The sequence below is a fragment of the Triticum aestivum genome, chromosome 5A (genome assembly GCF_018294505.1).
Source record: "Triticum aestivum cultivar Chinese Spring chromosome 5A, IWGSC CS RefSeq v2.1, whole genome shotgun sequence".
Lineage (NCBI taxonomy): Eukaryota > Viridiplantae > Streptophyta > Magnoliopsida > Poales > Poaceae > Triticum > Triticum aestivum.
In genome coordinates this window covers 525,073,073-525,144,455 of record NC_057806.1, presented here as the reverse complement: position 1 = coordinate 525,144,455, position 71,383 = coordinate 525,073,073, and the positions used below count along the sequence as shown (strand labels likewise).

At 48.0% G+C, this 71,383-nt stretch overlaps 4 protein-coding genes across 6 annotated transcripts; 1 reads left to right on the top strand and 3 right to left on the bottom strand.

Annotated features, from left to right (window-relative positions):
- Positions 1–27,464: 27,464 nt before the first annotated feature.
- Positions 27,465–29,742, bottom strand: LOC123107489 (acyl transferase 1-like). The gene is made up of 3 exons (XM_044529476.1): positions 29,305–29,742; positions 29,226–29,258; positions 27,465–28,385 (listed from the first exon to the last, which is right to left on the bottom strand). The coding sequence occupies exons 1-3, from the start codon at positions 29,740–29,742 to the stop codon at positions 27,465–27,467; spliced, it is 1,392 nt and encodes a 463-aa protein (XP_044385411.1).
- A 2,635-nt stretch (positions 29,743–32,377) lies between these two features.
- Positions 32,378–34,411, bottom strand: LOC123107488 (acyl transferase 1). The gene is made up of 2 exons (XM_044529475.1): positions 33,921–34,411; positions 32,378–33,439 (listed from the first exon to the last, which is right to left on the bottom strand). Exons 1-2 carry the CDS (start codon positions 34,356–34,358, stop codon positions 32,522–32,524), a joined length of 1,356 nt encoding a protein of 451 aa, XP_044385410.1. The 5' UTR covers positions 34,359–34,411; the 3' UTR covers positions 32,378–32,521.
- Positions 34,412–35,720: 1,309 nt separating this feature from the next.
- On the top strand, positions 35,721–46,132 carry LOC123104483 (protein HAPLESS 2). 3 transcript variants are annotated; one of them, XM_044526345.1, is made up of 18 exons: positions 35,722–36,034; positions 36,142–36,285; positions 36,857–36,945; positions 37,271–37,310; positions 40,737–40,794; positions 40,879–40,939; positions 42,521–42,599; positions 42,996–43,130; positions 43,206–43,403; positions 43,536–43,616; positions 43,696–43,796; positions 43,859–43,976; positions 44,313–44,345; positions 44,489–44,600; positions 44,694–44,782; positions 45,062–45,180; positions 45,277–45,377; positions 45,467–46,132. In XM_044526345.1, the coding sequence occupies exons 1-18, from the start codon at positions 35,825–35,827 to the stop codon at positions 45,886–45,888; spliced, it is 2,190 nt and encodes a 729-aa protein (XP_044382280.1). In that variant the 5' UTR covers positions 35,722–35,824; the 3' UTR covers positions 45,889–46,132. The 3 variants fall into 3 exon arrangements, with proteins under 3 accessions (XP_044382282.1, XP_044382280.1, XP_044382281.1); XM_044526346.1 differs by having other exon boundaries at positions 44,507–44,600; positions 45,467–46,131; XM_044526347.1 differs by lacking the exon at positions 36,142–36,285 and having other exon boundaries at positions 35,721–36,034.
- Positions 46,133–46,469: 337 nt separating this feature from the next.
- LOC123107487 (germin-like protein 9-3) lies at positions 46,470–47,126 on the bottom strand. Its single transcript, XM_044529474.1, has one exon. It carries the CDS (start codon positions 47,124–47,126, stop codon positions 46,470–46,472), a length of 657 nt encoding a protein of 218 aa, XP_044385409.1.
- Positions 47,127–71,383: the final 24,257 nt, after the last annotated feature.

Genomic DNA, 71,383 nt, shown 5'->3' with positions numbered 1-71,383 from the left:
CGCATCCTCGCCGTCGACCCGTCCGCGACGACGTCCGGCTGAACCATGTCCGGGACTGGGCTCCACCGGGCTGGCACTGGGAGGTGCTGCCTGGAGGGGCACGCCGCTTGATGAGGAACCCGGCCCCGGGTCCCGTCGTCGACCCTGATCTCGTTTGGTGGCGTTCGCGTGGGCCAGTTTCGGTGTAGAGGGAGCCGGCCCCGCCGGAGGTGGTACGTCGCCGTGTCAGGGAGGAGGACGAGCACGTCCATCGCTACATGGTTGCGTTAGAGGGCGGCAGGTTCTCCAATACCTGGCAGTTTCTTCAGGGATCTCACTTCAGCTATGATCCTGTGAGGGTTCCTTCTCTTTGGGTGTCCACCGCTCGCGCCGCATGAACCGCGAGTGTCCTAGATTCTTCTGTAGTATTCGATCTTTATTAGCTACCTAGCCAGTGATGTATTCGATATATAATATTCGAGACGATGTATTCGAGATTATATATTATTCGAGACGATGTATTCGAGATTATATCTATTATTCGAGACGATGTATTGAGATTATATCTATTATTCGAGACGATGTATTCGAGATTATATCTATTATTCGAGACGATGTATTCGAGATTATATCTATTATTCGAGACGATGTATTCGAGATTATATCTATTATTCGAGACAACGTATTCGAGATTATATTCGATGATGCTTATTATGTACTATGATTGATTCAGTTTTTCCTTATTAATTGATTGCATCCATGCATTGTAATTTGAATATATTTCTTTTGGATTAGTTAAACAAAACCTATGGCGGACAATACCGGCAGAGAGGGAGAAGAGGCCCTGTTCAATATCATACGCAATCCTCGCGGGCCAGATGATGATCAGAATGAAGAAGATTATGACGGCTCCGAATATCTAAACAACACCGGGGAGGGTGATATGATATTCGATCGCGACGACCGAATTGATGAAGTCATGAACTATGAACATGACGAAGAAAATGTTGATCTTGAAACAACAAAGACCAGCGAGGTATATATATTTATATAAGCAGGCATCTGGTGATCATCACATGTTTTAAATGACTTGAAGATATATTAACGAATCGATCTTTCTTCTTTCAGCCATCCGGATCGAGCAAATCTTCAGGCAACAGGACGAAACGAGGCCCGAACAAAAAGTTGAAGGAGGGCGTAAAGTACAATATCGAGGCAATCAGACCTAATGGCGAACCATTAGCGCCTAAGAAGATTGCGGACAAGTTCATTCGTCAGTGTAGAGTTCTTGTGAAGGACCAACTCCCGATCTCCCTTCAAGAATGGAGAGAGCCAGCAAAGCCACGTCCAGGAGTTACTTTTGTCGACGACAGACAAAAACATTTGCTTTGGGAAACGCTCATGGAACATTTCACCCTACCAGATCATTTCACAGATGCAGATGTGGAGAAAGTCAAGGACGCTGCTCTTAGGAAGATGGCGGTTGCATTCAAGAACCACAAGATTCGTGAATGGGCCAAGTACGTCAAGGGAGGAAGGAAGACTCCAGTATTCGAGGGAACACTAGAGAAGCAAAGTGCTCATTGGGACGATTTCGTGAAATTCAAGGATTCGGAATTATCTAAGGAACGGTCCAGAATAAACAAGGCCAATGCCGCAAAAAAGGATAAGTTCCATAAGCTGGGGCCAGGTGGCTATGCGGTGGGAATGCCTAAGTGGGATAAGTCTGAGAAAGAGATGCTGGATGCAGGTGTCACTCCAGAAACATTGAGCTGGCCCCCCAGGTGCAGGACTTGGTTCTATGCGCATGGGGGGGAGTTGGACCCGAAGACAGGCAAAGTTTCGAAGAAGGCATGTCTGGACGGAGCCGAAGATAAGCTACTTGTTGCAATAGAAGAGGCTCGATCGGGGTTGTTCGAGCCCAACAGAGAGAACGACGAGCTTACGCGTGCCCTGGGAAATCCTGAACACCCGGGAAGAACACGAGGCATGGGCGCTATTCCGTGGTATGAGGGGTTTTCGGACTGGAACGCCGACTACAGAACCCGTGCGAGAAAGAAGATTGCGGAGGAGAAGAAGAGGAAGATGGAGGAGGAGCAGAGGAAGCTAGACTATGAACGCCTTCAAGGCCTAGAATCAGCGCACGCGGACTTGGCAGTCAAATTCCAGCGGCAGCAGGAGCAGATCGACTCACTTAGCCAGCAAAGGGGGTCTCAGCAGCTAGCGGATGATCCACCAATGGATAGCACCGTCCCATCCATGCCGAGAAGCAGCGTGGGTTCCGCCCCGGGCGACGCATTGCTGGATAGCTACCCAGTGGATGACATCATGGAGAACACTAACTGCGAGCTACACTTCAAAATGAAGAACATATCCATGAAGGTGGCGGACGCCCTTGCTTTTACAAATCCCCCCGAGGCAACCTTCCATTGCAACCCGATTCCAGCGGGCTATGCTCGTGTCTTGGTTGATGAGGTGGTGGACCAATATTCGGGGCTAGAGCTTGACATTCCTGGAGGTGACGATGAGCACACACTAGGAGAGGCCAACCATCGTATCATCCTATGGAGAAAGGATTGCATCATCTTTCGAAGGCCACCGACACCGCGTCATCCGACTCCTCGTCGCAGTCCGCCACCGAGTCAGCAGACTCCCGCTCCTCCAAGTCCACCAACGCGTCAGGCCACTCCTCCTCCAAGTCCGGCACAGCTTCAGGCCACTCCTCCTCCTCCAAGTCCGGCAAAGCGTCAGGCCACTCCTCCTCCAAGTCCGGCACAGCTTCAGGCCACTCCTCCTCCAAGTCCGGCACAGCTTCAGGCCACTCCTCCTCCTCCAACTCAGCCACGTCAGCCGTCTTCGCCGCCTCAGCAATCACGGAAGAGAGCCGCCTCAGCTATGGTGCGTAGCGGTACAAGTCGAGGTAGTACTGGAGGTACAGGCGGAGGCAAGCGATTTCAATATGGTCCAAGCCTCGCGCCTCTTCCGCAGAGGCCTTACGACAAGTCCGAGGAGGAAAACGTAGCCATATCGAAGGCCGAGGTGGAAGCCCATTTTGCACCGAAACCGCCACCGCCGCCAAGGGAGAAAGTGCCTGTGGAAAAGATTGACCACTTCATTCGTATGGCTAGAGCACCAGCTCCCAAGCCTGTTGACACAGACTATGAGCGCCACATCAAGAAGTTAAATCGAGCACGTCTACAGAAAGAGGCGAGCTCGAGCTCGAGCAAATCAGCTGGCAAAAGGAGCGGTAAAACCGTTCCCCAGCTGGGAGAACAGGCGGCGCAATCAATCCCCCCGCTTGTTGTGCCAACAACACATGAGAGTAGGCGCGCCCAATATTATTGTGGGCAAACCGTTAACATTCCCGGGGTGGGCGATGTGGTAATAACCGAGGAGCATATTGCGCAGGCTGAATCGATCGGGATCACTGTTGGACAACTCCTCGATATCGAGCCCATGTCTCCGACTAGAGAGGAGGAAATAAAATGGAAATATGCCCGGGGCCAACCTTTGGTCGAGCCAGAGGAGGTCAATAAGCTCCCAACGAGAATGTATGAATTGCATCAATGGTACATGGACATTACCAAGATTTCCAATCGAGAGTCCCTCATGGTGAATGTCAACAAGGAGCATTACTACCATGAGAAAGCTGTCACCGTTGAGTATTTAGAACTATTTCAGCTATACAATAAAGACGCACTCGACAAATCTATCGTCAGTTGCTATTGTTTGTAAGTGATTTCTTTCTGTAATTTAAGTCTCAAGCTAGCTGTAGTGATCATTTTGATCAATCATTACCTGTAATTATCCTCACTATATTCTTTTCTGTGGTATTATGCAGGATGAAGATTTATGAAATGAAAAAAGGTGGACGCTATGGCATTGGGTTCGTTGACCCAAATACCATTAATGAATACACATGGAAAATAGATCCATATCACGAAAAAAGTGTAGAGGAAAGCATGCTACAGTTCTTCAAGGAACTCAAATACAATGAAGATATACTACTTCCTTACAACTTCCAGTGAGTCACACTGTCTTGTACTACAAATTCTGTTTTTCCCTACTAGCTATAGCTACATGTTTTTGCTTACATATGCCCGCTTAATTAAGACATGCAAACGTGTGTGCATGCAGATTTCACTGGATCTTGTTAATCATTAAAGTTGATGAAGGAACAGTTGAAGTACTAGACTCACTACTTAAGAAAGCAAGTGACTACACCATCGTGAAGGGGATAGTCAACAGGTAATTTCAATCATTATTAACTATATCTCGGCCTATTTAATTAGTTCGTCATTTCCTGATAACAACTATTTAATAACCCATTTATTCATTTTCTTTGTCGGCGGGCAGGGCTTGGGCAAAGTTCATCAGGGCCACTCCAGGCCCATGGAAACAAAATCTGAAATGGTATCGACCCAAGGTAAGTAATTAAGTAGTACTAGCTAGCTGCCATCTCTTTAATTATCATGCTTGATTAATTATTATCTGATCAAATTCCATTCTCGTAAAGGCCCTGAAGCAGGCGCCGGGGAATGATCTATGTGCATACTACGTTTGCGAGAACATTCGCATGATGGCGTCCGAAAGGAGCAAATCTCAAAGACAGGAGTGGGTACGATATCGATTGTCAGAACACTATTCACAATTTTTACACCATTATCGATATCTAGTCACACAACTAATACACATGCATATTGATCTCCTTCTTAACAGTTCAAAGAGGTGCGGGACAAGCTCCTAGCACAGGACCGCATAGAAACAATTCAAGAGGAAATAGCGGGATTTTTGCTCGACCAGGTCATAGATCCCAAAGGAGAATACTATTACCCGCTACCCACCCCATGAACCACTTCCAATTGTTATCGTGCTCCGAAGGCACCAATTAGCTAGGCTAATGCCACTGGCTCCGAAGGCACCAATTAGGAGAAATTGTATATATATATATATATACATGTGTGTATATATGTGTGAATTAATTAATGGTGGTTGTGAGACATTCGATGATATATATATATATATATATATATATATATATATTATGATCGGTTCTACTAGAAATTCTATTTATATATATGCATAACGTGTACAATATGTAGTATCATAAAATACCAGCAAACGAAAAATAATTAAATGGAAAACACAAAATTAAATGAAAAAGAAATCATAAACCCAAAAAAAACAACCTTTCAATACCGGTTGGTGACACCAACCGGTACTAAAGGGCTCCCTGCCCCCGAAGCTGGCTCGTGCCACGTGGTTGCCCTTTAGCACCCGTTCATGCTGAACCGGTTCTAAAGAGTGGGGGCCTTTAGTGCCTACATTTTAGCGCCGGTTACCAAACCAGCACTAAAGGGCCTTACGAACCGGTGCTATTGCCCGGTTCTGCACTAGTGTTCCTAGGCCTCGCCATCGTCCACCGTCCTGGTGCTCTCGGTGCGGCCTGGTCAACATGGTCAATGACCGACATGCATCTGAAGTGGACTTTACGTGGAGAGGCCGACAGCTGGGTCCACGGCCGCACGCAAGGAAATGCCTCCTTATTACGCGCAAAATAATGATTCCTCCACCTGACATCAGGGACCCACCGAAAGGGCCTCTGTATTTCACGAAAAAACGTTACCGCCGCTGACAGCTCAGACCCACCAGCTATATCTTCGCATGCAAGGAAGTGCCTCCTTATTACGCTCAAAAAAATGAATACCCCCTGCTAGCTGGGACCCACCTTGGTGGGAGGCTGACTTGTGGGCCTACTAAGTTGACGGGGATGGAGGGCTTTGTCAACTTAGTCAATATGCACGATTCTAGCTCCAGTGACAGTATGATGTCCATCCAATGGCCGCAGTGCTTCTTCAACCTCTGGTCTTCTTGCTCCAGCCGCCCAAACCAGCGTCGGTCGTGCCTCGTGCTCCTGCCTCCCATGGTCGGCTGCGATGCGGCGGAGGCCTCACCGCCCCCTACTACTCCCACCGCTGGCCAGGCCATCCCTCTACTCACCCACACCCCTGTTATTCTACGGCGACGGCAGCCTCACACCACAGCGAACTAGTGAACCCTCGTACTCCTCTACGCGTGGGCATCCACTGCCGCGTCTTCCCCGGCTCCGCGTCGTCCCCTTCCTAGGCCTCGCCGTCGTCCACCACCCTGGTGCTCTCAGCGCGGTGTGGTCAATGTGGTCAAGGAACGGCTTCCATCGGACGTGGACTGTACATGGAGAGGCTGACAGCTGGGTCCACGGCCGCAGCAAGGAAGTGCCTCCTTATTACGTGCAAAATAATTATTCCTCCACCTGACAGCAGGACCCACCGGACGGGCCACCGTATTTCACGAAAAAAAACGTTTCCCCTGACTGTTGGGACCCACCAGCTACATCTTCGCATGCAAGGAAGTGCGTCCGGGAAAAAAACAAAACGATTCGCCCCCTGACTGCTGGGACCGACCAGCTACATCTTCGCAGGCAAGGAAGTGTCTGGTAGTCGGGACCCACCTGGTCGAAGCGTACGTAGCGTTGTCATTCTGGTCACGAACGTGTACGTACATACTGGTCGATCTAGAGGCGCGCATGTGTCGTAGTAGAGGCGCGCACGTGTCGTAGTAGAGGCGCGCACGTAGCATGTACACGTACATACAGCGGCCAGGGTGCAAGAAAGAAAATACGGCCACGTATGTGTACATACGGGCGAGGTCTCGAACGCCTACTCACGCATACGTACGGCGAGGGCTCGTGTACATGGCTTGGTCGGAACAGAGAAACAGCGTCGTCGTCGTGTTCATGGGGAGGCAACGAAATGCGTCGTGTTCATGGGGAGGCAATGAAATGCGTTGTGTTCATCGGGAGGGCTTGGACGGAACAGACGATGGAAACGAGGCCTGGCGTACCGCAGAACGGAGGAAACGGCCTTGTGTTCGACCGGCCACGTTCGAAACGGGATCCTGTTCATCGGGAGGGGTCTGGCGTACCGCAAAACGGAGGAAACGGACCTCCTACGGTCGAAACGGGGGTCCTGTTGATTGGGAGGGGTGTGGCGTACCGCAAAACGGAGGAAACGAACTTGTGTTGGAGCGCTACGGTCGAAACGGGGGTCATGTTCATCGGGAGGGGTGTGGCGTACCGCAAAATGGGATTCCACGGGATACTGTTCATCTCCACCGTTGACCTCCTCCAGCCTCCATGGGCTCCTGTTCATCCAGCCTCCACGGGCTCCTGTTCATCCAGCCTCCACCGCGCGCTACTCCACCGGCTACTGTTCAACCACCCCTCCACCGTCTACTGTTCATCCAGCCCTCCACACCACGGGGTCTTGTTCAACCACCCCTCCACGGGCACCCCTCCATCGTCTACTATTCATCCAGCCCTCCACACCACGGGGTCCTGTTCAACCACCCCTCCACCATCTACTGTTCATCCAGCCCTCCACACCACGGGGTCCTGTTCATCCACCCCTCCACGGGCACCCCTCCACCGTCTACTGTTCATCCAGTCATCCACCACACCACGGGGTCCTGTTCATCCAGGGGAAACGCCACCGCTCACTGTTCATCCAACCCCCCCCCCCCCGCAACACTCACTGTTCATCCCATCGATCGACTTCAGTTAGCAGCAGTAGCGAAGGAATCGCTCGATCGGGTTCAGTTAACAGCCATCGATCGATCGCTCGGGTTCAGTTAGAGCCAACGCCTCGCACACACGCGCATACGTGTATGAGAGAAACGCGCATCGCTCGGCCCCGACCTCCCACCGTAACCGGGAACTCCCCGAAATTTTCCTCCCCATCGCTTCTACCACGGTTTTTTCCATCATGGACGGCCCAAAGAATGTCATGCAGCTGCGTCTCCGGCCCACCCAGGATGAAAAGCCCATTTTCTGTCATGATTTTTTGTCATAGAAGTAGGAGCCCACCACATCTATGATGATACCGGGTTTTGTCACAATTATCGTCATAGAAGTGTCATATGTATGACAGAAAAAAAATTCGTTCGGCCCAAAATGTCACGGATGTGTCTTTTTTGTAGTGTGTCGTCTCAACGGATTTATATGGTTCCCTATTTAACGTGAATACAACCGTCTCTAAAGCATAACCCCAAAACAATAGTGGTAAATTGGTAAGAGACATCATAGATCACACCATATCTAATAAAGTACAGTTACGACGTTCGGACACACCATTATGCTGTGGTGTTCCAGGTGGCGTGAATTGCGAAACTATTTCACATTGTTTCAAAAGAAGACCAAACTCATAACTCAAATATTCACCTCCACGATTAGATCATAGAAACTTTATTTTCTTGTTACGATGATTGTCCACTTCACTCTGAAATTCATTGAACTTTTAAAATGTTTCAGACTTATGTTTCATTAAGTAGATATGCATATATCTGCTCAAATCATCTGTGAATGTTAGAAAATAACGATACCCGCTGCGAGCCTCAACACTCATCGGACCGCATACATCAGTATGTATTATTTCCAATAAGTCAGTTGCTCGCTCCATTATTCCGGAGAACGGAGTCTTAGTCATCTTGCCCATGCGGCATGGTTCGCAAGCATCAAGTGATTCCAAAAGCTCATCAGCATGGAGTTTCTTCATGTGCTTTACACCAATATGACCTAAACGGCAGTGCCACAAATAAGTTGCACTATCATTATTAACTTTGCATCTTTTGGCTTCAATATTATGAATATGTGTATCACTTCAATCGAGATTCAACAAAAATAGACCACTCATCAAGGGTGCATGACCATAAAATATATTACTCATATAAATAGAATAACCATTATTCTCTGATTTAAATGAATAACCATCTTGCACCAAACAAGATCCAGATATAATGTCCATGCTCAACGCTGGCACCAAATAACAATTATTTAGGTCTAAAACTAATCCCGACGGTATATGTAGAGGTAGCGTGGACTTCGGAACCATTTCCCACGTGCATCCTCACCTCATACTTAGGCAATCTTCATTTAATCTGTAGCGCCTATTTCGAGTTGCAAATGTGAGCAACAGAACCAGTATCAAATACCCATGCACTACTACGAGCATTAGTAAGGTACACATCAATAACATGTATATCAAATATACTTTCACTTTGCCATCCTTTTTATCCGCCAAATACTTGGGGCAGTTCCACTTCCAGTGACCAGTCCCTTTGCAGTAGAAGCACTCAGTCTCAAGCTTAGGTCCAGACTTGGGTTTCTTCACTTGAGCAGCAACTTGCTTGCCGTTCTTCTTGAAATTCCTTTTCTTCCCTTTGCCCTTTTTCTTGAAACTAGTGGTCTTGTTAACCATCAATACTTGATGCTCCTTCTTGATTTCTACCTCCGCAGCCTTTAGCATCGCAAAGAGCTCAGAAATTGTCTTTTCCATCCCTTGCATATTATAGTTCATCATGAAGCCTTTATAGCATGGTGGCAGTGATTGAAGAAATCTGTCAATGACACTATCATCAGGAAGATTAAACTCCCAGTTGAGTCAAGTGGTTATGGTACCCAGACATTCTGAGTATGTGTTCACTGATAGAACTATTCTCCTCCATCTTGCAACTATAGAACTTATTGGAGACTTCATATCTCTCAACTCGGGCATTTGCTTGAAATATTAACTTCAACTCTTGGAACATCTCATATGCTCCATGACGTTCAAAACATCTTTGAAGTCCTGATTCTAAGCTGTAAAGCATGGCACACTGAACTATAGAGTAGTCATTGTCGTGGTTCTAAGACTGACAGTAGAGTAGGGGGTAAGAATGTAGAGGCAAGATCCTAGCTATGGAGGAGTTGTACACACGAGTTTACGAGTTCATGCCCTTCTCGGAGGAAGTAACAGCCCTACGTCTCGGAGCCCAGAGGCGGTCGACTGAATATATGTGTGTGAATTATAGAAAGTGCGAACCCTTGTCCCAGAGGAGGGGGCGGCTTATATAGAGCACGCCAGGACCCTAGCTCCCCTCTGTTACAGAAGGTTCAATGCTCATAAAGGAGGGGCGTTACTGGTAAGGTCTGCAATAAAGTGGTGTAAATGCCCATAAAGCTACGGTTTATGTCCTGACCGTTACAGAGTGGAGGGCATCTCATCTTCTGGTGGTCGGGTGTCTTCAAGGTGGTCGAGTGTCTTCAAGGTGGTCGAGTGAGCACATCTTCATGTCCGAGTGGATGATGGTTTCTCTTCGACTGCTTTTGATTCTTTGTAGAGATGTCCTTGGGGAGGGTATGTTGGACAGATCCATGACCCTACCCTAGGTACATAGCTTCATCATTAGCCCCCGAATGGATCAGGGTTTGAGTTGGGAAGGAGTTGCGAACACTTCCGACCCATTCTTTGTGCTATGAGTATATCTTGTTCTGGAACAATGAGTTGAGGTGAGGACGTCGACTCCTTTCTCAGTCGCTTGGTCCATTCTTGGTTTTTGTTGAGTGAATTTTCACGGTAGGATTCCGAATGATGATGTAGAGGATGTTTGTCTTCAGTCTGACAGGTTGTTCTGCTCTCCGCGGATCTCGTGGGATTCGAATTTTGGGAAGTGCGCCAGACGGACGGAACCGAGGTTATCGGGACGGATTAGGCAAGTCTCCTCGATCCCCACGCCACCTTTTTTGCCACGTACTACGCGCGCGACTGTTGCGGGATTTGTTTAGATCGCCTGGGTCCACCAGTCAGTCACTCGGTCGACGACCTTATAAAAGGCCCCGGACCAGGCCTCTGCCCCGTGCGCTCCCATTCTCTCTTCTTCTTCTCCCAATATCTCCGCCGCGCTCGCTTCTGCTCTCGTCGTCGGACTCTCGCTCGAGCTCGATCCGTCGCCATGGGGAAAGAGAAGATGGTGGCGCTGGAGCACGTGAAGAAGGCGACCGCGAAGGCGAAGGGAAAGCGGACCAGCCGGGGCGGGTCCTCGTCGAGATCCGGCCTGCCGCCGGGCTGGATCCAGGGTGACTGGATCCGCTCGACAATCACACAGGACGACCTCAATGACCTGGTGGAGGGGGGACTGATCCCCCACAAGTCGGCATGGCTCCCGGGGAACGAAACCGAGCCGCAGCCAAGGGAGCGTGACTGTGTTCTCCTCGCCACCCACGTAAATCGCAGATTCTCACTGCCTCACCATCCTTTCTTCCGGGGTTTTTTGAACTTCTTTGGGGCTCAACTCCACCATTTCACTCCAAACACCATAGTCTATCTGGCCGCTTTCATGTCGATGTGTGAAAACTTCTTGGGCTGTCGACCGCACTGGGGTCTTTTCAAACACATCTTCACCTGCCGCTCCCAGTCGGTCAAAAAGGCCAAGTCGAGTGATGAGAAGACACAAGTGATTCAGATGTGCGGGGGTCTGGGGATCCAGACGAGGAGCAAGAGTACTTTCCCAGCCATGATTCTTTCCGACTCGGTCCGGGGCTGGCAGTCGACTTGGTTCTACTGCAAAGATCAGCCGACCCTGGATCAGTCGACTGCACTTCCTCCATTTCCTTGGCTCGAGTGGAGAAGCCTGCCCCCCTAAAGGTAGTTCCAGAAGAGAAGGCGCAGGTCAAGGTGCTGGTCGAGCGGGTCATCCAGCTTGTCCGCGACGGGGTGACCGGGATAGACCTGCTGGAGGTCTTTCTCGGTCGACGCATCCAACCTCTCCAGGCGCGTGATCATCTGATGTGGATGTACTCTGGGCTCGAGGATTCCACTCGGATCCACCCGGAGGATGTCAGCGAGGATACCTTGGAGAAGTGGTTGATGGGGATCACCAGCAACAAAGACAACCCTCGGGGGTCTAGGAGGGTGATTCCATTCGACAACTCGCACCAGCCGGAGCAGGTATAATTCTGTCTTATCAAGTATCTTTCCGATTCACCGAGTGATATCTTGTTTATGGTCGATTGAATTTCCTTTGATCGTTGTCCTTTCAGGCCCTCATCGACATGTACTCAATGCCTAACGGAGTGCAGGACCAAGACGCCGAGGAAGAAGGGAGCGGTGGCGAGAGTGGCGAGGAGCATTCGGATGCCGAGGAAGATGAGGAGAGTGACGAATCGACTGATGACAAAGAAGTCGACTCGCCTCCTCGCAGGGAGAGGAGATCCAAACATGCTCACGACCCGGTGAGTGCTCCAGACTTGGTGGCCGCACCAATTGGTCAGTCTTCGAAGCGTCCCAGGACGTCTTGCCCAACGTCGACTGAGAAGGCTCCAAAGCAGTCTAAAGTTGTGCGGCCCCCAGTGCCGAAAGCGCCAAAAGCCACCTCCTCCAAACTGCCAAAAGCTTTGCCCAGGAAAGTGACTGTTCCTACTATCTCCGGGTAACCATCTGACTTGTCCTTTTCGTCGACTCGATTAACCGGACGTAACCGATTGAATGCGGGTCTTTGCAGTGCTGCTATGTCAGGGACCTCTTCCTTCCAGTACCGGGACGAGGAAATGGAAGATGCGGTAACCTCCAACCCAGGTATCAACTCTTGCGATTTTGTTCTTGATTCTTTGGTCGATTGCGTTCTAGTGGTTCTCTTGGGGTCGAATGATCTGCCTTGCAGCTCCACCCAACATCATTGATCTTCCAGATGACGATGAAGATGTGGCTCTTCAGCCCAGGAAGAGCAAGAAGGTAGCAGCTGGCAGGATGGCTCGGCAAGAACCAACTACAACACCTCCCGTCCGTCAACCTGAAGACGCGGGCAGGGCCTCTATGACCTTCGCTGCACCCTTGTCGAGTGGGCATCCCGCACCGTCGACTGCACCTGCGATTCCTTCAGCTGTCCAACTCCATGCCACGAAGCTCCAAGCCGCCGCACCTGGGTCGTCTGCTCACTTTTTCACCAGCTACCCCGTCCCGGACAACCAGTTAGAAGCGGCTGTGGAAGCCATCCGACAAGCTGACATGATGATGGAGCGGGTGAAGACAGTGCATGAGAACAGCCAGGCTGCCTATGAAGCCAGCGCTGCTCTTCGGGCCAATGTCCAGGTAAGTAGACTTTCTGACTGTTTTTGCTCTACAAAGAAATGTTACTCGAAAAATCTTCTTCTACACAATCTCCTGTTGTTTGCGTCGAATTAGAGCACCCACTAGGTGTTTTGTTGATTTTGGTAGTTTCGCTCTTCTACTCGGTCTGGGCGAGTGGGATCAGAACCGGTGGGGGCACGTCAAGTGCACCCACTAGGTGTAGCCCCCGAGACCGCGGTCGACTGCTGGCAGTCGACTGGGGTCTGAGTTCTTCTTTCCTTTCTTTTTTACTCCTTACACACGACTCAGGCGGACCGGTCGAGTAGTTTTGTTCTTCCACTTGGTCTGGACGAGTGGGATCTGAACCGGTGGGGGCACGCCAAGTGCACCCACTGGGTTTAGTCCCCGAGACCGCAGTCGACTGCTAGCAGTCGGCTGGGGTCTGAGCAGTTTTTCTTTTTGAGTTGAGTCTTAGTCAGCGGGGGCACGCCAAGTGCACCCGCTGGGTGTAGCCCCTGAGACCGCAGTCGATTGTGTGCAGTCGGCTGGGGTCTAAGCGAACTTCTTTAGGTTTTATTCACTCGGAAGTAAACAACCTTTGATCTTATTGACTGGTCCGTCTTTTGCCTTCTGCAGAAGTCTTGCACTCTTATTTCTAAGTTTGCTGAACTTGAGGAGAAGCAGAGGCAAGTCAACCTCGACTTGGAATTAGCCCAGTAGAATCTGAAGAAAGCTCAAGACGAAGATGCTGGTATGGAAGGTAACTGACTGTCGGCTGACTTTCAATACATTTCTTTGATCTCTTATTTGATTTGATTGTTTCTTTTGCAGAGAAAATGAAGTTGGCTCTGGAGAAGAAGGACTCGGACCTCGCCGCCACGCAAAAAGCAGCCCAAGATAAAACTGCTCTCGCAGACCAGAAGCTTGCTTCAATCAGAACGCTGGAAGGAGAGGTGACCAAACTAAAATCTTGTCTTAAGGAAGCTAACCGCGAAGTGACCAGTCTGAAGAAGGACAAGGTCGTCCTGAATGAAAAGCTGGAGTCTGCGATCCGCAAGAGGAATGACACGGAAGCTTATCTGAGGACTCTCGCCAAGAAGCTTTATCTCACGCTGGAAGGTATTTCTTTTAATCCGACTGTGTTGATGCTTGCGATCGGATCTTGCTCGGTCGATTGACTAATTTTTTGCTGCATAATTCTGTCAAGACTTCGACGAGGAAACTGGAAGGGTCGAGATGGATCTGGACCCTATCGCTTCTCCAGTCTGTGACGAAACTGCAATGAACGTGCTCCGACTGGAGTCCTGTATCGCCAGCGCCACAAGCTACCTCGCGCGCCTGAAGGAGGTAGTCTCCCGAATCGACTCATCACTTTGGCCGGGGCAACGCTTCAGAATGACCTGGAATCCCTGATGACTCGACTGAACAAGATCCCTGATCGAGTGCAAGAATGGAAGAAATCCTCCGCCCGGTGTGGTGCTGACGTGGCGCTGTCCTTGGTGTGAGTCCATTGCAAGGAAGCTCGTGAAGACAAGTTGGCTACGATCAAAGTCGCTAACACCAAAAAGCATGACTTCCAGTCCTTCATGGAGACTTTTATTGCTGCCACCACTCGGATCGCTGATGGGATCGATCTGGACTCATTCGTGGCGCCTGCCAGCCCTCCTCTGGCCGAGTGAACAAACTTACGAAACTTGAATCTGCTTTAAATTTGCCTCGGAATGCCGAGTGATTGCTGTAACCGTTGAACTCCTTCAGGCTTGATGCCCGAGTACTTTTGATTTGCTGCTTGGAACTTTTAGGTTTTATCTGAATTTGGTTTATCTCCGAATGTGCTTGTGTTTGCCTTCGAATGGACTTTGCCCATTGCTTGGTGTAGTCTTTGCGCTGGAGACGCAGCTCTGAGGTGGCGGCTCCAGTCGACCTGTGCTTCGTCGTCCTTGCGGATAGGGATGGAGCGGACGTTGTACTTGTGTCGTAGCTCCGAAGGAGAAGGCTGCAGTCGACCTGCACCTCATCGTCCTTGCGGATAAGGATGGAGCGGACGTTGTACTTGTGTCGTAGTTCCGAAGGAGAAGGTTGCAGTCGACCTGCACCTCATCGTCCTTGCGGATAGGGATGGAGCGAACGTTTTACTTGTGTCGTAGCTCCGAGGGAGAAGGTTGCAGTCGACCTGCACCTCGTCGTCCTTGCCGATAGGGATGGAGCGGACGTTGTACTTGTGCCATAGCTCAGAAGGAGAAGGTTGCAGTCGACCTGCACCTCGTCGTCCTTGCAGATAGGGGTATGTTTCGGACTTAGGCGAGTACTGGACTACAGCTGAGCCCCCGAGTGGGAGGATTGTTCTCCACTCGGTAGGATTTTTTCAAACTTAGGCGAGTACTAGACTGCAGCTAAGTCTCCTAGTGAGAGAACTTAGGCGAGTACCGGACTGCAGCTAAGCCCCCGAGTGGGAGGATTGCTCTCCACTCGGTAGGATTTTTTCAAACTTAGGCGAGTACTGGACTGCAGCTAAGTCTCCTAGTGAGAGAACTTAGGCGAGTGCTGGACTGCAGCTAAGCCTTCGAGTGGGGGGGTTCCTCTCCACTCAGTAGGATTTTTTCAAACTTAGGCGAGTGTTGGACTGCAGCTAAGTCTCCTAGTGAGAGAACTTAGGCGAGTGTTGGACGGCAGCTAAGCCTCCAAGTGGGAGGATTGCTCTCCACTCGGTAGGATTTTTTCAAACTTAGGCGAGTACTGGACTGCAGCTAAGTCTCTTAGTGAGAGAACTTAGGCGAGTACTGGACTGCAGCTAAGCCCCCGAGTGGGAGGATTGCTCTCCACTCGGTAGGGTTTTTTCAAACTTAGGCTAGTACTGGACTGCAGCTAAGTCTCCTCGTGAGAGAACTTCGGCGAGTCCTGGACTGCAGCTAAGCCCCCGAGTGGGAGGATTGCTCTCCACTCGGTAGGATTTTTTCAAACTTAGGTGAGTACTGGACTGCAGCTAAGTCTCCTAGTGAGAGAACTTAGGCGAGTCCTGGACTGTAGCTAAGCCCCGGAGTGGGAGGATTGCTCTCCACTCGGTAGGAGTTTTTCAAACTTAGGCGAGTACTGGACTGCAGCTAAGTCTCCTAGTTAGAGAACTTACGCGAGTCCTGGACTGCAGCCAAGCCCTCGAGTGGGAGGATTGCTTTTCACTCGGTAGGATTTTTTCAAACTTAGGCGAGTACTGGACTGCGGCTAAGTCTTCTAGTGAGAGAACTTAGGCGAGTACTGGACTGCAGCTAAGCCTCCGAGTGGGAGGATTGTTCTCCACTCAGTAGGATTTTTTCAAACTTAGGCGAGTACTGGACTGCAGCTAAGTCTCCTAGTGAGAGAACTTAGGCGAGTACCGGACTGCAGCTAAGCCCCCGAGTGGGAGGATTGTTCTCCACTCGGTAGGATTTTTTCAAACTTAGGCGAGTACTGGACTGCAGCTAAGTCTCGTAGTGAGAGAACTTAGGCGAGTACCGGACTGCAGCTAAGCCCCCAAGTGGGAGGATTGCTCTCCACTCGGTAGGATTTTTTTCAAACTTAGGCGAGTACTAGACTGCAGCTAAGTCTCCTAGTGAGATAACATAGGCGAGTACCGGACTGCAGCTAAGCCTCTGAGTGGGAGGATTGCTCTCCACTCGGTAGGATTTTCTTTCAAACTTAGGCGAAATGGATTCGCGACTAAGCCCACCCACTGAGGGATTTCAGAAGTAAATAAGACCACAACAATCGAATGATAGGACCATATGCTCTTGTCTTTGATAAACAAATTACAAAGGTGTTTCCTATTACATTTTATTCGAACGAGTGCTTAAGTATAAAAGGGGCGGAGCAGCTCCGCGTTCTAAGCCCGTGGCTTGTCTTTCTGATGCTCAATACTGTAAAGATGGTATGCTCCGTTGTGGATAACTTTGGCGACGATGAAGGGGCCCTCCCAAGTCAGGGCAAGCTTTTGTGGTTTCTGTTGATCCACTCGAAGAACCAGGTCTCCTTCTTGAAAGGCTCGACCCCTCACATTTCTGGCGTGGAATCGACGCAAGTCTTGCTGATAGATGGTCGAGCGGATCAAGGCCATCTCTCTTTCCTCCTCTAAGAGATCGACTGAATCTTGTCGGGCCTGCTCTGCTTCCTCTTCGGAGAAGAGCTCAACTCGGGGTGCATTGTGGAGCAGGTCACTTGGCAAGACAGCTTCGGCTCCATAGACTAAGAAGAAAGGAGTTCGTCCGGTCGACCGATTAGGAGTTGTCCTTAATCCCCACAGAACTGACGGAAGTTCATCAACCCAAGCGCCTGCTGCGTGTTTGAGATCACGCATCAGTCGGGGTTTCAGTCCTTTGAGAATTAGGCCATTGGCTCTTTCTGCTTGTCCGTTCGACTGCGGGTGAGCGACAGAAGCATAGTCGACTCGAGTGCCCTGAGAGGCGCAGAAAGCTCTGAACTCATTGGAATTGAAGTTCGATCCGTTGTCCGTGATGATGCTGTGTGGGACTCCATATCTGAATGTCAATTCTTTGATAAAACTGACAGCGATGCTAGCATCAAGGTTCTTGATAGGCTTAGCTTCGATCCATTTGGTAAACTTGTCGACTGCAACGAGCACATGAGTGAAGCCGCTCCTGCCAGTTCTCAGTGGTCCAACCATATCCAGTCCCCAAACAGCAAAGGGCCAGATGAGGGGGATGGTCTTCAGGGCTGACGCTGGCTTGTGAGACATGTCGGAGTAAAACTGGCAGCCTTCACATCTGTCGACTATATCTTTCGCCATTTCATTTGCTTGTGGCCAATAGAATCCAGCTCGGTATGCTTTAGCCACGATGGCGCGAGAGGATGCATGATGACCACAGGTCCCCGAGTGGATGTCATTGAGGATCATTCGACCTTCTTCTGGTGTTATGCATTTCTGACCGACTCCAGTCACGCTTTCCCTGAACAGCTGCCCTCTTATCACAGTAAAGGCCTTGGATCGACGGACGATCTGTCGAGCCTCTTCTTCATCCTCTGGGAGTTCTTTCCTGAGGATGTACGCAATGTAGGGCACCGTCCAGTCGGGAGTAATGGCCAGAACCTCCATGATCAGGTCGACCACGGCTGGGACCTCGACTTCAGTCGGATCTGTGGCGCTCTTAGGTTGCGGGGGCTCTTCAGTAAAAGGATCTTCCTGAACTGTCGGCGAGTGAATATGCTCCAAAAACACATTGCTGGGAATGGCTTCTCTCTTGGAACCTATCTTTGCCAAATCGTCGGCTGCTTGATTTTTCAGTCGGGGTATGTGGTGGAGTTCTAACCCCTCAAACTTCTTCTCAAGCTTTCTCACCGCGTTGCAGTAACCAGTCATGGCTGGGCTTCTGACGTCCCACTCCTTCATCACTTGATTAACTACCAAATCTGAGTCGCCATAGACCATGAGGCGACGGACGCCGAGTGAGATGGCCATGCGCAACCCATACAGGAGTGCTTCATATTCTGCTTCATTGTTGGAGGAATCAAAGTGAATCTGGAGGACATATCTGAGCCTGTCTCCTCGGGGGGATACCAGAACTACTCCAGCACCAGAACCGTTCAGCATCTTGGATCCGTCAAAGAACATGGTCCAGTGCTCAGAGTGAACTTGAGTCGGCAGTTGCTGTTCGATCCACTCGGCGAGGAAATCTGCTATTGCTTGGGACTTGATAGCTTTCTTTGCCTCAAACTTGATATCCAAGGGAAGGAGTTCAATCGCCCATTTGGCCACTCGACCAGTTGCATCTCTGTTGTGCAGAATCTCTGACAATGGAGCGTCGCTGACGACTGTAACAGAGTGATCCGAGAAATAGTGTGCAACCTTCTTCGTGGTCATGTAAATCCCATAGACAAGCTTCTGATAATGAGGATATCTCTGCTTTGACGGGGTCAGGACTTCAGAAATATAATAAACTGGGCGTTGAACCTTATAAGCTTTTCCTTCTTCTTCCCGCTCGACCGTAAGTACTGTACTGACGACTTGTCCAGTGGCTGCTATATAAAGCAGTAGAGGCTCTTTGCTGATTGGAGCAGCAAGCACCGGCTGGGTGGAAAGCAGGGCTTTTAGCTCTGTAAACGCTGCATCCGCTTCTGGGGTCCACTCGAACTTGTCTGATTTCTTCATCAGTCGGTAAAGAGGCAGCGCCTTTTCACCGAGGCGAGAAATGAATCGACTTAGGGCAGCCAAGCAACCAGTAAGCTTCGGGACATCATGCACACGCACAGGGCGTTTCATTCGGAGTATAGCGCCTACTTTCTCTGGGTTAGCATCGATTCCTTGTTCGGAAACAAGAAAATCGAGTAACTTTCTGCCTAGAACTCCAAACGTGCACTTTGATGGATTGAGCTTGATATCGTACCTTCTGAGGTTGGCAAAGGTTTCAGCAAGGTCAGTCAGTAGGTCGGAACCTTTACATGACTTGACCACAATGTCATCCATGTATGCTTCCACATTCCGACTGATCTGAGTGAGCAGGCACTTCTGAATCATCCGCATGAATGTGGCTCCGGCGTTCTTCAAACCGAATGGCATTGTGACATAACAGAAGCACCCAAAAGGGGTCATAAAAGTTGTCTTTATTTCGTCGGGTCCGTACAGACGGATCTGGTGGTACCCGGAGTAGGCGTCCAAAAAGGACAAATGCTCGCACCCCGTAGTCGAGTCGACTATCTGATCGATGTGAGGGAGAGGGAAGTGATCTTTCGGGCAGGACCGATTAATATGCTTGAAATCAATACACATGCGAAGTGAGTCGTCTTTCTTTCGGACCATGACAACATTGGCTAACCACTCGGAGTGGTAAATCTCTCGGATAAACTCAGCTACCAAAAGCCAAGCCACCTCTTCGCCGATTGCCTTTCTTTTCTGGACGGTGGACCGTCGAAGATGCTCTTTGACTGGTTCCACCTTCGGGTCAACTCGCAAATGATGCTCAGCCAGTCCCCTGGGAACACCCGGCATGTCAGAAGGCTTCCATGCAAAGATGTCCCAGTTCTCACGGAGGAACTGGATGAGCGCTTCTTCCTATTTGGAGTCGAGTGTAGTTGAAATGTGAGTCGGAGCTGCATTGGGATCTGTTGGGTGAATGTGAATCGACTTCATTTCACCAGACGACTGGAATGCTGAATCTGTGGCTGGCTTCTTGGCTCGCAGCAAGTCACTCGGATCTGCATTTTTCTGGTATTCTTGCAATTCTACCACGGCCATCTGGGCATTGGCGATCTTTGAGCCCTTCTGGAAGCATTCTTCTACCTTCTTCCGGTTACCAGAGATAGCGATCACTCCTCTAGGACCAGGCATCTTCAGTTTGAGGTACACGTAACATGGTCGAGCCATAAATCGTGCATAAGCTGGCCTGCCCAGAATTGCATGATAAGCACTCTGGAAATCCACAACTTCAAACGTCAACTTTTCTTTGCGGTAATTTTTGGAATCACCGAAAACCACGTCGAGTGCAATTTGACTGAGGGGTGCAGCCTTCTTGCCTGGAATGACCCCATGGAAACTCATATGGCTTTCGCTGAGTCTGGACATCGGAATTCCCATTCCTTTCAACGTTTCTACATACAGTATGTTCAGGCCACTGCCACCGTCCATCAGGACCTTTGTCAGTCGGGTGCCTTCGACCACCGGGTCGACCACCAGTGCTTGCCTCCCAGGAGTGGCGATGTGCGCTGGATGATCAGACTGGTCGAAAGTAATGGCAGTCTGCGACCACTTCAAGTAACTGGGTGTCGCCGGAGCGACCATGTTCACTTCCCAGTTGATGACTTTCAATCGACTTTTGCTCTCAACATCAGCAAAAATCATCAGAGTGGAATTCACGTGGGGATAACCATCATCATCCTCACCCTCATCCTCAGCCTTGTCTGTCTCCTTCTCCTTTTCCTTGGGCTGTTTCTCTCGGAACTGCTGGATTAGGAGGCGACACTGCCGAGTGGTGTGCTTTGGGTAAATGAAGTTGCCTTCTTCATCTTTTTTGGTGTGGATATGGCACGACAAATCCAACACGTCATTCCCATCTTTTAATTTCTTGGGGCTCCATGGCCCTTTGGGCTTCCCCTTGAACTTTCCTTGAACCACAGCCAAGGCTTCACCCGGAGCAGCTGGCTCGGCCTTGCGCTTCTGTTTCCGACCGGAGTTTCCTCCTCCGGCTTCGTGGGTGACTGCTTTGTGCCTGCCGCTCCGGAGTCGCTCTTCTTCTTCACCATTGGCATACTTGGTGGCAATTTCCATCATCCGAGCCAGAGTCATATTTCCTGTCCGGCCGAATTTCATATTCAACTCCCTATACCTGACGCCTTCCTTAAAGGCACAAATTGCCTGATGATCTGACACATATTCTACCGTGTGGTGTAGGGTGATCCTCTCTGGATATAATCCCTCAAAGTTTCATTCGGCTTCTGAACACAACACTGTAATTCTGTCAAACCTGCCGGCCGTTTGCAAGTGCCCTCGAATGTCCTGACAAACACTCGGGCGAGATCTTCCCAAGTATAGATGCTGCCAGGCGCTAACTGATTCAGCCATGCTCTAGTCGAGCCCTCCAACATCAGAGGAAGGTGTTTCATGGCCACTTCATCATTGCCGCCACCAATCTGGACAGCCACTCGGTAGTCTTCAAGCCAAGTGTCAGGCTTGGACTCTCCGGTGAACTTACTAACTCCAGACACCAACCTGAAGTTGGGGGGAATCACCGCGGCTCTGATAGCTCTGCTGAAGCATTCTGGACCAGAGACATGCACCCTGTTACTAGTTTGTGGATCTCTGTCATGGCCCTCTTGGTGAGCTCTGTTTCTGTCGACCAAGCCCTGCACGAGAATAGATGTCGCATCAAAGCCTGGCTCCCTGGGGTCGACTGGAACACCTCGCCCAACACTGTGAGGGCGTCTGTCTTCATGTTGCCGAGGCACGTACGACCCGCTCCTCGGGGGAGGCGTGGGCACTTGACGGCGGTCATCATGATCGACTCAGTGATCATACTGCTCTCGGTTTCTGTACTGATCTCGTCGATCCCCACGTCCCTCATGCCTCGGAGGCGATCTTGGGCTATGGGACGACTGAACTGTGTCTGCAATCATGGATCTGCTGTGGATCCTATTCCATGACTGAGATACAACCGTATTCTGTTCTCCCGCTGCCCGGAGCAAGGCTCGGATCTGCACCAGGCCTCGACCAGCTTCTGACTGGGAGGGTTGGATCGACTCCGCTGTCCGGGCGGCAGCTGCCAGATTCTGGATCGGGGTTCGGTATACTTGAGTCAGAGGAGGAAAAGGTTGGCGTCGACTGGATTCGGGAGCGTGCTGCCGAGCGCGATCGTCGAGCGTGCGCTGGAGGTTCTCCAATCGAGTGCGCTCAGCTAGATTGGCCAAGCACGCCTGCTCCAAGGCCTGGGCCTTGGGGGTTTCTCCAACTATAGGAGTATGCAATGCATCCATGTTCCGGCGGTGAAGTTCCTCCCTCTGCTGCGAGGAGAGGGGTTCGGGGCGGTACTCCTCGTGAACGCGCGACGGATCGCTGTTCCCGTCGCCTCCGTCTTCACGGTTGAAGCCAGGAGGACTGCGTGGTCCGTTGACCATCAAAACTTCCGCCGCCGGGTCGCTGCTGTTGCACTCAGATGCGGTCTCTCCGGAGCCAGTCAACAGATTGAACAGGCCGTAGAGAGTTTCGTCGGGCTCGATCGCCGCGACTTGAGGGGTGGCCGACTGGCGGGCCACTGCATGCTTCACCCATCGCTGAAGCCTCGACCGACCGGAGCGTTTGCTCCGGTGGGTCGCAGGGAGGGGGAAAGCCGCTGGAGTCGACTGGTACTGGGTCAATGGTTGCCGCAGGAGGACGACGCGGACGCACGCGCGAAAGTGTGTCGCCCCGCGGGCGGGGAGCGCGTCGGCGTCGAGTGGTGCCTCCTGAAGCCAAGCGGAGTCGTCGGCGACAAACATGAGCGCGCCGAGATGGATCTCGCGGCCCTTAGCCAAACCTCCGCCTGAAACCATGATAAAAGGGATCGGAAAAATTGCAACTTCTCCAACAAGTCGCTAAGACACCTGCCCCAAGGTGGGTGCCAACTGTCGTGGTTCTAAGAGTGACAGTAGAGTAGGGGGTGAGAATGTAGAGGCAAGATCCTAGCTATGGAGGAGTTGTACACACGAGTTTACGAGTTCAGGCCCTTCTCGGAGGAAGTAACAACACTACGTCTTGGAGCCCAGAGGCGGTCGACTGAATATATGTGTGTGAACTACAGAAAGTGCGAACCCTTGTCCCAGAGGAGGCGGGCGGCTTATATAGAGTACACCAGGACCCCAGCTCCCCTCTGTTACACAAGGTTCAAGCTCATAAAGGAGGGGCGTTACTGGTAACGTCTGCAATAAAGTGGTGTAAATGCCCATAAAGCTACGTTTTATGTCCTGCCGTTACAGAGTGGAGGGCTTCTCATCTTCTGGTGGTCAAGTGTCTTCGAGGTGGTCGAGTGTCTTAAAGGTGGTCGAGTGAGCACATCTTCATGTCCGAGTGGATGATGGTTTCTCTTCGCCTGCTTCTGATTCTTTGTAGAGATGCCCTTGGGAGGGTATGTTGGACAGATCCATGACCCTACCCTAGGTACATAGCTTCATCAGTCATCAGCTTTGCTCTGCCAGACATTCATAATGTCCGGAGTAGCTCCTGTAGCGGGTCTTGTACCTAGCGGTGCTTCCAGGACGTAATTCTTCTGTGCAGCAATGAGGATAATCCTCAAGTTACGGACACAGTCCGTGTGGTTGCTACCATCATCTTTCAACTTAGCTTTCTCTAGGAACACATTAAAATTCAAGGGGATGGTAGCACGGGCCATAGATCTACAACAACATAGACATGCAAAACCTATCAGGTACGAAGTTCATGATAAATTAAAGTTAAATTAATCATATTACTTAAGAACTGCCACTTAGATAGACATCTCTCTAGTCATCTAAATGATCACGTGATCCATATCAACTAAACCATGTCCGATCATCACATGAGATGGAGTAGTTTTCAATGGTGAACATCTCTACGTTGATCATATCTACTATATGATTCACATTCGACCTTTCGGTGTCAGTGTTTCGAGGCCATATCTGCATATGCTAGGCTCGTCAAGTTTAACCCGAGTATTCTGCATGTGCAAAACTGGCTTGCACCCGTTGTATGTGAATGTAGAGCTTATCACACCCGATCATCACGTGGTGTCTCGGCACGACGAACTATAGCAATGGTGCATACTCAGGGGGAACACTTATACCTTGAAATTTAGTGAGAGATCATCTTATAATGCTACCGCCGTACTAAGAAAAATAAGATGCATAAAGGATAAACATCACATGCAATCAAAATATGTGACATGATATGGCCATCATCATCTTGTGCCTTTGATCTCCATCTCCAAAGCACCGTCGTGATCTCCATTGTCATCGGCTTGATACCTTGATCTCCATCGTAGCATCGTTGTAGTCTCGCCAACTATTGCTTCCACGACTATCGCTACCGCTTAGTGATAAAGTAAAGCAATTACATGGCGATTTCATTTCATACAATAAAGCGACAACCATAAGGCTCCTGCCAGTTGCCGATAACTTTTACGAAACATGATCATCTCATGCAACAATTTATATCTCATCACGTCTTGACCATATCACATCACAACATGCCCTGCAAAAACAAGTTAGACGTCATCTACTTTGTTGTTGAAAGTTTTATGTGGCTGCTACGGGCTTCTAGCAAGAACCATTCTTACCTACGCATCAAAACCACAACGATTTTTTGTCAAGTGTGTTGTTTTAACCTTCAACAACGACCGGCTGTAGTCAAACTCGATTCAACTGAAGTTGGAGAAACAGACACCCGCCAGCCACCTGTGTGCGAAGCACGTCGGTAGAACTAGTCTCATGAACGCGGTCATGTATTGTCGGTCCGGGCCGCTTCATCCAACAATACTGCCGAATCAAAGTAAGACGTTGGTGTTAAGTAGTATGACTATTATTGCCCACAACTCATTGTGTTCTACTCATGCATATAACATCTACGCATAGACCTGGCTCGGATGCCACTATTGGGGAATGCAGTAATTCAAAATTTTCCTACGATCAAGCAAGATCTATCTAGGAGAAGCATAGCAACGAGACGCGAGAGTGTGTCCATGTACCCTCGTAGACCGAAAGCGGAAGCGTTTAGTAACGCGATTGATGTAGTCGAACGACTTCACGATCCAACCGATCCAAGTACCCGAACATACGGCACCTCCGTGTTTAGCACACGTTCAGCACAATGACGTCTCTTGAGCTCTTGATCCAGTAGAGGGTCATGGGGGAGTTCCGTCAGCACGAGGCGTGACGACGGTATTGGTGATGTGATCCGCGCAGGGCTTCGCCTAAGCACTACGACAATATGACCAAGGTGGTAAACTGTGGAGGGGGGCACCACACACGTCTAAGAGACAACTGTTGTGCTTTGGGGTGCCCCCTGCCCACGTATATAAAGGAGGGAGGGAGGAGGAGGCCGGCCCAAGGGGGGCACGCCATGGGGGGGATTCCTACTAGGACTCGGTTCCTAGTAGGATTCGCCCCCCCTTTCCTTCCAACAGAGAGGGGGAAAATGGAAGGGAGAGAGAGGGAGAAGGAAAGAGGGGGGCCGCGCCCCCTCCCCTTGTCCAATTCGGATTGGGGAAAGGGGGGCGCGCGCCTCCTCCCGTGGCCTGCCTCCTCTCCTCCACTATGGCCCATTAGGCCCATTAACTTTCCCTGGGGGTTCCGGTAGCCTCCCGGTACTCTGAAAAATCCCCGAACCTTGCCAGAACCATTCTGGTGTCCGTATATAACCTTCCAGTATATCAATCTTTACCTCTCGACCATTTCGAGACTCCTCGTCATGTCCGTGATCTCATCCAGGATCCGAACAAACTTCAGTCATCAAATCACATAACTTATAATACAAATCATGATTGAACATTAAGCGTGCGGACCCTTCGGGTTCGAGAACTATGTAGACATGACCGAGACACATCTCCAGTCAATAACCAATAGCGAAACCTAGATGCTCATATTGGCTCCTACATATTCTATGAAGATCTTTATCGGTCAAACCGCATAACAACATACATTATTCCCTTTGTCATTGGTATGTTACTTGCCCGAGATTCGATCGCCGGTATCATCATACCTAGTTCAATCTCGTTACCGGCAAGTCTCTTTACTCGTTCTGTAATGCATCATCCCGTAACTAACTCATTAGTTATATTGCTTGCAAGGCTTTATAGTGATGTGCATTACTGAGAGGGCCCAGAGATACCTCTCCGATACTCGGAGTGACAAATCATAATCTTGGTCTATACCAACTCAACAAACACCATCAGAGACACCTGTAGAGCATCTTTATAATCACCCAGTTACGTTGTGACGTTTGATAGCACACAAAGTGTTCCTCCGGTATTTTGGAGTTGCATAATCTCATAGTCAGAGGAATGTGTATAAGTCATGAACAAAGCAATAGCAATAAAACTAAACGATCATAATGCTAAGCTAACAGATGGGTCTTGTCCATCACATCATTCTCTAATGATGTGATCCCGTTCATCAAATGACAACACATGTCTATGGTCAGGAAACTTAAGCATCTTTGATTAACGACCTAATCAAGTAGAGGCATAATAGGGACACTCTGTTTTGTCTATGTATTCACACATGTACTAAGTTTTCGGTTAATATAATTCTAGCATGAATAACAAATATTTATCATGATATAAGGAAATATAAATAACAACTTTATTATTGCCTCTAGGGCATATTTCCTTCACACACTTAGTCCATTATATATGTTTTAGCTAGCTAGCTCTAATTCTGGATAATGTGTGACACCGAAGACACTCCTATTAGCGTTCAAACTAAATATTTCAGTGAAACTAGCTATTTATTTACTAGATTCGTTAAAATATGTCGCAAAAATAAATAAGTCTGGCTTGCCTAGAAGTGCATATTATCCCACAAAGCGGATTCATCACACATGTTATGTAGAATGATTCATCATTCATTCGGTATGGTGATCGAGGCTAACTTATTTACATTGACTGTCTATTACTTTTCTTATAGAAGCAAGTGGCATAGTGTTGTTTGATCTTTCATTTTTTAACTAAGAACCAATAAATTTGAGGTGTCATGAAGTGCGTATGTAGAATTGAGTATTAGGTACAAAAGCATGACCCGGGCAAGTCCGTAACAAATCATGCGTACCTCACCAGTTTTGCGGTCTCAAAATAGAGAAAAATAACTTTTCAGTCATTTCTCATGAGTCTCAAGAAATAATGTACCAAAGATAAACATTATAGTTAATATTTTCTTGCACAAACATGAAAATTATCATATGTGACAATACATCAATGATATGGCAATACATCAATGATACGACAAGTGGTATGATGTCTACCTTCCTATGTGGTTTAATGGTAGTACACGACCAACTTTTGGTCGATGTTTTTCAACCTTAACGCTAAATCTTCACAAAATTACAAAGTAAAACAGACTAATTATATTTTCTACATATCCATTTTATTTCTTCAACCAAATTGCCATCTCCTTTGTGAACTTCTCCATTGCCAATTTTGGCAATAAGATTGATACCACTATTGAGTCTTCACCGTCTTGATTCTTGCACTTTGTATGATAGCTTATCAACTTTGAAGTGAAATCCCCTGCATGTGGCGTACCAGCAGCAACCAGTTCAGCTTTCCCAAATTGTAGGGTATTGCCTCCAACCCACTTTGTATCACCAACCTCGTATGTTCTGTCCATGCAGAATGGTGACCACTCTCTCCATAATGCCATCAAATCCACCATTGACTTCACACAACCCTTCGTGGTGTCCATCTTGACTTTACGCATTAGCTCAAGTATATGAGCCAACGGCTTTGTAGACAACTCATCAACTGTGACCTCAACCACGGGAGAGAAATGTGCATTTCCATAGTAACCATGTGGGACGGCAACGCTTTCCCCATTAATGCTTCTACCACGTGCATTTAAAGCAAACATGACACGTACTCTCTGATTAGATTCGTAACCTAATGCCAATGTGCGGCATCGCCACATGACGGCAGTAATCAGTTCGAATGTTGTTGTAGATTTGGAGAGATGTCCTGAAATATGGCTTCTTAAAATATCTATCTCTTTTGGTCCAAAGAATACATATTGCATTTCCATAGTTTCTGGTGGAGTTGATAGCATCACATCATCTCCTCTGCAGTCTAACCCAAGAAGAAATGGTTTATAAGCCGGATAGACATGTGAGACGGAGGGTGGGATGCGTGCTGTGAAAATATCTCTTTTCCACACGGGCAAAGTGGTTGGGATAAGTTCACCACATGCGAAATCAGCTATAGATTTTATAAATTGGAGGGTGCCAAAACCATCAGCAATGCAATGACACATGTGAAGCCCAATGACAAATCCTCCACATTTGAGTTGTGTCACCTGCAAAACAAATGATGTATATATGGTGAAGTCATGAATGGTAGCATGATATCCCAATAAGACATATAATTAGAAATTCTAGTAGTAATGGAATTAATTGATTAAGGTGATAACATACTAGCCATTCCCCTTTTCTATATTAGTACACCTTCTATTTGTACTGGTGCTGATCAGATTTGAGTGTCAAAACGCAAATTGTTTTGATTTTGTGTGATCTCAGCAAATAATATAAATATTAGATCCATCTTAGTTCATATTTGCAAACATTTCACTACAGCAAAAATCAGTTCATATTTGCAAACTACCATCAAATTATATGTACAATCATTAATTAAGTTTAGATACAACACTAAATATCTAAACATAACATAAATATAAAATAATTAGTTAATAATTTGAAAATGATAAAAGTTTACATAAACCAGGGAACAATGCACTAGTACTAGAATGGAAAACGTACGTAAGGAACAAAACCTCCCTAGCTAGCTCGCTAGCAACTTCTTTTCCTCCATGGTAAGTTGGAATTTCCTAGCAACCTTTTCACTTTCTGGAAACTTGTACCCGGTGAAAAAGACCCATAATAATACTAGACCTACGAAGACCAATTACAAAGGTTTACTTAACCTTCCAAACTAACTATCTCCACCCTCCTCCTCCCCCCCCCCCCCCCCCCCCCCCCCCTTCCTGATGTTAAGTGCAATAATCCTACACCTACGTACGTAGATGTGGCAAAGCCCTTTTAAGTGGGGGTGAGCCCGAGCCCTCATCCCTCTATTATCAATTCTAATCCTGCACATCAGTTTGTACATAAAATCTTTAAGTAAACCTTTGTAGATGTACCATTATTCTAAGATTTATTACCGCCCATATAAGCTATAGAAAAGAATGAAACAAAGTACAGTTAAGAAAGATTGGCTACCTGCAGGAAGAGCAGAGGCTTGCCAATGACATCTCTCGTGTTGCCGGCGTCGCCCAAGAACTCCTCGACACACGGGTACGGCGGCACCAGCGGCTGCCCGAGGTCCTCCAGCCGCATGTCCGCTGTGGCCTCCACGAACATCACCCCTTCCCCCGTGCAGTCCACCACCAACTTGTTGCCGTCGGGGAGCTTCCTCAGGCGTCCGGCCATGGGGTAGTAGTACACGAGAGCCCCCGCCACGGCCGCCTTGATGCCCTTGGCCACTTTGCCCGGCGTGGTGCTCTCTCCCGGCGGGCCGCGGAAGAAGCCGACGATGGACTCGTAGAACCGCAGCGACCACTGGTCGTCGAGGTCGGAGAGGGCCTTGGTTTCGGCCGGCGTCGGCCGCGCCGGGCGCACCAGCTCGGGCTCGCTCCGGCGCGCCGCGAAGGTCACCATGGCACGGCTGAGTGTGTGCGGGAGAGTAGCTAGCACTTGAGAGGCAGCAAGGCTGGAAGGCGACTCGTTGCTGTTGTTTGACATGAGCGATGGGGATACATGCATATATAGCCACATTCACCTGGTGATGAAGTGGTGAAGTCATGGCGGTGGCGATAGCGACGGCGACGGCGAGTGGTTCAAGGATGGCAGGATAAGAAAGAGTAGATCGGGGCGTACAGAGTTGAAGTGCCGTAACTCTTTGAACGAACGGGAATCATCAAGTCGCGCCGGCCGACCTGCAGGTGAAGTTGTTTGACCTGATTGGATTCTCGTACGGGGCTCTCGAGAATCAAGTCGTGCCGGCGCGGCGATGCCTGCGTACACGACAGCACGCCAACTTTGGTCCGTTCATCGCCGGCCACTGCGCGGTCTTCTCATCGCTCTCCCGGTGATGTTGACCTAGGCCATCTTGTTTCGGCTCATCAAATCAAACTAAACAAGAGTAATTAATTTCTTTTACCTAGACACATGTGTTTGAGTGACACTTAATATGAAACGAAAAAAGTATGTTCTTAGAGCATCTTTGATCGATCCCCTATAATTTAGAGGAGGATACGGTCAAGTATCTTCAATGAAGGATAATTTTGTTTCTCTATCGATGGTCGAACCTAACCGATCCCTGATATTTGAAGGAAGATATTTCCTCCCTCAATTCTTTTAGCCTAGCCGCATACATTCCAGACAACATGTTATTTCACTAATCATTCAAATGATTCAAATTCAACATGCACAAATCTTCATCATCACTACCTCCAAGTCCACCACCACCTACACCACCACCACCATCTCATCCTTGTCCATCACCATCTCCATGGCCACAACCCCCATCCACACGGCCACCACCCCGATGTCCACAGCCACCACGAGCATCCACACGGCTACCACCATCATTCCAAAAAAAGACCTCCGTTTGGGTCAAGATCTCTCAATGAGCTAGTGAGCTCTCAAAACTTTTTTACCGTGCAATCCATTGTGACTGGCTTTATGAACATGATAGCACCTTCTTCGGCCTTCTCTTTTTCACAAGCTTGTACTCCTTGAGTGCAAGCCTATGCTCCTTCACCTTCAACTTCCTCTCTTCAGCCGCCAACTTTGACCTCCATTTCTCGTCCTCCAACAACTTGAGCTCATTCCATCTAGCCACATTTTCTTTGTTGTGTTCGGGTGCCAAGGCTTTCTTGGTCTCAATCATGGACACAAGCCCTACTTCGTAAGTGCCACCACATGCTCCTCTCCTCTTCCTCTCTTTTGCAATCTTGTTGCCATTTGGTCTTTTGTTGGCATTTTTATCCCCCCTCATCATCATCCTCAACGGGTATGCTCCCCTTGATCTCTTTAGTGTGGTCTTGGAGTTCCTCCTAATCCACTTCTCATTTTCACAAAGTTCTTTATAGTAATGGTGCAATGTGAAGGGCTTGTGACCGTACTTCTTTGTTGCGTTGCTTAAAAAGGTCTTGGATGATAGGCCCATACTCCGAGATTTGCACACCACTTGGTGGCACATGGTTGACTTGATCGATACAACCGGACCATCAATTGCACTGGTCTTGGATGGCATCCCAGCCGTTAGGAAGTCTTTATGGTTGATGGATTTGTAATTCAGGGTCGACATTATGATAAAGCTTCCCACTTTTGTAATAGGGAGTTCAAAGCTCACGAACATTTTGCTAGTGAATGTCATTTTTTCAAAAACTTAGGGAGAATTATCTCCTTCTAAATTTATATAAAAAATGACCCTTCTAAATATCTCTAGAAAAACTTGCCTGCTTAGTAGAAGCAATCAAGACGAGCTTCCCTCCTCATAATTGATATCTTGATGATTCGTGGGAGGAGACGGAAAAACATATAACATGCAAAATTTGGTGAGCTGCTTCTCACCGTCCTTTTGAATGTTCGACTTGAGCATACCAGACATTTTCAAAGAAAAACTATGAAGGTGCTACATTTCGCTTATAGGGCAACGAATGACCTAGCACTATTGATGGCAATGGAACTTCTTGTTTTCCTTTTTTATTTTGACATCCAAGTGTGACTTGCACATATAATTGTTTTTTATTTCTACTTTCATGTTTTAACGAAATTTCCAAACCATGCTCCTTTCATGTAAATAAATCATTTCACATGGAAACATTAAAATTATGGCCAAAAGGCGGGATTTATACTTTCTTTTTGCATGGTAATACATGTCTCGTTTATAGAATAAAGATCAAATTACAAGGCATGTAAGCACCGACCTTACATGACTGAAAAGATAGAAAATCCTATGCAAAATACCAACGTCTGTCACTCTCCTTCGACACCACCGAAGTGGCCACCAAAGGGTAAGCAAACAAACCACCTCTTCACCCTAACTCGATGCAACTCCATCGCTGATCTACAGCTTTACGGACCTCCAAAGTAGTTTGCCAGAAGCAAAACCATAGCCGTTGAAAGAATCGGACCGGGGCAACATGTCCCCAGACACACCATTATACTTGTCAACTGTAATATATGTAATGAAGATAAATACTATTATGTATAATTGTTAATAAAAGTAGGAAAATCACAATTCACAATACAACCATTGAGACAATATAGATAAAGAGCATGGCCAAATTGGATGTTGCCTATTTTCCTAATTATTTAATGGAAACACACAACCAACTTTGCTGGATATTTGGAGCAAGACACTAGGTGACCCTAAAAGTAAAACAACACATAAATATAACACCGTCTGACTTATTGTGTTATTTCTTTCCTACTTCTTCAACCAAATTGCCATCTCCTCCATAAACTTCACCATTGCAAGCTTAGGTAGTAAGATTGATACCACGGTTGAGTCCTCACCGTCTTTATTCTTGCACTTGGTATGATAGCTAATCAACTTTGAAGTGAAGTCACCAGCATGTGGTGTGCCAGCAGCAACTAGCTCGGCCCTGCCAAATTTTAGTGCATTGCCTCCAACCCACTTTGTATCACTAACTTCATATGTTCTGTCCATACCGAAAGGTGAACGCTCTCGCCATAATGCCATCAAATCAACCATTGACTTCATGCAATCATTTGTGGTGCCTACCTTGACTTTGTGTATCAGCTCAAGTCCATGTTCCAAGGGCTTTGTAACAAGCTCATTGACGGTGATCTCGACCATGGGAGAAAAATGTGCATTTCCATAGTAACCACGTGGGACAACACTTTCACCATTAATGCTTCTCCCACGTGTATTTAAAGTAAACATGATACGCACTTTCTGACTAGATCCATAACCAAGTGCCAATGTGCGACACCGCCACATAACCGTCGTAAGCAACTCAAAAGTTGTGGTGGATTTGGAAAGATGTTCTGAGAGGTGGCTCCTTAATATTGCTATTTCTTTCGGCCCAAAAAATAAATATTGCACTTCCATGCTTTCTGGCGAAGTTAATAGCATCACATCATCTCCCGTGCAGTCCAACCCATGAATAAACGTTTTATATGCTGGGTAGACATGTGTGATGGAGGGTGGCATACGTGCTCTGAAGGTATCTCGTTTCCACACGGGCAATGTGGTTGGGATGAGTTCACCACATGCAAAATCGGCTATGGATTTGATAAATTGGAGGATACCAAAACCATCAGCAATGCAATGGCACATGTGAAGCCCAATAACAAATCCTCCACACTTGAGTTGTGTCACCTGCAAAATACAACACATAGGGTTAGACCATGAATGGTAACATGCTCTGGTAGGAAAATAATTAAGATGGCCACTAAAGTCATCCATCTTCATATTTATATACTCATTTTTATAATTAAAATGGTAAGATAGGAGCATACATATATGCTTTCATTTGTATTTTGATGCGAGTGTCATGGACAAAGTTTTTTTACACTAAGTCATAGTGTTGATGAATAAATAATTTATTCATTTTACTTGACAACACCTTATAATTGGAGTGAATATGATTGTAACTATATGCTGCTAGTACACAACAAGAAAATACAAAAACAAATACCTGGCAAAAAAATGCCTATAGTTTTACCCAGCAAATAATAATGCATCCAAAACCTCAAAGTAATACTCCTCGCATACTAATGCCCGTAATAATTCTCATAAATAAACTACAGAAAGATCACAAGTGAAAACGAAACAAATACGGTTAAGAAACACTAGCTACCTGCAGGAAGAGCAGAGGCTTGGCAACCACATCCCTGGTGTCACCGGCGTCCCCCAAGAACTCCTCGACGCACGGGTACGGCGGCACCAACGGCTGGCCGAGGTCCTCCAGCCGCACGTCTGCCATCGCCTCCACAAACATCACGCCTTCCCCCGTGCAGTCCACCACCAGCTTGTTTCCCTCGGGGAGCTTCCGGAGACGGCCAGCCATGGGGTAGTAGTACACCAGAGCCGCCGCCACGGCCGCCTTAATGCCCTTGGCCACCTTGCCCGGCTTGACGCTTTCGCTCGGCGGGCTGCGGAAGAAGCCGACGATGGACTCGTAGAACCGCAGCGACCGCTGGTCGTCGAGGTCGGAGAGGGCCTTGGTCTCACGCGGCGTCGGCCGCGCCGGGCGCACCAGCTCGGGCTCGCTCCGGCGTGCCGTGAACGTCACCATGGCGGCGGAACTGGTTTTGGCGAAGGTGCGTGTACGTGCGTTAGAGAGATCGTTGCGCTGGGAAGGTGGAAGCAGTGTGGTTTGCCATGACATGCGCATCGAGCACACATATATAGGCACCAGCTGGTGAGTAGATGGAGTACATGCATGGCGATGGTCATGGTGACTGGTTCAAGCTAGGATGGCAAAGGCATGATGCCAAAAGCCAACTCGGTGTACAACGTTGAAGCTGTCAAGTGTTTGTAGCTCTTTGAACAAGTGAAGTGAGCCCGCCCGCCCGCCGCTGGAGAATCGGTTTCAGTTCGTGCCGGCCGCGCATATTCTTACGCGACTTTGAGTCGTCCGTCATCAGCTAGCAGCGCGCGGTAGGTAGGTAGGTAGCAGCTGCCCATAGCCACAGCCACAGGCACACCACACGCCATGCATGGATCGAAGCAGCATTTCGATTACCATATATACAGGAAAACGTAGGGGATAGACTCTACTTTTAATATCATCTTTTGTCGAGTTTATTTGATTCATATGTGTAAAAAATAGATTTTGCCCCGTTAATCCGAGTACAACGGGGAGAAAATCGTTGTCAGGACTCACTAGAAGCCACGCATATTCATGCCGCCAAGAATGTCATCGTCGCCGCCTCTCGCACTCTCGCAGGCTGGTGGGCGGTGGCTTCGACTTCTCCACGATATAGATTACCTACTAGCTAAACCCGCACGGCGTCCGGTATTTTAAGTGAATTCATAGTGTTTCGCTCTCCAGCCAATGGTAGAGACTAGAGAGCGCCGTATTTTCCTCGAGAAGAACCTAGACCATGTACCAAGTGGCTGTGTTTTATCTTTTGATAGGGAACATACCGAAAATCCCTAAAAGCCTTTCTTCTAAAAAAATCCCTAAAAACCTTTTGTGGGGGGAAAATCCCCTAGGAACTTGCTTTTTATTGCTTTGTAAAATTGTCTAAACGATCCTAAGAATAGTAATGATGCCTTTTTTGGAGATGTTTATTGTTTTCTTTATACAAACTTCTATGTAATTTTTGCATTGGAGGCGGGGAGACGGCCTATGGCGACGTGTAGAGAAGTAGTTTTTTTTCTATTTAGGAAATCTAGAGTTTTTTGTTTTTGAGAAAAATGTGGACTCCAGTTTTTTGTAGGTGTTAAATGTAGTCTCTAGTGTGGATCCCAATTTTTTGAGATAAAAATAAAAATAGTTTTTCAGGGGTAAAAAATAAAAAATACTAGTTTTTTTTGTTTGAGAACTATATAAGAAAAACTAGTGGGGAACCGGAGTCCCGGAGGGCCGGAGACAACCGCAAGCCCAAGAGCCTCGGGGCCCATGACGCGCAAGCGGTTACGTTTTCGCCGTCCATTTCGAAGCGGAGGCGCGCGCCTGCGGTTCCGCCCGCCAGTTGCTGCGACTCATCCCCACCCCGCTCCGCTCGCCCTTCGCCGCCGCGACGGCAACCGCCGATGGCTCCTCCACGCCGCCCCCCTCCTTCCCGACCCGCTAAACACGCCGTGTTCCTCTTCCTCGCCGCGGCCGCCCTCGTCGGGCCCGCCGTCGGGGTGGAGATCCTCTCCAAGTCCCGCCTGGAGCGCTGCGCCCTGGACTCGGGGGCCGGCGGTGCCCTCGCCTGCGACCGCAAGCTCGTCCTCAACCTCGCCGTCCCCAGCGGCTCCGTAAGCCTACCCTCACCCCCCTCCTCCTCTCGAGCCCCAATCAATTCCCCGCCGCGAGTCGTGCTTTTTTTTTACTGACGGTGTGTGTGTTCGGGGGCTCGATTCAGAGCGGCGGCGAGTCGTCGCTGGTGGCGCAGGTGGTGGAGGTCGAGGAGAACGATGCGCAGGCGATGCAGACGGTGCGGGATCCCCCCGTCATCACCATCAACAAGTCCGCCGTCTACGCGCTCTACGCCCTCAGCTACATGAGGGTAAAGCCCCTCTGCCTGTGCCCCCCCCCCCCCCCCCCCCCCCCCCCCCCCCCTTGACTAGCAGACCGGAGTCTGGTTTTTCTTATGAATAGCTAGTAGGAATAGGATGCCACTTTCCACTTCAAGACTTAGAGCCAAACAGCCTCCAGCCATCATACAATGCTGCCCGTTCCCATCACTTTGCGGCCCTATCGTATCGTAGCGTTGCTGAAATGTCGTGTTCTAGATTTTGGAATGGACACATCATAGATAAACAGGGAGTCGACGAAGCGGGTTTCCTAAATGTTTTAGAGCTATCGAAATATTGGAATGCCATTCAGTATGTTCTGATATTGCTAGAGTGGGACCGTTTATGCTTACGTGTTCTGCATCTCCTCATTTGTTATAGCAACCCCATTTGCATCTGAAAATGTTTTTAGCATTTTGTTGTCTGATTGTTTTTATATGCGGCTTGTTGCACTGAAAAGTTAGCCATATCACTGATATCAACTGTTACCTACCAGTAACACTATACTCTCTAACAAATCATGTGAATTCGGAGCTGATTTATTGTCTGTGCTTGTTTCTTCAGGATGTTGCTTATAAACCAGAGGAAATGTTTACCAAGACACATAAATGTGAGTCAGATGCTGGTGCTGATGTTGTTGGAGTTTGTGAAAGGTAAAAAAAAAAACTTTGGGACTCGATCCAGTTGATAGGTTGTCATCATCATTCGTCAATATTTCTGGGAGGGATTCCAATTGGCAGGTCTTCGTAATCACAGACCCACCATTTCAGTTTTAGACAGCTATAATCTGTGTTGTAGCACTTTTGGTGCGAGTTTATTACAATAGTATAACCCTTGCCGTATACATTTGTGTAGCATATACCATTTACTCTCATGGCCATTCATATCGTCAGACTTTCCCTCGATTTCTGCATCCTTCTTTATACATATTTTCAATGTCGTATAAACTAATGATGTCTATTTCATGAATATGGCTAGGTTATGGGATCAGAACGGTCACGTAATTGAGCAGACAGAGGTGAAACGCACTGGCCTTTGTCATCCTTATTTTATTATCTCAGTGTCTTGAGTAGTAGCATTATTGAACCAAACAGTTTTTGACCAAATAAACCGCGGATCTGATGGCTTTGGGGCTTTTCCCCCCTTTTTTTCCTCGCCTACGCATAGCTTTGGTCTTATATGACTTGCTAGGTGCCGGTGTGTTTTTGTGTTCGTGTGTTGGTGTTGGCTGTGTGCATCCTAGCTATGCAGAGGCCGGGTGTGTGCTCATAGTGTTTGTATCCTCTTGATGCTCCATTTTGAACCAATAAAATCCACCCTTTATTGATTTTTTTTTGAGAAAAATAAAGGCACATATGAAGTTCTTTTCAACGTGCTTGTGCAATGAATGCATCTGCATGTCATATACTCGTTTAGGGCATGTTTGGTTGCTGTTGTGAACAGTTCCTGCATCGCATACACTTCTCAACCCAGCCTGGTTGAGCTAAAACAGGGCCTAATACACCATCTGCAAGTTGTTTGGTTGCCTGCATGTAGTATCCCTGCATTAGGTAATACGCAAGTGCACTTTGTTTGGTTGCCTGCATTGGCCCGAGCGGCACATGAACACGGTGTTTGGTTGCATACGGCCTACATGTTGTGCTTACCTTGTACCCTAGTTGGTGAGCTTACCCACACCTAGCACACCAACGCCACAGCACAGCAATGGCGATGAACTGGGCGAAGATGATGAAGTTCTTCAGCTTTAGCCCAAACTGACGATCCACCTTGACAACTCCAACCTTGCCACTGTCAACATTACTGTCGTGCTTTCGCACCCACTCGGAGTAAGCTTGTTCTGCTGCCTGCCTAGTCTTGAACCCTCTATGGGTGCTGTTGCTATACGATGCCACTTGCGCACTGGCTTCTTCCCATGAACTATAAACCCCTGGGACCTTACCGATGAACATGGCATACCACTTGCCCTAGCAATGCACAAGAGCAAGAGTTGAAGCAGCAAATCAATGGAGCACACAAGTAGCAAGCAAAGTAGCACACAAACAACAATGGAGCAGAAAAGAAGTAAAGCATGCATGCATGATCATACGTCATAGCAAGTTCTTCCTAGCACTACCTTGGTGTTAACCTACCACCACATCCAAAAGAGGGTGCGTCCTACCACCGCAAGTTCACCATCAGCGTGAGGGGTTAGTATATACCACCTCACCAAAATATACAGACCATCAAATAGTTTTTGAGCCCTAGCTACACAAAATGTACGTCGTCATCGTCATCATCGTCGTCGTCGCCATCCCCGTCGGGGATCATGCACGCTCACAGGCAGCACTACTCTAGTAGTAGTGCTTGCCCAGCCAGCTCCTGAGCCATAGCACCCTGTGAGCATCGGCCATGGCAACGAACCCAACACCCTGGGCCTTGTTGTCAAGCAGGTGGCTGAGAGCTGCCATGAGAGCCTCGTCGTTGAAGCCACCCTGGGTCATGACAGCCCATACAGGTCAGGGTGGACGCCGAGGGGCTTGCACTCCCTGATGGCTGTTGCCACCTCCTTCATCGCCTCAGTCATGCTGCAAAAGACATTGATCTACTCCATCAGGCCTCCTCTCTTCCTCTTCCTATCATGGACGGGCTCAAATGGCTTGTCGAAGGGCTTCGCAGTGGGCTTGTCAGGGCCATCAAGGACCTCGACGTCCGGGGTCCTAGGGAAGTCTGGCATGGGAGAACCAAGAGGCTCCCCCGAGCCCATGGCATGCTTCCCAGTTGCCAGCCCGAAGGAGAAGATGTGTTGCATCTGGCTGTAGTTCTGTATGGGTGTGTTAAGGAACTCAGCGTCCCTTGGGTGGTCCTAAAAATGAAACACAAGTGTTGTTAGTTGCGATTAGGAGTAGGCAATGGTGGACAGTATGAAAAGGAAGAGGGCTGTGAGCTAACCGCGACATGGTCGGCGTAGTGCTCTGCCTCCAGAACTATGGAGCAAGTGTTGTCATCCCATGAGGCGCCGCTCAGATCTCTCAGCTTGGACACTTGGATCCATCGACTTCTCCACTTCCTCAGGTGGTTGTACACCTGGGTGGCAGACACCTCTTGCCCACAGAACTCAAACACATGCTTCGCAACGGTGTTCAAGTGCACCTCCTTGAAGCCCTTGTCAGTCCTAACTCCACTAGAGATGAGCTCACACATCTTGTTCAACACGAACGTGGACATGAACGGCTGCCACTTCATGTTGTTCGACCTACCATCCTTCTTTGCCTTTGCTGCTGCTAGCTTGAGTGCAGCGGCAGCAACAGCAGCAGTAGTTGGCTCAACGAGCACTACTGGCACATAGAGGGAATCAGACGCGAACACCTCTCAATCAGGTGCCATCTCGGACATAGGCTGCGAGTCCTCGACAAACGAAGGAGCAAACTGGCTGTCGGACACGACAAGGGCCTGACTAAGATCTTGCGTCTGCGTGGTCATGTCCTACAATCATAGCACGCATTGACAGTAAGCATAGCACACAACACACCGGACAATCCATGAAAGCAGAAGCATACATGTGCATGGTTCATCACTATCATAGTAAGCACATGCTTCATCGCTGACAATCTATGAGCAGGAACATACATCTACAACAAACAGCATGCTACAAATGGACCACCAATAGCTACAAATCACAGATCTAAGCACGAATCAACACAAGCACAAGGTTCAACTTCAAACTCTACTACTAATCTAGCCTACCACATGCTTGAACATCTAGCCCTACCACAAATCGCAACCGCACCATAGCAATCAACCATATCAGCTCACAGATCAGACCACTAATGAACCATGCATCTAGATCAAACCCTAGCTGCAGCTCAGATCTAGCAAGAAGGAACAGAGAGAAAGGGGGATTGAACTCACAAAGGCCATGGCTGCAGCTCGAGGACGATGGGGGACGATCGTGATGCGCCGCTTACCTGCTCGTCGGTGCCGATGCGCGTCGGCGGGAAAACTCGAACGGAGGGAGAATGGTGGCGGGAGTTGGGGCGGTGAGGGAGGGGCTAAATAGGGGTGGACTCGGCGGGAGGTGAGCCGAAATCCTCCCGCCGAGTTTTCAGCGACGCGGGCGAGCTCGTGCCATCTCCCCTGCTCGCGCGAGGGGAGAAGCGTGTCGCCCTCCCCTGCCTCGCCCGAGCCAGGCTCACGAGCTACTGCCGATTCGGGCGTTTCCCCTGGGCCTGGCCTGGATGTGCTTTAAGTTCCGTGCGATGCAGGCCGCACAGTGAACGCAGGCAACCAAACGGGCCACTTTCTTCCCGCGCGGGCCAGGCTGGGCCTAATGCGGGCAACCATACACGCCCTTAGTTTGTGTTATTGTATTTTACATGTAGCTATGATCTATTTTCTCATGATTCTAATGTTTCCTCTCTTTTTCACGGTAAATCTAATGTTTCCTCTACACTTTGCATTGCACTAGCCGGTTTGTTGTCCATGTGGGCCTCATCGCCGTGTTGGTTCGTCTTGCGGATCAATTTGTGAGTTAACAAATTGTTTTTTTAGCATTCCTGCATTTTCAGTATAACATTGTGTCACACCTTTCACATGCATCTTTCTTGCAGTTGATAAAATGATTAAAGGCAAAGCTAATACGGCTCACTGTGTACGTTTTCCAGGTGATTGGTATGGGCATTAATTGTGAGATATCTTTTGTAATATTTACAAATATTGTCTTAAGAACTCCACCTGTTGAGTTTGAATTGGCACGATATCCTAATATCTTGTACTTCTTATTTCGGTCTGACACGGTCATAGTACTTTCTTTTCCTTTGCTAACATCATCAAGTAGGCAGTTCACATTTTGGGGATTAATGGTGATCTGGTAGGAGCTTGTACCCTACCAGGCCTGGGACGTAAGCAGTAAGGGAAGGAGGGGGTTGGGCGAGGCGATGAGCGGCCGCGCCGGCGGCTGGGCGCCATCGCGGGAGGTGAAGATGGCGGCAGCGGCGCAAGAGGCAGGGGCGGCTAGGGTTCCGGCTCCTCTGGGAGCCGGACAATAGAGATAATATTCTTATTGCTTAATCTCAAAAAGAGTCTTAAAGCATATATTTATAACCTAGATAACTTGCATATGAATTAACCTAAGATAACTTGTGGACTAAGATTGCCCAGTGGGCCTTCTACGGCCATAAGCCAGGCCGGTCATAACATCTCTCCCCACCTGCACAAACAGCTCGTCCTCGAGCTGAAAGTCTGGATAGTGTTGGCGGAACTCATCACGCTGAGTGGCCTCGTCCTCCGGAAGTCCAGCCCACTGAATCAGCATGTACCACACCCCGCGACGGAGTTGGGCCTTCAAGACCTTCTCCGGTCCCGGAAGGATGCGCCCGTCGAAGGTGGGAGGCAGCGCCGAAGGGGCCGCAGGTGGCTCCCCACGGAAAGGCTTCAGCAGCCCCACATGGAAGACGTCGTGAATGCGGGCACCGGCAGGAAGCTGAAGGCGGTAAGTCACCTTCCCGATGCGCTCCAAGACAGGAAAAGGCCCGGCATAAAGAGGGCCCAGCTTGCGCTTCGCGCGCGGGTCCAGTGACTGCTTAGAGCGGTGAAGAAGACGCAGCCACACCCAATCTCCCACCGCGAACTCCGCCTCGCGATGGTGGTCGTCGTAGTAGTGCTTGGCCAGCTGCTGAGCCTGAAGAAGGCGTTGCCGGACTTCGGCCAACATCTCGTCCCGGCGCTGCAGAAGCTCACCCGCCACCTCTGTCCGAGCCGTGGCCGAATCAACCGGAATGATGGCCGGGGGCGGTCGGCCATAGACCACCTCAAAAGGAGTGGCGCGCAGGGCGGAGTGGAAGGAGGTGTTGTAGCAGTACTCCGCCCATGAGAGCCAGTCCACCCAAGCGCGAGGATGATCACCTGTGACACAACGCAAATACATGGCAATCACCTTGTTGACAACCTCGGACTGGCCGTCCGTCTGAGAATGGAAGGCCGTGCTCAGGCGGGGTTTCACGCCCGCCAACCGGAAGAGATCGCGCCAGACATGGCCGGTGAACACCGGGTCCCGATCACTGACGATCGAAGAAGCCAGGCCGGTCATAACATGATCTAGTTTATTTATTTATTTTTAAGTAGAATCTTGGAGAGTATATGCTCATGCCAAATTTATATGCTGTTCACACCATTCCATGTTTTTTTTTTCATTATTCGGGTCAAAATTTGAGTAAATCTGTGTATCACTGTATCTCCATTGCTTATAAACAGGTATCATGTTTTTGAAATTGGGACAAGGTCAACTGGGTACAGCATCAGAGTACAAGTAAAGAAAGGCTCTTCTGTAACGGTAGACACTAAAATTCTGCACTGTTACTTGTAAGGCTAGTATAGAATACAGACTCTTGAAGAAATTATCATGATTATGTACATGCTGACAATATGTTGGCACGAATAGGCACAAGCAAAATACAATCCTCCTGATGATGATATTATATTTTTCACATGCCTTTGGTAACTGGAGTTCTATCAAGTCTGGGAGCCTTGGCTCACTGCGCTTTCATTGTTCGATCTTGTACCCCTTTAAGGACTAATATTCTCAATATTCTATTTATTTATCAAATCAAAGTATCGTCCAAAGGACTACTTTTCTGTTCTTATATCTGGTTTGCTGTTTTCAACTTCGAGTATGCAAAGCACTTATGCAACAGCAGTACGCCTTTAACAATTTGACATTACACTGCAGGAGGTTATTGTTAGTCCAGAGAATAAAACAGTTGTTTCTAAAGATAACTTTCTGAGGGTAAATCTCATTGGTGACTATGTTGGTCACGATAGTATGCCAACATTTGAAGACTTCTATCTTGTGACTCCACGGGAGGTATTCAGCAAATTATGATACATGTATTTCTCTCACGTGACTTCATAATTTCCTTCTATATCTGAAATATTGAAGGCTGGTGGTGACGGTCAACCGCAAGTTCTTGGCGATGAGTTTTCCAGGTGGATGCTGTTGGAGAGAGTCCGGTTTACATTAGATGGACTTGAGTGCAACAAGATTGGTGTTGGGTATGAAGCTTACAGAAACCAGCCTAACCTCTGTGGATCACCATTTGGGAGCTGTTTGTACAATCAGCTTTGGAATTTCAAGGAGGTAAGCTTGTGCATTAGCAAGTGTTAAGTTTTCTTTTGCAAGGATAAGTGTCGAGCTTCTTGTTCCTGAAGCACAATCTGCTAATATTGTAACTGTTTAGTCTTGAGTTTTTATTTCACCATTTTTTTTCAGTCTGACGACAATCGAATATACAGAAACCAAGAGCCCCAGTATATTGTGCAGGGAAGATTTGATAGGATCAACCAACACCCGGTTATATTCCCACCATTTATTCTTGAGTCATGTTTTTATGCTAGCATTGGATAAAGCATTTGATACATACCCATCACAGAATGCAGGAGCTCATTCATTCTCTATTGGAATCACAGAAAGTCTGAATACTAATTTGCTGATAGAGCTGAGTGCTGATGATATAAATTATGTATACCAGAGGTACTGATAATAATTACGCAATTTTATTTTGCATTTACCTTGCACTGATTTGTCAATTTCAGGAGTCCAGGGAAAATAATTGACATTAATGTCCCTACATTTGAAGCCTTAAGCCAAGTTGGTACTTCCAAGGTCACAATTAAGAACATTGGCAAACTGGAAGCTTCATATAGCTTGACGGTATGCATCGCCAAGGAAATTATAATTTTCTTTGCACGGAAGCAATACCTTTTGATATATTTGTAGACAATACTACCTTTTGATAGTTCATTAATTGCATTAATTTTCTTTTCTACTAAGAAGATGATAGGTGCATGTATTGATTTCCTACCCATCATCCTTGTTGTCCTTGCATGAATAACCTTTCTATTCCCTGAATACCCACATGGACGCGCCCACATCGTTCGACTGGGATATATTTGACACATAAAGCGATTGGTTTAATAATGTAATAGATGATTTACTTAGCCTCCTCAGTTTTCCTGAACTCTGATGACTGCCTTACTCTTTTTACAGTTCGACTGCTTAAGTGGCATCAGTTATGTGGAGGTATATTTATTGCGGTCTCGGTATTTTCTCTTTTTATTTGATTGACGAGCTGCAACACTTCATTTCAGTTAATTATTCATCAGCACAGTTCCCTGCTTTGGTTATTTGCTCATTCAGTTTCTTCTCATGAAACCTGACCGCAGGAGCAATTTCATTTGCAGGAGCAATTCTTCATCATCAAACCTGGCCAAGTGGTTATCCGCTCATTCTATTTGCGTTCCTCATCAGACCAAGCATCAAAATATCGCTGCTCGGGTGAGTTAGAAACCAAAGACAGCTCATCATTGTCCTTAAATCCAAAGTCCTGTTTTAGGAATTAACATGGGATTTGTTTGTGGTGGATTGCAGCTATTTTGAAAGCGTCAGATTTCAGTGAACTTGACAGAGCAGAATGCCAGTTCTCGACTACAGCCACCGTTCTTGACAATGGAACACAGGTTCTGAAATGTTTGTTCCCTTGTAGTGATCCTGTTAGGATTCATTAGCTTTTGTTTCCTGTTAAAACAAGCGCAGGGAGATAGTTAGAGTTGCCTACAATGTTTCATCCCAATCTTTGATGTCAGTGTATCTCTTGCCTTGATAAACTTTTGTCAGAGTATCACAGATCTGTGTTTTCGCACGATCCAGATCCCCTTTTTACCATGACAAATAATTGTGTTGTGCTGTTCCAATCTCTGAGCTACATACATTGCTTACTGCCCTTAAAACCCATGTAGATCGGCCCACCGAAGCAGCATAAGAAGGGTGGCATCAGGGGTTTCATCGAAGCCATCGAAACCTTGTGGCGCAACACATGGGACAGCGTGATCGATTTCTTCACCGGCAGATCATGCAGGTAATAATGTTTTCGGTAGTAATTCGGATCCGGCTGTGCCTCTTACTCTTTCTGATCATTTTAGCTCATCTATCTATTCCACTCCCTCTGAAACAGCACCAAGTGCACGAGCTTCTTGGACCTGAGCTGCCACATCCAGTACATATGCATCGGCTGGCTCGTCATGTTCGGCCTGCTGCTCACCACGCTACCCGCTGGTCCGTAAACATTTCGTTTCGTCAGGTGGCTATTTTTCTTCATGTTCACGGCGCCAATGCTCATTTTCTCCGTGTTTTTGGCGTTGCAGTCGCGGTGCTGCTGTGGCTGCTCCACCAGAAGGGCATGTTCGACCCGCTGTACGACTACTGGGAGGACGTGTTCGGGCCACCGGAGGACGCGCACCCGAAGCACCGGGGAGGCCGAGGCCACCACGCGCACGCCCACACCCACCACCACCACCACCACCACAGCAAGCACCCGCACGCGCACAAGAAGCATAGCAGCGGGGCGGCCGGGCAGCAGCAGCACCACCATCACCACCACGTCCTCCACAGGCAGGGCGGCAAGCCCGACGACGGCGAGCAGCACCGGCATGCAGCAGCGCTCGGCGTGCAGCACAGGGACGCCGGGCACAAGCACCACCGGCATGGCAAGGCGCCGCAGAGGGAGAGGGAGAGGGCACAAGACCGTGAGCGCGAGCACCGCCACCACCACTCTCGGGCGGCGTAGAAGATGGTTGTGATCAACGGGCTCAATGCCAGTCGATGGATATATATATATATATATATATATATATATATATATAGGACGCTTGAAGGAAATTAGGAACTCGTTGCGACTTGTGTGATTCACGGTGTTCATTTGTGATTGGTGCTGTTAAGTTGTACTAGTAGTACTACATAACAGCTTTTAGTCGTGCGTCAAGTTATTTTTCAATGCATTTGGGAACGGATGGATCTCGTAAGCACGCACAATCACGACTCAGACATCACAACTAGCATAGTACTCCCTCCGTTCCTAAATACTTGTCTTTCTAGACATTTCAAATGACTACTACATACGGATGTATGTAGACACATTTTAGAGTGTAGATTCACTCATTTTGCTCCGTATGTAGTCACCTGTTGAAATGCCTAGAAAAACAAGTATTTAGGAACGGAGGGAGTATTACATAGTAGGAGTAGTTGCCTATACTTGACAACACTGAGATTATTTCATCATCACTCACTAGCTCATAGCCTTATTAGTTCATGTCGGCGTCGATACACCCATGAAAAAGAAGAGCAACAAGAGCATATATCTCACATGAATCACTTCTTGGGAGGTGGAGTGAGCGCCGCCTTGAGCTTCTGCACGGTAGGAAGGTCGGTCTTGAATGACTTGGCGAGCACGGCGTCATCGACGCCGGTGCCGAACACGCTGACGGGCACGGACACGGTGGCGGGCGCGGAGCTGCCGAACGCGGAGAGCGCCACGGCGGGGCTTTGCCCCGGGTTGGACTGGTAGTGCACCAGGCCCTTGGGGAACACGAACATGTCGCCGGCGGCCAGGTCCTGCGTGTAGAGCTTGCCGGCCGTGTCGACGAAACCGACGGAGAGCGTGCCGTCAAGAACGAGCAGCAGCTCGGCCGCGCGAGGGTGGGTGTGCGGCGGGTTCACAGATTCGGAGGGGAACTTGAGCATGGCGTAGGCCACACTTTGCCCGTTGAGCGCAGGGAATTCCATCATGGTGGCCTTGGTCACCGTGAAGTTCTGCGCCCCTGGCATCCGCATCGGCATGGTAATGTTGCTGAAGCCGGTGTAGGTGAAGAAGTCGCCGGTGATGTTCATCGGTGGCATGCCGATCATGGAAGTCGGCACGATGAAGTCGCTGAGGATGTCAGGGTCGCCAGCCACGGCGGTCAACGGCGCCGAGGCCAGTGCAATCACCACCAACACCAAGGAGTAGTAGCTGTTGATGGACGCCATTGAAAATGTTTAGCCGTGCTAAGAGATTGATTGATGGAGGCTGTGGTTGTGAGCTGTGGTGAAGATGTTGAACTACTTGATGTGTTGTCAATTTATACAGAAGAGGAAAACTAGTGATGTGATGAAGAGTTTGAGAAACCAAGGACGAAGTATGAGTATTGCAGAGCAACAAGCTGTGTCCAGCTAGCGCTAATTGACAGTTTGACACACATCTGAGGAAGAATTAACTGGCCGATGTTATGCAACTCTTGGTGTATCCAAGCATATGGATATACCTACAATATGCAGCGTAGTATTTATTTCTGTTCTCATTGCGATGAAAACTTGGATGTGTGAGTGTCTATCGATCACTCTCAACTTGATCAATCGGAGCTGCTGACTTGTTAACTGTTAAAAGGAGAGAGAGATTGGTGGAATAGTTCGTTGTATTGCTTGAGCCTCGTAGGCATATATATAGGAGTACATGATCTACTTGAAGTACAAGACAAGCCAGAACAAATCCTAATCTACCTCGTCTTTCCTAATAGTCACGATACTCAACATCCCCCCGCAGTCACAACGGTAGCGACGCAGACGGTGAGACTGAAGAAGAATCCGAAGGCAAGCCGACAGACACCCCTCCACAGTCGTAACGGTCGACGCATCGCGGAAGGCGTGGCTGGAGTGGAAACTGATGAGGTTGCTCAAGTAAGGCGGTAGCCCTTTGTGCCGTTTGTTGAGGTAGCCGAGAGCATGGGTGGTGGAGCCATGGTCGAGGTAGCCGTGCGAAGAATTCCATGATCGATGTCGAGTCGGGGTAGCCGGTGTTGAGGAAGTCGCCGTGGAGCTGCGGGCGCAAGGAGGTGCCGAGTTAGTATGGGCGCAGTGGTGTCGAAGTAGTGGTGCGCCGGGAAGAAGACGTTGTTGACGATGCGTCGCGCCGGGGTTGCCAAGCTCGGGGACACATCGTAGACGAAGGCACGCATCGGTGTTGCCAGCACCGGGCATGCGTAGACGGACGAAGACGAAGTTGACGAAGCGCCGCTCTAGGCTTGCCAGGCCCGGGGACACGTCGTGGACGAAGGCACGCACCGGTGTTGTCAGTATCAGGTATGCAGAGACAAGGGACCTGCACGAGCTGTACGCCATGTCGGAGAAGTCGGAGGGCCAGCAGAGAAGAAGACTCGACGACGGTTGCGGCGCCAATCGACGTGGGGCCGATGTCGCTCGTGGTTGTCGGAGTAGACTAAGTGGTCAGGGTAGATGACGGTGACGCGCGACGGGCTAGTGCTAGACATAGACGAGGAGGTGGACGAGCGGCGGCGGCTACGGGGGTAGCGGCGGCGGCCAAAGAAGAGTGGCGGCAGCGGCCTAATGGCAGCAGCGTTGGCTAGGTTAGGAACGTGGCGGCGGTGCTCAAAGTAGGCGAAGAAACCTGGTAGCGTGACGAAGACCGGTGCGGACGGTGGCGTTCGCGCGCCAAGGGAGACAGCGCGGCACATACCACGGGAGGTCGGCGCGCGTGACGGCAGAGTGGACCGCGGGCCGCGATGCTACGGCCCGAAGGAGCGACGCAGTGGCGGCGGGCAGGTTGGGGCGACGGCGGCAAGACCTCGGGGCGGCGGCTGGGACCGCAGGCTGTGGCGCTGCGGCTCGAAGGGGCGACGCAAAGGCGGCGCGCGAGTCGGTGCAACCGCGGGGACGACCTCGGGGCGGCGACTGGGACCATGTATCGCGGCACTACGGCCAGTAGGGGCGACGCAGCGGCGACACGCGAGTCGATGCAGCCGCGAGGAGAACCACGGGGCGGCGGCGCTGCGGCCCGATGAGGCGACGCAGCGGCAGCCCATTGCTCGATCGGTGGAGGGGCGCGCTGAACTCGGGGACGATCTTCACGGTACCTGCGGAGGCACGCGCAACCGACGGGTTCAGGTTGGTCGGGCGACGTAGATGAGGCGGATCACGGCGGCGAGCGGGTGAGCAAGCTAATCGCGTGGGAGGTCGGGGACGCTGCTCGATGGAGGCGTGGTGGCGGCGGAGTCCGGGATGAGGCCGACGACAACGGACGGCGTGGGACATCGTGCGGACGAGTGTGTCAGCACCAGCACCCGGGCTGCCAAAGCAGCGTCGGCGCCCGGGCAGCGAGGCCAGAGCGACCAACGGAGCAGCGGCGCCCGAGTTGAGGCATCCGACAAGCATGACGTAGCCGTCCTGACGCAACCGAGGACGAGGCCGGCGAGGTAAACTGCCGGGCCGCCGTGCAGACGCGGCGGAGGTGGGTGGCGTCAATCGATTGGCGGGACGGCACGCGAGCGGTGGCTGTGATTGGCCGCCGCATGGAGCGAGGCCTGTCGGTGTCAAAACCGGTGGATCTCGGGTAGGAGGTCCCGAACTGTGCGTCTAAGACCGATGGTAACAGGAGACAAGGGACACAATGTTTACCCAGGTTCGGGCCATCTCTATGGAGGTAATACCCTACTTCCTGCTTGATTTATCTTGATGAATATGAGTATTACAAGAGTTGATCTACCGCGAGATCGTAATGGCTAAACCCTAAAAGTCTAGTCTGTCTGACTATGATTATGAGGATATATCCTATGGACCTATCCCTTCGGTTTATATAGACACCGAAGGGATCTAGGGTTACATAAGGTCGGTTACAGAGAAAGGAATCTTCACATTTGGACGCCAAGTTTACGTTCCACGTCAAGGAGAGTCCCATCCGGACACGGGTAGAGCCTTCGGTCTTTGTATCTTTACAGCCCATCAGTCCGGCCCATGTCCAATAGGTCGGACGCCCGAGGACCCCTTAGTCCAGGACTCCCTCAAGGCCGCCGGGTGGAGGCGATGCAGGTTTCCCGATCGGAGCAGGGCGGTGACGGCTGGGGCAGGTCGACGGACGGACCGACACGCGGACGGCGGCTGGCCTTGACGGGCCACCTTGGCGCGCGTGGATGCTGGGTCAGAGGAGAGGCCGGCTGGTCGCGCCGGGGTTGGAGTAGAGATGCATGGAGTCGGCGGCGGCGGCGGGCAACGCAAACTAATCAAGATTAGATCAGAAAACCAAAAAGAAAAACACCGATCAAAACGACCGGCAAGAGAGCGAAAACCCCGGAGCAAGGGCTCGGGAAAAAGACTCTCTAGGGTAGTCGACCAACATGGCCGGCGGACGAACCCTAGGTACGGGCGGCGCGGCCCCCTGCGACAGTCATGGAGGCCGACCGCCCCGGGGGCGGCGCGCAATTGCGGAAGCGGCGATGGCTAGGGTTTAGGATCGACTTGCGATAGATACCATGTTAAAAGGAAGAGAGAGATTGGTGGAATAGTTTGTTGTATTGCTTGAGCCTCGTAGGCATATATATAGAAATACATGATTTATTTGGAGTACAAGACAAGTCAGAATAAATTCTAGTCTATCTCATTTTTCCTAATAACCACGATACTCGACATTCACAAACAACATGGAAGTATGTAACACTGCATCCATTTGTCTATCTGTCTATCTATTTATTATATTATCATAAAATAAAAGATAGAAGAGCCACCACACTTTTAAAATCTAACAACAAAAAATGTGCATGGTATCTATCTAAACGCGGTCCGTCACCTCCCTTCCGCATAGTCGCCGCCTCCTACCTCCCCATCCTCCCTTCCCCTCGCCGGATCGCCGCTGCTAGACCAGTGGTTGAGCTAAGTCCCAGCACTATTCAATGAAGTCGGGGGTGGGGATGTCTCTACTCTCCCTTCAACGGTGAGATGCGATGTACAGACGACAAGTTGAGGCACAGTGTATGACTATGCAACAATGGTGGTGGTGTTTTTGGCCGAACCGGCGATCTCTCTGGTGGCGAGGCATCGATGGTTGTGATCCCTCTGCAGGTCCGCGGGCCGACGGTGGTGACCTTCTGTGTCTGAACGAGGCGGTCCACCGCTCAGGCGCATGGATGGCACCATGGTTTTGCGCTGCTGGGCAGTTGTCGCAGCAAGTTGGACGGTCTTGGACCTTCGGTTCCTGCAGCAACGACGAGTATGTTTTGCCGACCAATTCAGCCACCACAATAGAGACGCAGAGCATGAGGACAGTATGAGACAACCGGAGTGCCCAAAATTGAGATTTTGGTGATGTGGGTGACCTTCCTCCATCACTAATCTTTGTGACATGGGCGACCACGACTTTCGTCATTTCGAGCCTTTGGTGGCAATTGTCACTTGTTGCAGCTTGACTGTATGCTTGTGCTGGCATGGCTTTGGCTTGCGTGGAATCTCACATCAAGACCATGATATGCATGTAGCTGCTTGGATAGCAGAAAGTGGTGGCGAAAATACATGATGACTTTGATTCAGTGATGCTTCTCGAGTACCTGGTCACAAGTTATGGGGAAAAACCCTAAGTCTAACCCTGTTTGATTATACCTGACATGGTTATACCCCCATTGAGCCAATCTGAATCAGCTCGTATTGCATAGGGTAACATCATTGACTATAGCAGCAATTAATATATTGCACGTAATGATAGCGAATCATACATACATAGCTCTTCCTTAATTATACTTTGAAAATATATGCATGTACGCATGGCTTGCTGCAAGTGCACAAACACACATGCATACATAAGATATATAGATGTTGTCGTGGAATTGTCACGGCAGATGTCCTTAGTGTCAGGACTTAGTCGCGAGGCCAACGCATCTATGTGGTAGCTTGAAAGGGGTTGAGTGGAACGAGAGACGCGAGGTTTTACCCAGGTTTGGCCCCTCATGGTGGAGGTAAAAGTCTACGTCCTGCTTCATTAATATTGATGATGATGATCACAATTACAAGGGAGCTCTATCTCGAGAGCTATTGAGTTGTGTGTCTAAACCTAACTTGTCCAACTCGTGAAACTTCTGAATCTTGTCCCTCTTGGGGTGCCCTGCCCCTCCTTATATATGTTGAAGGGGCGGCTTACATGACTAGTCCTATTAGGATTAGGATTACTCTATTACAAGTGGAGTCCTAGTCTTCCTTCCTTTTGTAGGAGAATGTTCCTTATGCCTTTCCTCTTAAACTGGCCCATCATTAACATAACCCGGCCTTCTGGGCCTTGGGCCTTGTCTTCCATCTGAAACACCCGTCGGGTCACCAATGAGTCTTCAGGCTCGTGAGTTGTCACACTAGTGAACCGCCAGACACGAGTCGCCAATCCTCTGGCGGGTTACCAATGAAATGCCAAGTCCGGTCGGGTCATATATCCGGCCGGGTCATACCGCAGGGTATATCCCCGACATTAGCCCCCAGTTTAATTTGGATTTTATCCATGTTAAACTGATCCTGAACATCCTTAAGTCCTTGTCATTTCCTTTCTTCTAGAAAATATGGGTCAATAGACCAGCTCCATGATCAATTTGCTTGTAGAAGAAATATTGTAAATAAAGAATCCATTTGAGTCGGCCTTCAATGCTCTGATTTGACAAAAATATTGGTCTTCAAATATGCAACTGATATTCAGTCGGCTTTAAAATGTAGAACTTATCGAGCTATGATCTCCAAAATTGCCGGGTTATAATAACTGATGATTCCGGGTCATGATTGTTGCCGATGTCGGGTCAATCTGGTTTGCTCAAAACTGAGAATTTCAAGATATTTCTCCCTTATATCCGTATTACTTGTAGCCCCCAAGTCTTGAGCAGAACAAAGTGATGACTTAAGACTTGCTACAATATAAATGTTGCAACCTTTGAAGAAATACAGGTTGTTCATCTCATTCAACCGTCAAAAACTGAATATTCCACATATGTAGCCCCCAAGTGTCGGGTTGTCATGCTTGCAACAGCCTGGGACTTGTAATTGTCTTATGCTCACAAAAAACTTCAACCAGTGTATCCCCTAAGGGCCGGGTCATTATGCAATAATGAGCAGGGACTTTATAGATGTAGATTTGAGCAACAATGTGTAGCCCCCAAGGGCCGACTTAGTAAGATAATATTGAGCTGGGACTTTATATATACTTCTTTGAAAAGAACATCATATGATGTAACCCCCATCATGGGGCTTGAACCCACGTCCACAAGGTTAAGAGCTTTGTGCTTTACCAATTGAACAGTGGACCCTTCAATATGATGGAATAAAACTTGTGTACCTTGAATTATTGATAGGAGCAATTGGTAGCCCCCAAGGGCCGGCTCATTATGATGTGATGAGTCAGGTCTTTAATAAGGCCATTAAAAATGACTTTGCATTAGCCCCCAAGTGTCATGGTGCATTCTTGCAGCGACATGAGACTTGCATATTTGATGTAATCTCAACTTGAATAATGTAGCCCCCAAGTGTCGGGTCGTAAGCCTGCAGCGACTCGGGACTATTCCTTCCATTATAGAATGAATCATATCCATTGATAAAATAATAGTTATTACGCTAAAGCGACTTTAAAAACCTCAATCATAATATTGGTTATTGATAACCATAATAAAAATCCAGCCATGTTGGCTATTAAGGATTTGAATAATATAATCTGGTATGAAAACCTCAATCATTCAATATCATCATGACAATCTAGCCAAGTTTGGCTATTAAAATTTTGAATACCTTATCGGTTGACAAGTAAATCCGGAGTTTAAATACTCAGTGGCTCTTGGCCAGTGGCGACTTAATGCGCATCCATTGTAATCCAGGATTTTTGTAACCCGACGGCTTATAGCCTTTGTGAAAATCAATAATTGATAACCCTTTTGAGACACCAATTTCAATTTTTGATGATGAGCTTCAACTTAATCATTTATGTAAGTCATAGCTCTGCAAATCCTGTGATACTTATGAACATTGCTGGCTTATCATGCCAGTAAGGGTAATAACCCTGAAGATATAGAGCACAATGCCCTGTCCACTTTAGTCACGCCGCCGGCTTATCATGCCATATGCAGCAAGGGGTAATATCCCAAAACTTAGAGCACAATGCTTCCAAGTATATAAGATCATCATAAACTGGAGATTTATAATCCACAGCCAGGCCGGGTTAATAAACACCGGTTAATTTCTCATCACACTGGCGACTTATAGTCAAAAGCCAGGCCGGGTTAATAAACACCGGATTTTTATCTCATACTGGCGACTTATAGTCAAAACCAGACTGGGTCAATAAACACCGGATATTGTCATATACAACTCAGAAGGCTTTATAAACCTTAATGGCTCTCAGCCAGGTATTATCAAAAGAGAAAATTTTCAAAAAGATATTCAAATCAAACAACAACAGAAAAAATCCAAGGCTTTCATAGGCCGCCAAGCCAAAATATCTTCTTCAATGAAACTAGCATTAGCCACTGGAAGGTATGCGCTTTCCGTGAGCCGGCATTCACAATACCCAATCGACATTTTAACTCAGACAAGTTCAGTTCTTATTGAAAGATAGACTTGTCAGGAGTACGCGGGGTCAGAGTCGCTATCAGACATCACAGGCCGATTTATCCAAGTTCCAAGGAAGGCGGCTTTATAGCATGAGCTTATCCTTGCTATCCGTAAAACCGTGCTCTCTCATGATATCCATCGTTTTAACCTGAACAAGTCCTGATATGACTGTTAAGAGTTCGATGGGTCAATCAGGATTACCTGATGGAGAAGCAGCTGGCATACTGGCAAGATAACCCGAAAGGGTTATGTCCTCTTTGGTGAATACACCTATGTTTGAACAAAATAACCCCGTCAAGAGGGTAGTAACGCTATGTTCTCTTTGGTGAATACACCTACTTTGAACAGGAAGCCCCCAAGTGACTTGTTTGTGAGATGTGCTCGCTGGGTACCCATGTTTGAGTTGTGTTGTGCAACAGACTCTCTTTGGTCCCTTTAATTTTTCTGAGAACTCGAACTTTGCGAGAGATAATATTCTTCTTGAGCCGGAATTTTAAACCGGATATTGAGAGCTTCAGAGCTTTGTAGGAGACAGATTTTCCCTTGAACCGGATTTTGAACCGGAATCTTTCCTGATAACCCGGAATTCTTCTATTGAGCCAGAATTTTATGATTATTAATCACTTTTTCAAGCCAGAAATTTTCTGACGACCTTCAATTTTATTTTTTTCACAAATAGGGTTGTTGCCTCCAGGGCCGAGTTTTTTTTCAATGACCCGGTGTTCTTGAATTTTGCTGAAAACTGGCAACATTTGCTGAGTCATGTCATCATTAGCCCCTGAGTCTCAAGACGACTCGAGGAGTTGGCTTGAGATTCTTCATACTTGATTGTGATATAAACCGGATATAGCTGAACATCGGAACGGTGTCATATGTTGAAGTTGGAAGCAAAGTGGCGAGTTAATGATCTTCGCAAAACTCATTGTATATCCTTGGCGTTGACAATGTGATGTGAATCCACGGGAACTTGAAGTCGACCGTGGCGGGTTATAAATGACTCCATATGATTTGTGTCAGTAATCCGGCCAGCGGTTCATGCCAGCTGGTTGTTGATGTTAAACAAACTTCAGTAGCAGCGACTTTTGAGCCATCCAGTGCAGACGGTGGCTGATAATATATGATAATTTACTCCAGAGTTGTTGGAAGAAAACCGGGCTACCCGAGAAGTGACTGGCTTTATACTCAATAAATAGCTCATGCAGACAGGTGCGGCCGGTGTGTTGATGTAGACCAGGCCGCGAGAGTGGACGACCAAGACGACCGCGGCTTCAGAGGCGGCTCGAACAGATGAGTCGGCTGCGGCATTGTAAGCCGGTGCGGACGGGCGAATTAACCACATCATGTTGATGTAAACTGATTTGCAGAATGTCGCTTGCAGATATATTCACTGAGCTTGATAGTGTGGCCAGATGCTAGCACATTATAATGGTGGTGCGAGCTATACATCCATGACACGGTCATAGCTTTTGCAATGAACAATTGCTCCTGCATAAATAATATCGCAAGTCGGAGTAATTTGTTCTTTTAAAGAATAAAAAATGTATTAATAAAAATTGATTGGATAGATTTCACCTTGATATGTTAGGCCAGAAATTATCCACCGCGGAGTTGATGATCACCACAAGCGAGTCGGCCACGGGAGCAGATGAATGAACCGGCTGCGGCGTTGTAAGCCGGTGCGGACAAGCAGGTTGTCCTCCTCGTTGTAAGCCAGCGCGGTCGCGTGAACCAGCCGTGAGAGCGGACGGGCGAGTCATCTGTGGCGTTGTAAACCGGTGTGGTAACGAGAGACGGCCACAGCGTTGGAAACGGTCCGGACACAGGCGAGACAATCGTGGACACGGACGATGAGTCAGTCATGTGTGCGGATGTAGCGGGGGCAGCGACTTGCACAAATAATGCTGGCGTGCACCCTTTATGCGACACCTTTGTAAGGAATAATGGTCCTGCGAAAAAATATCATAGACCACAGTAATTGTTTTCAAACAATTTAATATATGCTGATAATATATAGAAAAGATAGTACCTGGTGGTTTGTGCCCGGATGAATAGGACACTGGTATTGGATAAAGTTGGACATGGTCAGATGAAAAAGATAGCCCCTATGATGCACGTCTAATTTTGGCTGATCTAGGCCCTGTTTGGGTACTCTTACTTAGTTAGAGGTTCTAACTTACTTAGAGATTAGAGTTAGTTTCTAACTTGTGTCTAACCCTGAACTAACTCTAACTTTGGTGGTGTTTGGATGAGAGAGTTAGATTGACAATAAATGCACTTTCTCAATCATTTGGCCCTCTTTTCAGCCGGATTTATTGTGGTCGGCTCTTGTGTGGCCTCCTCCCGCTCAGAAATAACATAAAAAATTATCTTTACAAATCAAGTATCAAAAACATGATAAATTTTATTTTGTCCATACAAAACATTATGGTCAGTTTGCAACGATGTATCTAAAATTTGGGTATCTAATCCTTCCACTAAAAAAATCATCGTAGCACGACACAAAGTTAGTATATAACCAGTTATTAACGTAGACTCCGGATGGATTCAATCCAAAAATCATGTAAATAACCTATACTGAATAATTCACATTGCATGAGAGATGACTATCTGGTGCAAAAAAAATCAGCGGACGGAGGAGCAACACACATGCAAATAAACAGAGATTGCTCACAGTAAAAAACTAAGATGTGTTCAAAATAGAATACCAAAACTGTATAGCAGTAACTTATTTGCACCAGAGAGATAGTACCCAAGATTTTATTTTGTCCATACAAATGAGACGTCCCACTTAAACGTACAAGTCTTCAATCAAACTTTAAAAAATCACATTCCATGAAACAGAGCATGAGCTAACTCTTCACGGAAGTCATTCATGTTGGTATCTTCAACAAGAGGTTCGTCTTCTGTCCATGCAGATGCAGCAGAACTAGGCATTGGATTATAGTTTTCATCCGCATCACATACATCAAATTCCCTATCCGGAATTCTGCTCTCTCGAATGAAATTATGAAGAACCATACAAGCAACAATAATTCTAATTTGCTTGTCCTCTGGAAATTTTGGCTTGTTCAACAAAATCCTAAATTTCATCTTCAACACTCCAAAGGATCGCTCAATGACATTCCTAACTTTGGCATATGCACGGTTGAAGGTTTCTTTCATACCTTGTGGCGGCGGGCCGTTTTGCCATTGCTCCACATGGTACCTTGTACATATGTATAGTGAAAGGTAGCCCGGGCGGTTTGGGTACCCCGCATCAACCACATAATACTTTCCTACATATTGTCAAAGGCACACAATGAGACTAAGATGAACAAATGTAACTGGATAGAAATTAGTGCAAGACGGTTCAAGTAGCAAATCTGGTGGTGGATGTGGAAATTTGTGACGATGAGTAGTTATGGCATCTTTGAAAACTCTCATGTCATGTGCTGAATCAGGCCATCCCGACATCACAAATGTAAATCTCATGTCGAAATCACAAACAGCAAGCACATTCTGACTGGTTTCATTGTGCATGTTCAAGTATGGAACCCTCTTACTCTTATCCACCACAACCTTCACATGTGTCCCATCTATAGCTCATATGCAGTCATTGATGTGTGGCCAGAATGCTGGATTTTCTAAGTTTGGGTGCACCTCTGCAAATGTTGGGCACTTGGGTACAATTATGTCATGTGCTAACCTAAGGAGGCATGCCAAAACTCTGTTAAATGTCCTACTTACTATCTCCATAGACCTCCTAAAACGGTTCTCAGCCTGTCTAACTGACTGTGGTGATCCAACAATCCATAAAAACATAGCTAGAGCCTCTACAGATGTAATTTTTCTACTGGACTTCAACCCATATGATTGCATCAAAGTATTATGTAGCCTGTTAAACAAAGGACTCTCAACCCTAAACATGTTGTAGCATTGGGTATCTCGGGCTAGTGTCTCCTACACCCAATCCAAACCAGAATATCCACTGACCCTCCTAGGTAGTTTCACAAAGTAGTTATCAGAGTACATACCCAAGATAGGAACCAACTGCAAGATTAAATTTCCGGACTGCACCAAATTGTTGCGGCATATGGATATGATCTCATCCTCACTTGTGCTACCTCCATCATATTCTTCCTCGGCCATGGGGCCATGATTGTCTTCCTGCTTAAACACATGTACCAAATTGTTAGCACATAGCATACTACTTGAAGGAGTGTAAGCAAACAAAAATAATTCAGCATGCATATATTATAAAATAGTTTAACCAAATAAAATTAATTCGGCCCGCATATAATATAAAATAGGTTCACCAAATAAAATTAATTCTGCCCGCACGTAAGATAGATAATAGTTCAACACCTCACAAACACATATAGGTTCAACATACAACAATGTAAATAGGTTCAACATACAGCAATGTAAATAGGTTCAACATGCAGCAATGTAAATAGGTTCAACATTTTAACACACATATTCCCAAGCAACTATTCAGCCACAGAAGAACTACTCCAAATTGTTGTCCCTGCGCCATTTCATGAAGTAACCCAACCTAAGCTCGTGTGTTAATAGGCCACAGAAGAACTCCCTTTGGTACTCCGTTTCGAACATCTTGGACAGAGCATAGACAGAGTCAATTATTTGCTCAATGCCACACTCAAATGCTAGCTCCTGACACCTCTTCACAGAAAATGCAGCCTTCTCATTTGCACGTTTTTGCATTTGCTTAGTGTTGGCTGCGACAGACTCCTTGAAGGTACTAGCTATGTCCTTCACAATCTTCACCATTGGGCTCTTTCTCTTCTTCAATGGACTGGTCAAAGTGCTCGAAGTGCTTGTTGACCTCTTGCATCTCTGGCTCCTCTGGTTGCTTGTAGGAAATGCAGCCTTCTCATTTGCACGTTTCTGCATTTTCTTAGTGTTGGCTGCGACAGACTCCTTGAAGGTACTAGCTATGTCCTTCACAATCTTCACCATTGGGCTCTTGCTCTTCTTCAATGGACTGGTCAAAGTGCTCGAAGTGCTTGTTGACCTCTTGCATCTCTGGCTCCTTTGGTTGCTTGTAGGTGTTCCTTGAAACTCCTCCTCTTCCTCTCCTGCACCTAAATCTTGCCCTTGATTCTGACCATAATCATCTCCAGGCACAAAGGTTGTGCTTCCATCCACAATGTAACCTCTGAACAGTTGATCAAGCAACTCCTCGTTTGCTGGAGGACCCCACTGCAGCTTCCGTAGGTATGGTTTCTTCTACGGGATAGTGAACAAATAAACTAGTTATGATATTATTATTTTTGCGAAAGTAACTATTCAAGATCTGAGAGCACACATCAAAATTCAAGTAACTAGCTTTAGTGAAAATTCTACCTCTATGTGTGTTATCCAGAACTCAGAGTCGGCATCAATGGTTCCATCTGGTTTCCTCCCCAACCCTGTATGCACTTGCATGTATCGCCAGAAAGTGTAAGTGTTTTTAGTACGACTATCTGGTTCTTCACCTGCAAACGGCTATATACCAACCCCCTTCTAGCACGTAAGCCGTTGATAACGGCTTGGTACCCTTCACCACTCATCACTGTACCATTATACGTTCCTGCTGCACGTTGCTGAATGCACAATTCTAACAAGTAAGCACTATTAGCATCATTCCAGTGGGCTCGATTACTTTGGCTCACCAGGGGACCTCCGGAGCTCGTTAACTCCTCCACATCGTCCTTCAATTCTTCATCACCATTGTCGAAGGGAGCGCCGGAGCCGGATGCTTGCCCACGAAGGGCACTCCGCGGTGCCCGGGGAGGCGGTACGCGATAGTCGCCACCACTGCCACGACTGCTCGTGCCGGTGCATTGGTTACAGCGGCCGGGTGCCGCTGCGGCCGAATTAGCTTACTCTCGAACGACGCCGCCTGCTCCGCGACCGGCACCCGCTGATGAGGAGCCGCCGCATGCCCCCATGGACGACCCGTTGAGGAACACGCTACCATTTCCTCCTCCACGACCGGCTGCCGCTGACGAGGAGCCACCAAAGTTCAGTTGCCGAACGAAGGGTGGTGACGGATTCGCCCATCCATCTCCTGCTCCAGCACGTGGTGGGCGATAGTGAGGGAGCCCGGAGCCCCTGTTGCCCCCAGGGAGGAGCTGCTCGTTGTCGCTCTAGAGGAAAGCTCCGTACAACCCAAGCCTTGGGAACCCTTCCGACGACAAAGCTTGCGAGTTGAGGTCGAGATCGGCGTGGGTACCTGGGCCGCTTGTAGAGGGCTGCGAACCCCACCCTTCGAAACCGTCGCCATCCATGGCAGGTGGGACGACCGGTGCCACGGCCGCCAGAGTGCGCGCCTAGGGGCGTCGGTGTCGTACGGGAACGGGAGGGCAGAGGGGCAGAGGCAGGGGCAGAGGGCGGGGGACAGAGGCGGAGGGCGGAGGGCGGAGGGCAGAGGACGGGGCCGAAGGGCGGAGGACGGGTGATGTCTACTACACAAACTTCTTCTTGTAGACGTTGTTGGGCCTCCAAGTGCAGAGGTTTGTAGGACAGTAGCAAATTTCCCTCAAGTGGATGACCTAAGGTTTATCAATCCGTAGGAGGCATAGGATGAAGATGGTCTCTCTCAAGCAACCCTGCAACCAAATAACAAAGAGTCTCTTGTGTCCCCAACACACCCAATACAATGGTAAATTGTATAAGTGCACTAGTTCGGGGAAGAGATGGTGAAACAAGTGGTATATGGATAGTAGATAAAGGTTTTTGTAATCTGAAAATATAAAAACAGCAAGGTAACTAATGATAAAAGTGAGCGTAAACGGTATTGCAATGCTAGGAAACAAGGCCTAGGGTTCATACATTCACTAGTGCAAGTCCTCTCAACAATAATAACATAATTGGATCATATAACTATCCCTCAACATGCAACAAAGAGTCACTCCAAAGTCACTAATAGCAGAGAAAAAACGAAGAGATTATGGTAGGGTACGAAACCACCTCAAAGTTATTCTTTCCAATCAATCCGTTGGGCTATTCCTATAAGTGTCACAAATAGCCCTAGAGTTCGTACTAGAATAACACCTTAAGACACAAATCAACCAAAACCCTAATGTCACCTAGATACTCCAATGTCACCTCAAGTATCCGAGGGTATGATTATACGATATGCATCATACAATCTCAGATTCATCTATTCAACCAACACATAGAACCTCATAGAGTGCCCCAAAGTTTCTACCGGAGAATCACCACGAAAACGTGTGCCAACCCCTATGCATAGGTTCATGGGCGGAACCCGCAAGTTGATCACCAAAACATACATCAAGTGAATCACGTGATATCCCATTGTCACCACAGATACGCACGGTAAGACATACATCAAGTGTTCTCAAATCTTTAAAGACTCAATTCGATAAGATAACTTCAAAGGGAAAACTCAATCCATTACAAGAGAGTAGAGGGGGGAAGAAACATCATAGGATCCAAATATAATAGCAAAGCTCACGATGCATCAAGATCATATCACCTCAAGAACACGAGAGAGAGAGAGAGAGATCAAACACATAGCTACTGGTACATACCCTCAGCCCCGAGGGAGAACTACTCCCTCCTCGTCATGGAGAGCACCGGGATGATGAAGATGGCCACCGGAGAGGGATTTCCCCCTCCGGCAGGGTGCCAGAACGGGTCTAGATTGGTTTTTGGAGGCTACAGAGGCTTCTGGCGGTGGAACTCCCGATCTATTGTGCTCCCTGATGTTTTTAGGGTATATGGAGATATATAGGCGGAAGAAGTACGTCAGGGGAGCCACGAGGGGCCCACGAGGGTGGAGGGCGTGCCCAGGGGTGGGCGCGTGTGACGCCCCCGATTCAATCATACACTAATCATACACGCAAACGTGTACGATCAAGATCAGGGACTCACGGGAAGATATCACAACACAACTCTACAAATAAAATAAGTCGTACAAGCATCATATTACAAGCCAGGGGCCTCGAGGGCACGAATACAAGAGCTCGATTATAGACGAGTCAGCGGAAGCAACAATATCTGAGTACAGACATAAGTTAAACAAGTTTGCCTTAAGAAGGCTAGCACAAACTGGGATACAGATCGAAAGAGGCGCGTGCCTCGTGCCTGGGATCCTCCTAAACTACTCCTGGTCGTCGTCAGCGGGCTGTACGTAGTAGTAGGCACCTCCGATGTAGTAGGATTCGTCGTCGAAGGTGGCGTATGGCTCCTGGGCTCCAACATCTGGTTGCGACAACCAGGTAGAAGGGATAGAGGGAAAAGAAGGAGAAAGCAACCGTGAGTACTCATCCAAAGTACTCGCAAGCAAGGAGCCACACTACATATGTATGCATTGGTATCAACTGGGATAAGGCTATTATATGTGGACTGAACTGCAGAAAGCTGGAATAAGAGGGGGATAGCTAGTCCTTTCAAAGACTACGCTTCTGGTAACCTCCACCTTGCAGCATGTAGAAAAGAGTAGACTGAAGTCCTCCAAGTATCATCACATAGCATAATCCTAACCGATGATCCTCCCCTCGTCGCCCTGTGAGAGAGCGATCACCGGTTGTATCTGGCACTTGGAAGGGTGTGTTTTATTAAGTATCCGGTTCTAGTTGTCATAAGGTCAAGGTACAACTCCAAGTCGTCCTGTTACCGAAGATCATGGCTATTCGAATAGATTAACTTCCCTGCAGGGGTGCACCACATAACCCAACACGCTCGATCCCATTTGGCCGGACACACTTTCCTGGGTCATGCCCGGCCTCGTAAGATCAACACGTTGCAGCCCTACCTAGGCACATCAGAAAGGTCAGCACGCCGGTCTAAATCCTATGGCGCAGGGGTCTGGGCCCATCGCCCTTTGCACACCTGCACGTTGCATACGCGGCTGGAAGCAGAACTAGCCCCCTTAATACAAGAGCAGGCTAACGGTCCAATCCGGCGTGCGCCGCTCAGTCGCTGACGTCACGAAGGCTTCGGCTGATACCACGACGTCGAGTGCCCATAACTGTCCCCACGTAGATGGTTAGTGCGTATAGGCCAGTAGCCAGACTTAGATCAAATACCAAGATCTCATTAAACGTGTTAAGTATTCGCGAACGCCGACTAGGGCCAGGCCCACCTCTCTTCTAGGTGGTCTCAACCTGCCCTGTCGCTCCGCCACAAAGTAACAGCTGGGGGCCGTCGGGAACCCAGGCCCACCTCTACCGGGATGGAACCACCTGCCCCATCAGCCCCCATCTCCAAACAGTTTCTCCAGTAATGTAACAATGTAAAGTATATAGTATATGCCCGTGATCACCTCCCGTAGTGATCACGGCCCAGTAGTATAGCATGGCAGACGGACAAGAGTGTAGGGCCACTGATGATAATCGAGCATCCTATACTAAGCAGTAGGATAGCAGCTAAAGGTAACAACAGTAGTAGCAAGGATAGGCTATGCAGTAGTATAGGATTAACTGAAAGCAGTAACATGCTACATTACTCTAATGCAAGCAGTATAGAGGAGAGTAGGCGATATCTGGTGATCAAGGGGGGGCTTGCCTGGTTGCTCTGGCAAGAGAGAGGGGTCGTCAACACCGTAGTCGTACTGGGTAGCAGCGGCGTCGGTCTCGGTGTCTAGCGAGAGAAGAGGGGGAAGAAACAATAAATATAATGCAAACAAATGCATGGCGATGCATGACATGACAAAGCGTGATGCTAGGTGCGCCCTAACGCGGTACGAGGTGGTACCGGTGAAGGGGGGAAACATCCAGGAAATTATCCCCGGTGTTTCGCGTTCTCGGACAAATGAAACGGAGGGGGAAAGTTGCATGTTTGCTATGCTAGGGATGCGTGGCGGATAAACGGGCTGCGTATTCAAATTCGTCTCATCGTTCTGAGCAACTTTCATGTATAAAGTATTTTCATCCGAATTACGGATTAAAAGATATGATTTTCTAAAGATTTAAATCATTTTCTGATTTTAATTATTTATTTAAATCCAACATTATCCAGAATAGTGAATGATGACGCAAGCATGACATCAGAGTGATGTCAGCAGGTCAACTGGTCGGTTGACCAGTCAAACAGACAGGTGGGTCCAGTGGGACCCACATGTCATTGTCTGTTATCTAATTAACCAGGTTAATTAGTTTAGTTAATCAGATTAGTTATGTTAATTAATCAAAGTTAATTAGGTGAAACTAGTTAATTAGGCTAATCTAATTAGGATTAATTAAGTAAATTAATTAATTAATATTTTTATTTAGTTTTTTTATTATTATTAAACATTCTGGGCGGGGGGGCCCCGGCTGTTATTGGGCCAAAGGCCTATCGGGTTCGGGCGATTGGGTGCGGGCGTCACCCGAGCGAGCGCTAAGCGCTAGCGGGCGAACACGACGGGCGCGGGCGGGGCGTTGCCCGCCATGGCGCTGGGTGAGGCTCTGGCCAAGGCGGGGCTCGCCGGCTGGCCATGACAGCGCGGAGAGGGAGCTCCGGCAGGCAGCGGCTGTAGGGCGAGGCGAGGCGTGGCGCGCCGACCAGCACGGCAGCCGCGGGCGGCAGCGGCTGCAACAGCCGCATCTTGCAGGTGCAGGAGGGCGGTGGCAAGCGTAGGAGGGCGGTGGCGAGCGCAGGCGTTCGCATGGAGGCGCGGGTGCGCAGGTGCGGCGAGCGCGAGAAGCAGCGCCGAGGCTCGGCCACGGTGGAGGGGGGGCCGCGGTGAGCACGGAGGCAGAGGGGAGAGAGAAGGTGGCGGCTCACGGTGGGGAGTAGGGATCGGGGCAGCAGGGGTTGAGGAGGTCGACGGGGACGACCGGGCGACGGGGAGGGAGCAGGCCGTTGAGGTGGTCCGGCGAGGGAGCTCCGGGCGGCGGTGGTGGCTTGCGTCGGGCGTGGCCGTGCGGGAGGAGATGAGGAGGCGGGCGTCGATGACGAGGAGCCACCAAAGTTCAGTTGCCGAACGAAGGGTGGCGACGGATTCGCCCATCCATCTCCTGCTCCAGCACGTGGTGGGCGATAGTGAGGGAGCCCGAAGCCCCTGTCGCCCCCAGGGAGGAGCTGCTCGTTGTCGCTCTAGAGGAAAGCTCCGTACAACCCAAGCCTTGGGAACCTTTCCGACGACAAAGCTTGCGAGTTGAGGTCGAGATCGGCGTGGGTACCTGGGCCGCTTGTAGAGGGCTGCGAACCCCACCCTTCGAAACCGTCTCCATCCATGGCAGGTGGGACGACCGGTGCCACGGCCTCCGGAGTGCGCGCCTGGGGGCGCCGGTGTCGTATGGGAACGGGAGGGCGGAGGGGCAGAGGCAGGGGCAGAGGGCGGGGGACGGAGGCGGAGGGCGGAGGGCGGAGGGCAGTGGACGGGGCCGAAGGGCGGAGGACGGGTGATGTCTACTACACAACCTTCTTCTTGTAGACATTGTTGGGCCTCCAAGTGCAGAGGTTTGTAGGACAGTAGCAAATTTCCCTCAAGTGGATGACCTAAGGTTTATCAATCCGTAGGAGGCGTAGGATGAAGATGGTCTCTCTCAAGCAACCCTGCAACCAAATAACAAAGAGTCTCTTGTGTCCCCAACACACCCAATACAATGATAAATTGTATAAGTGCACTAGTTCGGGGAAGAGATGGTGAAACAAGTGGTATATGGATAGTAGATAAAGGTTTTTGTAATCTGAAAATATAAAAACAGCAAGGTAACTAATGATAAAAGTGAGCGTAAACGGTATTGCAATGCTAGGAAACAAGGCCTAGGGTTCATACATTCACTAGTGCAAGTCCTCTCAACAATAATAACATAATTGGATCATATAACTATCCCTCAACATGCAACAAAGAGTCACTCCAAAGTCACTAATAGCGGAGAAAAAACGAAGAGATTATGGTAGGGTACGAAACCACCTCAAAGTTATTCTTTCCAATCAATCCGTTGGGCTATTCCTATAAGTGTCACAAACAGCCCTAGAGTTCGTACTAGAATAACACCTTAAGACACAAATCAACCAAAATCCTAATGTCACCTAGATACTCCAATGTCACCTCAAGTATCCGAGGGTATGATTATACGATATGCATCACACAATCTCATATTCATCTATTCAACCAACACATAGAACCTCATAGAGTGCCCCAAAGTTTCTACCGGAGAATCACCACGAAAACGTGTGCCAACCCCTATGCATAGGTTCATGGGCGGAACCCGCAAGTTGATCACCAAAACATACATCAAGTGAATCACGTGATATCCCATTGTCACCACAGATACGCACGGTAAGACATACATCAAGTGTTCTCAAATCTTTAAAGACTCAATTCGATAAGATAACTTCAAAGGGAAAACTCAATCCATTACAAGAGAGTAGAGGGGGGAAGAAACACCATAGGATCCAAATATAATAGCAAAGCTCGCGATGCATCAAGATCATATCACCTCAAGAACACGAGAGAGAGAGAGAGAGAGATCAAACACATAGCTACTGGTACATACCCTCAGCCCCGAGGGAGAACTACTCCCTCCTCGTCATGGAGAGCACCGGGATGATGAAGATGGCCACCGGAGAGGGATTTCCCCCTCCGGCAGGGTGCCAGAATGGGTCTAGATTGGTTTTTGGAGGCTACAGAGGCTTCTGGTGGCGGAACTCCCGATCTATTATGCTCCCTGATGTTTTTAGGGTATATGGAGATATATAGGCGGAATAAGTACGTCAGGGGAGCCACGAGGGGCCCACGAGGGTGGAGGGCGTGCCCAGGGGTGGGCGCACCCCCTGCCTCATGGCTTCCTCGTTGATCCCCTTACGTGCACTCCAAGTCTTCTAGGTTTCTTCTGGTCCAAAAATAAGTTCCGTGAAGTTTCAGGTCAATTGGACTCCGTTTGATTTTCCTTTTCTATGATATTCTAAAACAAGGAACAAACAGAAACTGGCACTGGGCTCTAGGTTAATAGGTTAGTCCCAAAAATCAAATAAAATAGCATATAAATGCATATGAAACATCCAAGGTTGATAATATAATAGCATGGAACAATCAAAAATTATAGATATGTTGGAGACGTATCAGCATCCCCAAGCTTAATTCATGCTCGTCCTCGAGTAGGTAAATGATAAAAACAGAATTTTTGATGTGGAATGCTACCTAACATATTTCTCTAAGTAATTCTTCTTTATTATGGCATGAATGTTCAGATCCATAAGATTCAAAACAAAAGTTTAATATTGACATGAAAATAATAATACTTCAAGCATACTAACCTAGTAATCATGTCTTCTCAAAATAACATGGCCAAAGAGAGCTATCCCTACAAAATCATATAGTATGGCTATGCTCCATCTTCACCACACAAAGTATTTAAATCATGCACAACCCCGATGACAAGCCAAGCAATTGTTTCATACTTTTGGTGTTCTCAAACTTTTTCAATCTTCACGCAATACATGAGTGTGAGCCATGGACATAGCACTATAGGTAGAATAGAATGGTGGTTGTGGAGAAGACAAAAAGGAGAAGATAGTCTCACATAAACTAGGCGTATCAACGGGCTATGGGGATGCCCATCAATAGATATCAATGTGAGTGAGTACGGATTGCCATGCAACGGATGCACTAGAGCTATAAGTGTATGAAAGCTCAACAAAATAAACTAGTGGGTGTGCATCCAACTTGCTTGCTCGCGAAGACCTAGGGCATTTTGAGGAAGCCTGTAACGCCCCGAGACCGATGTGCCACGTGTCTTCCCATTATTCGTTGTTGTTGCCATGTCTTTGCTTGCTTGTCATGCATCTCATATCATGTCATCATGTGCATTTCATTTGCATACATGTTCGTCTCATGCATCCGAGCATTTTTCCCGTTGTCCGTATTGCATTCCGGCGCTCCTATCTCCTCCGGTGGTCATTTCTACCTTTCTTTCGTGTGCGGGGGTTAAACATTTCCGGATTGGACAGAGACTTGCCAAGCGGCCTTGGTTTACTACCGGTAGACCGCCTGTCAAGTTTCGTACCATTTGGACTTCGTTTGATGCTCCAACGGTTAATCGAGGGACTGAAAAGGCCTCGTGTGTGTTGCAGTCCAACACCCTTCCAAAGTGGCCCAAAACCCACTTAAACCTCCTCCATCATCTCGGTCATTCGATCACGATCGCGTGGCCAAAAATCGCACCTCATTTGGACTCTCCTAGCTCCCTCTACCTATAAAAGAGCACCCCTCCCCGAAATTTCTGATCATTTCGCGGATGAACCCTAGCCTTCTTCCAGCTCCCGCCACCGGACGTGTCAAGTTTCGTACCATTTGGACTCCGTTTGATATGGATATTCTGCAAAACAAAAAACATGCAACAAACAGGAACTGGCACTGGGCACTGGATCAATATGTTAGTCCCAAAAATAGTATAAAAAGTTGCCAAAAGTATATGAAAGTTGTAGAATATTGGCATGGAACAATAAAAATTTATAGATACGATGGAGACGTATCAGCATCCCCAAGCTTAATTCATACTCATCCTCAAGTAGGTAAATGATAAAAAAAGATAATTTTTGATGTGGAATGCTACCTAGCATAATCTTGATCACATATCTAATCATGGCATGAATATTAAGATACGAGTGATTCAAAGCAATAGTCTATCATTTGACATAAAAACAACAATACTTCAAGCCTACTAATAAAGCAATCATGTCTTTTCAAAATAACATGGCCAAAGAAAGTTATCCCTACAAAATCATATAGTCTGGCTATGCTCCATCTTCACCACACAAAATATTCACATCATGCACAACCCCGATGACAAGCCAAGCAATTGTTTCATACTTTTGACGTTCTCAAACCTTTTCAATCTTCACGCAATACATGAGCCTGAGCCATGAACATATCACTATAGGTGGAATAGAATGGTGGTTGTGGAGAAGACAAAAAGGAGAAGATAGTCTCACATCAACTAGGCGTATCAACGGGCTATGGAGATTCCCATCAATAGATATCAATGTGAGTGAGTAGGGATTGCCATGCAACGGATGCACTAGAGCTATAAGTGTATAAAAGCTCAACAAAAGAAACTAAGTGGGTGTGCATCCAACTTGCTTGCTCATGAAGACCTAGGGCATTTTGAGGAAGCCCGTCATTGGAATATACAAGCCAAGTTCTATAATGAAAAATTCCCACTAGTATATGAAAGTGACGAAATGAGAGACTCTCTATCATGAATATCATGGTGCTACTTTGAAGCACAAGTGTGGTAAATGATAGTAACATTGTCCCTTCTCTCTTTTTCTCTCATTTTTTATTTTTTTATTTGGGCCTTTTCTATTTTTTATGGCCTCTTTTCTTTCCTTTTTTTATTTTTCGTCCCAAGTCTCATCCTGATTTGTGGGGGAATCATAGTCTCCATCATCGTTTCCTCACTGGGACAATGCTCTAATAATGATGATCATCACACTTTTATTTTCTTACAACTCAATAATTACAACTCGATACTTAGAACAAAATATGACTCTATATGACTGCCTCTGGCGGTGTACCGGGATATGCAAAGAATCAAGAGTGACATGTATGAAAGAATTATGAATGGTGTCTTTGCCACAAATACGATGTCAACTACATGATCATGCTAAGCAATACGACAATGATGGAGTGTGTCATAATAAACAGAACGGTGGAAAGTTGCATGGCCATATATCTCGGAATGGCTAGGTAGGTATGGTGGTTGTTTTGAGGAAGGTATATGGTAGGTGTATGATACCGGCGAAAGGTGCGCGGTATTAGAGAGGCTAGCAATGGTGGAAGGAAGAAAAGTGTGTATAATCCATGGACTCAACATTAGTCATAAAGAACTCATGTACTTATTGCAAAAATCTACAAGTTATCAAAGCAAAGTATTACGCGCATGCTCCTAGGAGGATAGATTGGTAGGAAAAGACCATCGCTCGTCCCCGACCGCCACTCATAAGGAAGACAATCAAAAAATAAATCATGCTCCGACTTCATCACATAACGGTTCACCATATGTGCATGCTACGGGAATCACAAACTTTAACACAAGTATTTCTCAAATTCACAACTACTCAACTAGCACAACTTTAATATCACTATCTTCATATCTCAAAACAATTATCAAGCATCAAACTTCTCATAGCATTCAACACACTCATAAGAAATTTTTTACTATTCTTGAATACCAAGCATATTAGGATTATTTAAGCAAATTACCATGCTATTTAAGACTCTCAAAATAATCTAAGTGAAGCATGAGAGATCAATAGTTTCTATAAAACAATTCCACCACCGTGCTCTAAAAAAATATAAGTGAAGTACTAGAGCAAAACTATATAACTCAAATGATATAAGCGAAGCACATAGAGTATTCTAACAAATTCCAAATCATGTATGGCTCTCTCAAAAGGTGTGTACAGCAAGGATGATTGTGGTAAACTAAAAATCAAAGACTCAAATCATACAAGACGCTCCAAGCAAAACACATATCATGTGGTGAATAAAAATATAGCTCCAAGTAAAGTTACCGATAGAAGTAGACGAAAGAGGGGATGCCTTCCGGGGCATCCCCAAGCTTTGGCTTTTAGGTGTCCTTAGATTATCTTGGGAGTGCCATGGGCATCCCCAAGCTTAGGCTCTTGCCACTCCTTGTTTCATAATCCATCAAATCTTTACCCAAAACTTGAAAACTTCACAACACAAAACTTAAAGTAGAAAATCTCGTGAGCTCCGTTAGCGGAAGAAAACAAAAGACCACTTCAAGGTACTGTAATGAACTCATTCCTTATTTATATTGGTGTTAAACCTACTGTATTCCAACTTCTCTATGGTTTATAAACTATTTTACTAGCCATAGATTCATCAAAATAAGCAAACAACACACGAAAAACAGAATCTGTCAAAAACAGAACAGTCTGTAGTAATCTGTAGCTAGCGCAAGATCTGGAACCCCAAAAATTCCAAA

Bases quoted from the DNA above. Each gene is read 5' to 3' on its own strand.
- LOC123107489 (XM_044529476.1), bottom strand. From the start codon at position 29,742: ATGGTGACCTTCGCGGCGCGCCGGAGCGAGCCCGAGCTGGTGCGCCCG. The intron at 29,259-29,304 runs GTAGCCAATCTT...TCTTTTCTATAG, and splicing joins AGCCTCTGCTCTTCCTGCAG to CTTATATGGGCGGTAATAAA. The intron at 28,386-29,225 runs GTACATCTACAA...TTTGTTTTGCAG, and splicing joins TAATAAATCTTAGAATAATG to GTGACACAACTCAAATGTGG.
- LOC123107488 (XM_044529475.1), bottom strand. From the start codon at position 34,358: ATGGTGACGTTCACGGCACGCCGGAGCGAGCCCGAGCTGGTGCGCCCG. The intron at 33,440-33,920 runs GTAGCTAGTGTT...TGTATTTTGCAG, and splicing joins AGCCTCTGCTCTTCCTGCAG to GTGACACAACTCAAGTGTGG.
- LOC123104483 (XM_044526345.1), top strand. From the start codon at position 35,825: ATGGCTCCTCCACGCCGCCCCCCTCCTTCCCGACCCGCTAAACACGCC. The intron at 43,977-44,312 runs GTATGCATCGCC...CTCTTTTTACAG, and splicing joins AAGCTTCATATAGCTTGACG to TTCGACTGCTTAAGTGGCAT. The intron at 45,181-45,276 runs GTAATAATGTTT...CCTCTGAAACAG, and splicing joins TTCACCGGCAGATCATGCAG to CACCAAGTGCACGAGCTTCT.
- LOC123107487 (XM_044529474.1), bottom strand. From the start codon at position 47,126: ATGGCGTCCATCAACAGCTACTACTCCTTGGTGTTGGTGGTGATTGCA.